The 72,089-nt window shown below is 33.5% G+C and overlaps 2 protein-coding genes across 3 annotated transcripts; one reads left to right on the forward strand and one right to left on the reverse strand.

Moving 5' to 3' along the window:
- Window positions 1–12,899: 12,899 nt before the first annotated feature.
- Window positions 12,900–13,457, forward strand: LOC131640402 (uncharacterized). Its single transcript, XM_058910801.1, has one exon. It carries the CDS (start codon window positions 12,900–12,902, stop codon window positions 13,455–13,457), a length of 558 nt encoding a protein of 185 aa, XP_058766784.1.
- An 11,101-nt stretch (window positions 13,458–24,558) lies between these two features.
- LOC131640398 (tRNA threonylcarbamoyladenosine dehydratase-like) lies at window positions 24,559–32,685 on the reverse strand. Of its 2 annotated transcripts, none has more exons than XM_058910797.1 (11): window positions 32,434–32,685; window positions 32,256–32,287; window positions 31,381–31,474; window positions 30,531–30,678; window positions 29,561–29,773; window positions 29,322–29,456; window positions 28,184–28,318; window positions 27,820–28,035; window positions 26,465–26,589; window positions 25,208–25,265; window positions 24,559–24,886 (listed from the first exon to the last, which is right to left on the reverse strand). In XM_058910797.1, exons 1-11 carry the CDS (start codon window positions 32,526–32,528, stop codon window positions 24,776–24,778), a joined length of 1,362 nt encoding a protein of 453 aa, XP_058766780.1. In that variant the 5' UTR covers window positions 32,529–32,685; the 3' UTR covers window positions 24,559–24,775. The 2 variants fall into 2 exon arrangements, with proteins under 2 accessions (XP_058766780.1, XP_058766779.1); XM_058910796.1 differs by having other exon boundaries at window positions 32,238–32,287; window positions 32,434–32,684.
- Between the last annotated feature and the right edge of the window lie 39,404 nt (window positions 32,686–72,089).

Raw genomic sequence — 72,089 nt, forward strand, 5'->3', positions numbered from 1 at the left:
AATTATGTTCTATTATTGTGTATTATTAATTTATTATTTATTAGTCTTAGCCTATGGCTATATTTCTTTTTTGATATAACATTTGCCTATGTCTATGCTGCATAGGTCTTTATTGTGTTTGATAATTTGATTAGTGAGAGTGTTTGGAGGGAACCGGTAATTAATACGATATTATCCCATAATATTAGCTATTATAACCTTCAATCTTGATATTTTTGTTTTAAAGAAAAACACACGTGATGCAATCATGCATAGTCCAATTAAGGTGATGCAATCTATATAGTTAACATACTTATGATTTAATGTACATTTTTCTTATATCTACTTTTTACTATATTCATCTTAGACTTTATAACTGATTTGGACGTTTGAGTGGTAACCTTACAAGCATGGGTGAGAATAGGTCCGACCAACTAATAGGGGCCTACGACCTAACCTACACAGGCCTAGGCCAAGCCAGACTTTTTTCAAATAGAAAAGGCCTAGACTTTTTTTAAAGTCTATTTATCTAAAAAGGTTAGGGCATAGACTATACAAAAAGCCTTTAAGCCTATTAGGCCAACCTATTTAAATATATGTGAATAGTTTAATTATTAATATAATATTGTATTTATACTTTGAATTAAAATACAAAAATCAAGCTTAGTTATTTTGAAGAACTGGTGAATATTAACTGCAAAAACCTTATGAACAATGTTATAAGTTGTTTTCATAAGTTCTCTCAAACAAATAGTATTACAAAATTTATGTTAATAGGTAAACTTGAATAAGTCAACACAAAAAAATATTTAGTCTTGTTGATCTTTTAATTTGTTAGTCTACTTAAACATTAGTAAAATTTCTTATTTACAAATGCTCAAATAAAATAGGCTTTTATGCAGGCTCTTAGGCCAAACAAGCATTCGAAAAGGCCAGACTTAGGCCTAAAAATAAGCCTTTGATAGGCCACACGCTAGATTAGGGCTTTGAAATTTTTGACAGGACAGGCTCAGGCTTGGCAAAGCCTAACTCGGCCCAGCCTATTCCCACCCCTACTATCAAGTCTGCCATGTGCCACCGTATTGTAGATTAGCATCATCGATTCTAGAGTCATGTATCATCGATCCAATACAAATTATTGTTCCAATACAGAATAGTGTTGTAGTTTGCGGGAATTAACTTTTAATTTCTGCGAAATTCCACAAGCAAATCATCTTTGATCAAAAGCCAAATCTCTGCCAGAACCATCAAAAGATGGAGATAGTGACCTCCTACATCACACCGAAGAATAAAAGAATTCTCTGATCTTGTATCACCTTAACTCTCTATCTTCGATGATATCTGCATGAAAGCAATGTCTAATTGAGATATATCACTGGAGAACCTCATTCAAGAAATGACCAACACCAGATCACAAAATAAGAATCTATCGATGCTAGGATTTCTAAATTGCTATAAGGTAAATGGAGTCCCAAACACAGAGTTACTGTTAGCTATAACAATCACCGTCATAGATCAGACCGTTGCAGGATTTCTCGTAAACGACAGAAGTTTGTGTAATGTCTTCTATGACGACACACTCGAGTAACTAGGACTCTGTCAGTCAGATGTGAGTCCATGCATTGATAGAGATCTCTTGGTCTTCAATGATCCAGCGAATCGCCCTTGTGGAATAGAAGATCTACCATTATCGCTTGGAGAAGGAGAAAGCGAAAGAAATACAAAGGTTCATAAAGAGTCAATTTGTTCGACCTTTACATGCATGAGGAAGAAGTTAGATTAATTTTGAACAATGATTTCAAAGTTATTCTGCTTGATGATGATCCAACCAGATCCGTGAAGATAGGATACAGACTCTATTTCAAAGTAAAGAGCACATTATATAAATGTTTCTGGGCTATTGGAAATCTCTTTGATATTTCTCCTTATGAAATTCCAAGCATCGATCCCATTGTAGCATGCAATCAATTGAATGTTAATACATCCCACTTCCTGGTATGTGTCACAACAAAGAAGAAGGATACCCTTGGAGAAAGCTGAAGTTAGACCCAACATGATCTAGGGATTATTAGATGCCACCTTCATTTTTGAAGTGAAATATACAAAGGAATCTCTAATATTGTACTAGGTTAAAAAGCCCCTTAGAAGTGGAAATCTTGTGTCGATTATATTGGCCTCTATCGGGCATGCCTGAAAGACCCTAATTTATGGCTTAATACAAACAAATGGGTAAACGATTTAACTAGATGCATGTCATCACCGTTCATGATCAAGTAAACCAACCATTGATACATTAGTTGTATGATTGCACCCCTTATACAAGGGAACACGGACACAGCGTATTAACGAATGATACATAAGGTCGGTAGAAAGGGTACAAGTATAACGCTAGTAGCATACCAAGACTCATATCATTTCAAAGATAAAATAGATCATTGAGCAACTGAACTTGGACTACTTGTAGTCGACTGTTCGAGGAACACGCATCAATTATTGGGTTACAAAGTTAATTGGAGGTGAATACGTTTAATCTCATATGTAAGGTAAGCCTCATTTACAGAAACAATCTCATCCAATAGGGACATGAGCAGAAATCACAAGATGGATCAAAGCTTAGAAAGTGAGCCGATAATGACCTAGATAACGAAGCAGAAAGACCGTGAAGAAATTTAAATAAATGACATCACACACAAAAAATGTGTCAAATGAAAAAGGTAAATACATAAATTTCATTGTTCGTACAAGTAGCAAGAAAATATATGGGTGAAACACCCTGTTGACATTACAATAAAAAAAGGCGGGGTCAAGCCTCTCCACCTTGAGACGCTGCACTGAGGTCCTTCATCAAGGACCCATCCCAAACTTCCTTGAATGGGTCAAGTTGTAAGTGATTAATAGAGATACATGGATGAAGTGTTTCCACCTGGATGACCTTTTTGTCAAAGGATCCATATGCCTTCTTATGAATTTGCTTGAAGGACTCATATTCCTTCTTCCTTATCCCAACCACCAAATCAGCATAGGCCTTGTGGTTCTTAGATTGAGATTCATTCTCTTGTTGAATGGCTCTCAAAGCCTCATCACCACAAGAATTTATCTCCAACGTAGCGGCAGTTGTACCCATTCGAGACTTCTTCTTCGTATGTGGGGAGGAATCGAGCTCAATGATCTTGGAAGCTAAAGAAGAAAAGGGACCATGAATTTATGCCTCCTCCTAAAGAGACTCAATACGACTAGATTTCTCCTGAAAGGTTGACATTTCTTGATGAAGCTTAGACCATTTCTATTACATTGCTTCATAATTCCCCTTTCAGGTATCCCTCTCTTTGAAAGGATTACCCATGGCCAAAACGCCCCTCAAACCAACAAGAATTAGGGAGAATAGAGAAGCAATCTGGTAAGTGTAAAAAGTGGATTTTGAGAAAATCTACATCTTCTCTTCTTCAAGGAGATTCTGAAAGGAGGCCAGATCCTCTTCATACATTGCAGAAATAAATTCTTGAGGATTGCGGGGATCTGGGTAGGAAAATAGTTGGTAGCTTCAGAAGAGAAATGCATAACCCATAAGTGGCATCCTTAGACAATTGAGCCTGTTTAGTTAAATCTTCCTCCAAGGGAGGACTTTGATCGTGTCCCTGTCCCTTTTTGTTTTGGCCATAGGAAACAAAGACCAGTCTTCATCAATCGCAAACGCATCCCTTAGAAGAAGGGTTCAGGGCCATGAGGGACCAAGGAAACCCCAACGGAGACAAGTATACTATAACAGACAGGACGAGAAGTGATGACTTGGGTCAAAGGAGCGACATTGACAACCTAAGCCTTCCGCTCTTTACAAATAGCATAAATCTTCTGCAGAGCATCCATTTTATCTAGAAATATCAAACACATATGTAAAAAAAGGAATTACTCCACCCTTGCCAAAAAAAGGGAATTACTCCTCTCCAAACTACTTATCGTACCCCTGAATTATGCATGTTAGAACTAGGTTAATAGACCTTAAATCGTAAGAAATTAATGATTAAAACATATTTTTAGGTGAAATATTGGGACTGGTTTGATGCAGGTCGCACAAGGTTTTCTGCAGAAATCCTAGACCCCGCTTAGCGTGGTGAAGCCCACTTAAGCGCTATTGGAAATAAGACAAGACTCATTATAGTAGGTATCGCGCTTAGCACAACAGGGAGTCTGCTTACCGCGGTAGTCTTTGACGAAAATTAATATTTTTGAAAAATGATTTCAGAACATGAAAGCTTTTATTTTATTCTAATTTTTTAGAATTTTCTGGAATTTACTGTGCACATTTGGGTATGTTTAGAGGGAAAATTGTTAGGAACTTAATTTTGTGAATCCATGTATTTATATACTTGATTGTGATGAATGTGGTTGTGTTGATTGATAACATAATAATTGATGATTATGTATTGAGTTGACCAGGATGCTTATGAAGTTTGTGTGTTTGAATAATGATATGATTTTGATGAATAAATAAATGAGGATGCCATTTTGACTAGCCGTGGTCATCGATTTTGTGACGTTGAGCATCACGCATTCATAGCATATTTGTGACGTTGAGCATCACGCCTCCACGTGGGTAACATGCAGGTATTCAGGAGTAGTCCGCCGAAGTTAGAGGATAGCTTCGTGGAGTCATTTTTTTTATCTTTTGTTAAGATTAAATGGGGGTATATCTCTAATACGTAACATCAAGGTCGGGATCGTTGTGTTCGGAACTATTATGTTCACTTTTGTTTATTTGAATTTGATGAATCACCTTTCATGGGATTATGATGTTTTGAGTTATGACTCATGAGCTATGAAGTTCGATTGATATTTTATGAAGTTTATTAAAGATGTTTTAAATTATGAATTCCGCTGCGAGATATCATGGTTTATTTTATGATGTTAATGAAGTATAGTTTTAAATAAATTTTGAGAACCCGTATTACGGAGCAGGACATTTAATTGTGAAGCTTATATGATGATGTGACACCCTTGTTGATGGTTTTAAATTAATTTAATTTGTATTATATTGCGAATATTCCTTGTGGGTTAGAAGGGTGTTACACTTAGCACTTTCCCCTGTTTTAAACTTAGTTTGGTACTGATAAAGCTCAAACATTTTTAAATCAAACCATGCTTTGTATTGTTAAAGCTTAACATGTTACCCTTGCCTTGTATTGTTAAAGCTTGGTTCGTTTTAACAAAAAAAACTTGTTTTGTATTGTTAAAGTTTAACATTTTAAAAACCATGTTGTGTATTGTTAAACCTCAACAGCCAAAAAGATTTTTGCCACTTTGCCTCTTTATTTTTTCTTTTAAGGGGAATTAAAAATGCTCTGACTTCGCTATTGCACAAAAAGGGTATGTAGGCACAAGATGCGATGTCTTGCCGAGCATAATAAAATTATTTTCTCACCATCCCACTCTTTTTCACAAACAGCAACAATAACAATAAAAAAAATCATCTATATTTTCAAAGAGGTTTCTGTAAAGTACTATAGATGTGAGGGGTGTTAATACCTTCCCCTTGCATAACCAACCCCTAAACCTAAGATCTCTATTTATTTATTAGTTTTGATTTAAAAACTTCTTTGGGTTTTACTTCGTTCTTTTCCCATTTTCTTTGGAAATAATAAAGCACAGTGGTGACTTTCACTAAAATACGAGTTGAATCAACCCAATGGCCTCAATCTCAATTTCTCACCGCTACAGCAGGTCTACCCTACACCACCGTACCAAAGATTAGCATCACCAATTCCATAGTCTCCCATCATCGATCAATACCAATTTCGAATCCAATAGGGGGCACTATATATAAGAGACAACTCATATATATATATATATATATATATATATATATATATATATATATATATATATATTGGTGTTAACCGACCGGTATCCGCGGGGGAAAGGGGCCCCACGTGACTAATCCGGACCCGGGCTCGGAGGCGACGGCACCGTGGCCCCAGGGCGTTTTTGACTCCAGCCGGAATCGAACCTTAACGTATTAATTTTTTTGGTTGAGATATGACATCTCTCAATCTCTTAGTCGTAGAGCATTGTTCATATTCTTCCTACTATTTTGGATTCCCTAACAAGTGGAATCAAATCTTTTTGCTTGATCTAGGGATATAGTTCGTGGAAAATTTAAGTTATAAATGAGATGATATAATCAGAATTACACAAGATGTTGGCTAGTACTCAAATGTTGATTGACATTAATGCAATGTATGTTGTGAGGTTATGTTGATTGTTGAAGAGTTTCCTATTAACATAAAAGTCGCATAATAAGTTTTTCGAAAAAATTTTGACATGTGAAAATTTTTAGAGTGTCTTACCTTCAATTGTAGATTACTCTTCTCGTAAAGTATGATAGTTTTTTTAAACTATGATTGTCGGTGAAAGTAATAAAGTTTTTTAAGATGGTTTAGGTTCCAGTGAAATATACTCTTCTTCTAGTGGATCACAATATTTCTTTTGAGTTATGATTGTCGATGAAAATAGTGTAAATTTTTTTAGAGGAATATAATTTCAAATGACTATATTATTTATAGGGTAGTATGATAATTATTTTGAACTATTAGTAATGAAAATTGATGCAACATTTTTTTAATAAGATGAAAATTTTTGATATTGGTTAACATGTACATGTAAGAAGTCATTGCCTAATATTATAAAATAACTAGAAGGCAGATATTATATATGGACTTTAATTCACTATTTTAAAATGCATCTGAAAAATACTTTAAATTTGTATTTAATATTTTTATTTCAATTATACTTTTTGTGTTAGAGTATTCTCTGGGATGTAACGTAATGTTTCTTTTAAAGAGTATGGGTATATTAGCATACATGGGATGGTTAAAAGTGTTTTATATTAGAGATGTTCAAATTTAAACTAACTCAAATTAAAATAGATCTATAAAAAGTAAAAATCACACAAAATAAAATATTGTTCGATGTGATTGGATGTCATATAAATACCAGTTATTTTGAATGGAATTTTCAAAATCAAACCGAAACAAATTGTATACATATATTTTCATATTATCATATTAATATGATTAATTACATTAATATTTTATTATTAGTTACTTTTTGATTTTTTTATATAGCAAAAATATTTCAAAAAAGGTCAAACAAATATTGTTTACAAATATAGGTAATTATTTAATTTTATTATCATTTTATAATAATATTAAATATGATAAAAGTATTTAATATTTGATTTTTTTTGCATTCAAATATAATTTTGTTGTTGTTTATATTAGAGAGAGTATATTAATCATTAAATACATAAAATTTTATATTAATTCAAAATTTCTAGTTTTATAAAATACGACAATAATTTAAAATAAATTATAATAAGTTTATTTTGAAAGTAATAATATGATCAAATATTAAATGATTTTAAATTTTGAAAATTTATATATTTAATAAGTATTTTAGCTAATAGTTAAATTGATAAAATTTAGTCACAATATATAATCCAACTCAATTGATAGTGACAAGGATATTTATTTGCAAAGATGTGGATTCAAATTCTTAAAACTTTGTTTATTCACTTTTAAAAGATGAAATTATAGTCATTAATGTGGATCTTTAAGTTTGCAAGAAATAAAGATCAGCATATGAAATTTTGATGATGACACAGCATGAGGATCTAGGTGTTTGTAGAAGAGGACTCAAGATCAAAGTGTCTATACAATCAGATACTATCCAGCAAGAGTCTCGAAGGCTCTTTGAAAAAAGGTGTGAAAGCTCGACAAAGTCATGTCTGTCTGTCTGTTTGAGTGAAATGAATATTATAAAAATAAGGTAGTAACTCAAAAAGTACTAAGACAACTCACACAAAAAAAAAACCCTTTTCAAATATATTTTATCAAGAGAAAACCTTTTAAAAAATAATTAAGTTGAGCCACATGACTTAGGAGTTGTAGAAAGGGCTAAAGAAAAATATTGAGTCATCTAATCGATTGAGACATTGGTTTAATCGATTGGATCAATTCAAACTTAAGCCCAAAGTCATTTGGACAATGCCTTGACGATGTACAACATCTCTATATCCAAACGTTCCTAAGGGGAAGTCTCCCTCACATGAAATCACGTCATTTTCCAATGTTTTCCTATTTTTTTGGAATTTATCTTTTTCTTCTCTTAAGTTTTCTATTTCACCGTTGGTTGCCTAAGTACTATTGAGCAAAGCTCTATCTGTGAGGAGAATATTTTATAAGTGGTCGTGCTGGTCGTTTAAAGTCTTAAGGGTGCGATACCTTAAAGAGATTGAGTTTTGGTTCTTGAGATCAACCATAAATCTCTGTTATTGGTTTATTAAGCTTTTCCAGAAAAAACTTTATTTTGGTTAAAGAGATCAACCATAAATCTCTTATTGTCTCAATAGAATAAGTTGGGGGTAAAAGTCGTATTTAGGCTGGGGATAAGCCTGTTCAAAATCTCAAGAGCAAATTGTACTAAGATTCGTGGGCAGCGGGCATAACCTTTAAAAGCTCAAAAGTCATAGTGAAAAATCTCAAGAAGATCTTTTGGGGACAGGTCTAGGTCAAAAGGCCAGCCCCGGGCCGGGGTCGGCATAGAATGAAGGGGACGGCCCTAATGTTGTGTTGGCAAAGCCAACTTCTTGGGTTGCGGGCGGAGAAGAGCGGGCGTGGGGCTCGTTTATAATATGTTTCATCAAATAACTCTCTAAGGTTGGTAAGTTGTTGAAGGTTTGGAACTTGAAAGTATGATCATTTTAAGGTTTTATATTCGAATCACGTTAGGCGATAACAATTCATATGTTATGTTATTTGATTAGCAAGCAACATGCAATATCCAATTTGTTTTGTGCTGGAACTAGATTTGATCAGAAAATATGAATTCAGAGTTTGTTGTAATGGTTCAAAGCTTTCTGATAGGTGAAAAGTGGATTGACTTACAACATTAACACTCTAACGTTGAAGTCAGTGTGAGAGTAAAAAGTGATGTTATAATAAAAAAGATTTTAATACATGTGAACTGACGCGCTTTCCTCTTTAAATAGAGGAGATGGTTGGTAGTTGCACATGTCTGGAACGATGTAACATACACTTAGCTGTTGGATTGATCTGAACAAACGGTTAACATAACGGAATTATATGCATGAAAAAAGAGCTATACTTATTATGTGTTTAATAACTCATAGCTTCTTTATTAGATCTTCATCTTCTGAGCCGAATCAACGGCTAAGAACACAATTTATAAATAGAATTGCATATATAAGCTTCTTTTAATAAGAACTTATTATCTAGTTTTAGACATACAAAAAGACCTAACTTTATATTTTGTTTTGTTTTTCTTGTTTTCACGAGTTACTAGCACTATATGTAATTATAGCCAAGGCACCGTCCAACACTATATGAAGATCGATCTCTCACAATCATAATTTAAAGATTAATTTAAACATATTGTGACTCAATTCTATTGGTAGAGTTAACTTTGACTTAAGAATATATAAAGAAACTAAAGTTAATGTCGACAAACATAAAGACAAATATACTGCTAAGTAAGATTTTGATATAAGATAAAATGCCATGTTTAAGGGAGCGGAGATGTTGTAATCAATCCAGCTGGATCAAGCTCAAAATTATATAGAAGCAGCCAGCCAGCCACCAACCAAACAAAACAAAAGAAAAGAAAACGTAGCTTCTTACGTAAGTGATATTTATAGGTCTTCCAAACACAAGTTGAAAGAAAGGGGAACACACGGCTGCATATTTTTTTTATTATTAATTGAAACTCTCTTGACTCCTCAACTAAATCTAACAAACTTTGCTTCTTTCTTACATTTATTATGTGGATATTATATTTAATATTACTCAAACTACTTGTTTGTTATATATATATATACATATACACTTATAAAACAAATTACATTTATGCTTATATGTCATCATTAGAAAATTTCATTCACTTTTAAATATTTATAAAAACATTTCTATTATTAAATTTTTTATTAACAAAAAGAAATATAATAATTAAATTTGGATTTTTCGTACTCGTTGCAAATGATTCAAATAGGATGGATCGAAATGAGTGGTTTCTAAGAATGACATGTAAGTTGGAGAATACTTAGAATACCCTGATGACACTCGTTAGCAAGACCTATAAATAAATAAATAGACTCAATAAAGATTCAAGTGCTAGGACGAGTTTGTATCACATTAAAAAAAACATATCTTAAACATTTTATAAATATAGAAAATTGAGTTAAATTTACAGGGTCCAATTTCACTTAAGTGATTATTAGTTACTACCTCCGTTTTTTATTATAAGTCATTTTAGACTTTTCACACATATTAAGAAAAATAATAACTCTTGTATGAAAATGAGAAATTATAAAGATTTTTACAAAATTGTCCTTCATTAATGACATGTGGAAGATAATTTACATAATTGAAAGAAGAGAGAATAATAAATATTTAAGGATATAATAGGAAAAATATCATTAATTATTTATTGGAATTGTAAAACGACTTATATTAAAATATAAAATATTTTTCCAAAACGACTTATAATAAAAAACGGAGGTAGTAAAACCCAATGCACTGATTCTAAGACTATTTACAATGGTTTCCAAATTCAACACTCTACTTTTTCACTTTTTATACTCCACATCATCTTCTCTCTCTTCCACCTAATAATTCAACACACATTCAACTTTTACTCACTACAATAGTTTTGTTTAATAAAATTCAACACCCTACCCCACTACTTTTATTTCATATTCTTATTTTCTTTTATATTTTTGTTTTATGATTATATATTAAAATTAATTATATATTAATATTATTATCAATTGAAATTATGAAAAATGATGAATTTTAATATTATTAATTATATATTGATATTATTATCAATTGAAATTATGAAAAATTATGAAAAAAGTGGAATTTTTTTGTGTGTCCAAATCAAATGAACCAAGTCTCTATTTATAAACAAAAAAAATGATGAATTTTGGTGAAAATAAAAATAAATAAAAAATTTATTTACTATGAAATAAATGACATTAAATAATTATCATGAAATAAAAATATAAACACTCACAACAACCGATAATAATTTGCCAAAAATATTATGTAGCCCCCACTAATTTCTCATTCAACATGTTGAATATTTTCAACACTAAATAATCCACATCACTTTCAACATATGATTCAACACACCATTGTACCAATTCAACTATTGAAAAAAAAATTCAACACCTCCATTGTAAATAGTCTAAGCTTGCTTGATGACTCAACACTTCAATTCTATTTAGAATATTTAACTTTCTTAGTTTAGTCAACATGGTTCAATGAACATTGGAATGGGAACAATACACGTAGTAAATTAAACAAAGAAGAATTGGCCATGCAATAATTGAAGAAGAAAAATGTGCATTTTATGTTGTAAACTACAGGCATCATGATTGACACAGGGTACCATACAATTAGAGTCAAAGGGTTGAGATCAGCTCAACTATTAATAATGGGTACCAAAACAACACGCAACAAAAGAAAGAAAGAAAAAAGAGATTGAGAATATTTCATGACATAACAGTTCCATGAATGTCTTGTGTCTTGTGGAACACAAAAATGTCAAAACAATTAATATTTACAATACAGCATTAATAATTCCTATGCAATTATACAATATCTTCTCATCTCATATTCTCATTAGTATTATTTGCATTATTCTCAAATTAATACTTTTTATTTTATTTATAAAATAATGATAATAAATACTCCCTCCAAAACATTAACAACAACCAAGCGGTTGAGCTCCATTGGCAAGGAGCCCCGTTCAAAGACGTACTCGGATTAGTGACCCACCTGTGGTGGGTTGACACCGGTGCAAATAGCAAAAAAAAAAAATACATTAACAAATTAGAGTGAGAGAAGTTAAAAAAACTGGAGATTTAATGCTCAATGCTTAGAAAATTATAAATATAATATTAACTACTAATAATCTGTCATTAAAAAATAATGAATATATTATTTTTTATATGTTAGATTATTCCTAAATATAAATTTTATTATTTTACTTTTTAAATTATATATAAGTTATATTTTAATTTGTCATTAAGATTATTTGTATTTTTTAAAACATATTTTATAAATAGTACTATTAATAGGAAATATAAGGTTAATTGTATAGTTAGGATGAAGAAATTAAAAAGTAAAACGATAAGGAGGTAAATTTTAACAATTGTAATATTGATAATGGGGTTCTGAAGAAAAAATTGTAGTATTATTATGATGGTGATTTTAGTATCATCAATGTATTTTGGTAGTAATGTGATTTACTATAGGCCAATGCAATTATGCGTTAAGTTTGAAACGAGTTAGGGTAGTGCGGAGTGCACGCTCGTCGAGCCAAACATGTAATTGAATACGAATAATAGAAGCGGGGTTCCAAGGGGTAGAGCCCCTGGCAGGGTGCGGGGCAGCGCCCTGCCGGGGTCCAAGGGGCAGCGCCCCTGGCTGGGGTCCCGTTCCCAACCGACATAACTGTTTTTTCCGAAAAGGTGTGTTCGTTTTCTGTTATTGGTCTCCTATATAAGGAGTCTTTTGGCCTCGATTTTGGTACACGAAATTATACTTCCTCTCTATATTCTGATATGTTCTCTATTGTCAGAAACAGATTGTTCTTCGAGAATTATCCCCGCAAAGATTTCGTGAACCCAGACAAGAATAAGGTCGAAATACTTTGTTCGGAAAGTGAACGAACACGATTCTTGAAGATATCCAGGATTATCATACCAATTTTCTAACAAACGAACAAAGTACTTTTTTCTGATAATCATGGCTGGAGGAGGAAGCACCGTCAAGGAGATGACTAAAAGTTTTGGAAAATTTGACAAGTTTCAAGGACAAGACTTCAGGCGTTGGCAGAAGAAGATGCATTTCATGTTGACAACGTTGAAGGTGGTGCACGTCCTGTCTACACCAATTCCAGAACTTGAGGAGGATGATACGGTTGAAAATCTGAGACGTCGATCAAAGTGGGATAACGACGACTACATATGCAGAGGGCACATTCTTAACGGTATGTCTGATCCCTTATTTGATATTTACCAAAATGTGGAATCTGCAAAGGAATTGTGGGATTGTCTCGAAGCCAAGTACATGGCAGAGGACTCATCCAGTAAAAAGTTCTTGGTGACCGATTTCAACAATTACAAAATGGTTGAATCGAGGTCTGTCATGGAACAATCCAATGAACTCCTCCGAATCCTTGGACAATTCACACAGCATGGATTGAAGATGGATGAAACAATATATGTCTCAAGCATCATAGACAAGTTGCCTCCTTCATGGAAGGATTTCAAACACAATCTGAAACATGGAAAAGACGAACTGTCTTTGATCCAACTTGGAAGTCACTTGCGCATAGAGGAATCTTTACGAGCGCATGAGGGTAACAAAGGAAAAGGCAAAGAAATTGCTGGACCCTAGGTTAATATGATCGAAGAGGGTGGTAAGAACGATAACAACAAAAATAAAGGAAAGAAGTGTGCTTTCAATAACAAAAAGGGCAATTTCGGTGTTAACAAGAAACCGAAACTAGAATGCTGGAAGTGTGGCAGAACAGGCCACTTCAAGAAGGATTGTCGTTTCGACAAAAAGCACGACAACGCGAACGCAAGTGGTCCAGGAAAGGGGTCTAAGGACCAATCCGAAAACCAAGGTCAAAAATTAATTTGTGATTTGAATAGTTTGATTAAACATTCGGTTTCACTAACTTCTGAGGCATTTTATGTGCAGGATGATGCTATCGCGTGGTGGATTGATTCTGGCGCCACAACACATATTTGCAAGGGTCGTTTCTGGTTCAAGACTTTTGTTACAGTGGAAGATGGTTTTGTTCTATACATGGGAGATGATCACTTCGCTCCCATTGAAGGCAAAGGAAACGTGGTGCTAGAATTCAGTTCTGGAAAGACTATTACTTTGTTTAATGTATTGTATGTTCCTAAGTTACGTAAGAATTTAATTTCCGGTCCTGTATTGAATAAGCTTGGATACAAGCAAGTGTGTGAATCCGATAAATATGTTTTATCGAAGTCTGGTGTGTTTGTAGGATTTGGATATTATAATAATGGAATGTTTATGATGAATTTGAATGGAGTTCCTAAAGATTCTGGTTCTATATTTATGTCTTCTTCGAATGTTATCAATTTTTCGTTATGGCATGCTCGTTTAGGACATGTACATTATAAAAGAATGCATGAAATGTCTAAAGACGATTTAATTCCTGTTTTTAATGAAAATAACGAAAAGTGTAAAACTTGCATGTTAACAAAGATCACTAGGCAACCTTTTAAAAGTATAACAAGGAAATCTGTCATTCTTGAGTTAATACATAGTGATTTATGTGATTTGCATGCTACTCCATCATTAGGGAATAAAAAATATTTTGTCACTTTCATTGATGATGCATCTAGATTCTGCTATGTTTATTTGTTGCACGCTAAGGACGAAGCCTTATATAAATTCAAAATTTATAAAACTGAAGTTGAAGTGCAACTAAATGTGCTGATTAAAATATTACGTACCGATAGAGGTGGTGAATATTATGATCCTGTATTTTTCCAATCCGTAGGAATCATTCATGAGACTACGGAACCTTATACACCTCAACAAAATGGTGTGGCTGAAAGGAAAAATAGAATTCTTAAAGAAATGGTAAATGCCTTGTTATCTTACTCTGGTTTTAGTGAAGGATTTTGGGGAGAAGCTATGTTAACGGCTTGTTATTTGTTAAATAGGGTTCCTAATAAAAGGAACAAGACTACCCCATATGAACTTTGGTATAAGAAACGACTCAATTTAACATTTATACGTGTTTGGGGTTGTAGGGCCGTGGTTAGACTCCCGGACCCAAAAAGGAAAATTTTGGGCGAAAAGGGTGTAACTTGCATCTTTGTTGGATATGCTGAACACTCCAAGGTTTATAGGTTTTATGTTATAGAACCTAATGACTCGATTTCTATTAACACAATTATAGAATCAAGAGATGCCATATTTGATGAGAATTGTTTATCTTCTATACCTAGACCAAAGATATCTATACCTAATTCAGACGAATCTCTAAGGGATGATTATTCATATGATGTGCCAAGTGAGACACTTGAACCCCGTAAGAGCAAAAGGGCTAGAAAATCTAGATCTTATGGATCTGATTTTCAACTATATTTAGTTGAGGGATCAAAGGATCAGATTGAAACTCAATACTATTGTTGCTATAGTATAGAGGAGGATCCAAGAACGTATGATGAAGCTGTGAAATCTCGAGATTCTATTTTTTTGAAAGAAACCATTGATGAAGAGATTGGTTCTATCATGGAAAATACTACTTGGGTATTATCTGATTTACCACCAGGCTGCAAACCATTGGGTTGCAAATGGATCTTCAAAAAGAAGATGAAAGTCGATGGTACAATTGACAAGTTTAAAGCTAGATTAGTTATCCAAGGCTTCAGACAAAAAGAAGGGATTGATTATTTCGATACCTATGCTCCAGTTTCCCGTATCACTACTATTAGATTGTTGATTGCCTTGGCGGCTATTCATAATCTAGTGATTCATCAAATGGATGTCAAAATAGCATTTTTGAATGGTGATTTGGAAGAAGAAGTGTATATGAAGCAACCTGAAGGATTTGTAATGCCTGGTAATGAGCATAAAGTGTGTAAGCTAGTTAAGTCGTTGTATGGACTGAAACAAGCTCCGAAGCAGTGGCATTAAAAGTTTGATGAGGTTGTTTTGTCTAATGGTTTCATTCTAAACCAAGCTGACAAATGTGTATATAGCAAATTTGATACATCCGGTAAAGGAGTTTTCATTTGTCTATATGTTGATGACATATTGATTTTTGGCACCGACCAAAATCAAGTTGATAAAACAAAGAATTTCTTGTCATCAAAATTCTCCATGAAGGATATGGGAGAAGCGGACGTTATTCTTGGTATTAAGATTAAACGGGAGAATAAGGGGATTGTAATTACGCAATCTCACTACATTGAGAAAATACTCAAGAAGTTCAATTATGAAAATTGTTCTCCAGTAAGTACTCCCATGGATCCAGGAGAAAAGCTTATGCCAAATACAGGTAAACCTGTGGATCAACTCGAATACTCAAGAGCTATAGGCTCTTTGATGTATGCTATGATTAGCACTAGACCGGATATTGCTTATGCGGTTGGAAAGTTGAGCAGATTTACTAGTAATCCTAGTAGACATCATTGGCATGCGATAACTAGGGTATTCAAGTACTTAAAGGGTACTATGAATTATGGATTGTCATATATGGGATTTCCTTCGGTGTTAGAGGGTTATTCGGATGCTAGTTGGATAAATAATGTTGAAGATTCATCCTCTACAAGTGGATGGGTGTTCTTGCTTGGGGGAGGTGTCATCTCATGGGCTTCCAAGAAGCAAACGTGTATAACTAGTTCCACAATGGAATCTGAGTTTATAGCATTAGCTGCTGCTGGTAAAGAAGCAGAATGGCTAAGGAACTTGGTATATGAGATTCCGATATGGCCTAAACCGATATCACCAATTTCTATCCGTTGTGATAGTAGTGCCACACTGGCTAAAGCATATAGTCAAATATACAATGAAAAGTCTAGACATTTGGGTATTAGACATAGTATGATTAGGGAATTAATCATAAATGGGGTGATATCTATTGAGTTTGTTCGGTCGCAACAAAACTTAGTTGACCACTTGACGAAGGGGTTAGCTAGAGACTTAGTGAAGAAGTCGGTAATTGGGATGGGATTAAAGTCCATTTAAATTTATTAACTATGGTATACCCAATTCCCTTCTAATACAACGTTAGAAGCAGAATTCAATGTGGAAAGATCATAATTAAAGATTGGAGCAATTGTGTTTATCTTCCCAAGGTATGTGCTCAGACCTGCAAGTGATGGCTAGGTTGAAGTATATCTTCTTAATGGTTCTTTTGAAAAATTGCTAATGCAGGTGCAAGATTAAAAGGATCACCTATGTGAGCATGAAGTTTTGCCGCTTCAAGAAGCTTGGACTTGGCTTCCTATATGCTTATTAATGGATAAGGACACATGGCTTGTAAAGTTTCAAGTATGAATAGTAGAGTATTATAAGAAACATATGTGTACTATATCTTTAGATATTCAAATGGATTGACGGGTTCAATCATTATGACACCCCGATTTTTGAATATTTGGAATGTGTATTTGTACTAAGATGAAAATTCAATCGTAAGACATTTTCGTCTATGCATTTGTTTGATCGTTATACCTGTAAGTAAATCAAGGAATATACTAAAATGGGGGGAGTTTGTTGGTGATTTTAGTATCATCAATGTATTTTGGTAGTAATGTGATTTACTATAGGCTAATGCAATTATGCGTTAAGTTTGAAACGAGTTAGGGTAGTGCGGAGTGCACGCTCGTCGAGCCAAACGTGTAATTGAATACGAATAATAGAAACAAGGTTCCAAGGGACAGAGTCCCTGGCGGGGTGCGGGGCAGCGCCCTGCCGGGGTCCAAGGGGCAGCTCCCCTGGCTGGGGTCCCGCTGCCAGGTCAGGAGTCTTTTGGCCTCGATTTCGGTACACGAAATTATACTTCCTCTCTATATTCTGATCTGTTCTCTATTGTCAGAAACAGATTGTTCTTCGAGAATTATCCTCGCAAAGATTTCGTGAACCCGGACAAGAATAGGGTCGAAATACTTTGTTTGGAAAGTGAACGAACACGATTCTTGAAGATATCCAGGATTATCATACCAATTTTCTAACATATTATGTTTTTTTTCAAATGTTTTTTTTCTATTTAATTTATGCATATTTGAGACCTGAGAATAAATATAAGAATCTCATTAAAAATTTTGAGAGTTTCATGAGAGAATATATTTAAAAAAAACTATATTTAAATACATATAAAAATAGAAAATAGAAATGATACTATCCCTAAATTCTTGCTTTCATAAGAAAAAAAAGACTAATAATTAAGGAGTATTCTTGCTTTCATAAGAAAAAAAAGACTAATAATTAAGGAGTTGAGGTGTCTATTTAAGGGATGTTCACACTATAGTTTGGACGGTGTTGATGTTAAAAGATATTTGAATCGCAAAAGAAAAAATAAATGATTTATTTTGTTTGACTTTTAAAAGTAAAATCAAAATTTTTAGAAATAAAATTGAAACAAACCAATATAGTTTTGTTTGTTTTAATTTTTAACAAAAAATTTATTGAAATATATATATATATATATATATATATATATATATATATATATATATATATATATAACAACTTTTTATTTAACATGTAAAAATTATATTAGACAAAAGTGAAATAATAACACAAAACAATATCAAAAATATTATAATGAAATAAAAAAATATTGAGATGAGTGATTAGTGAAGATGAAAAATGAAAGAACATAAAAGAGGAGAGATTAAAGAAGATGTGCGATAAAAACAAAATTAGAAGATAGAAATTAAAAATTAGAAAGAAAAAAAGACAAGATGTATCTGAAAAAGAAGACGCGATACTGCTAAAAGAGATTTAAGACAATTTAAATTGAAATCTCAAACATGAGAAAGAGAATTTAGATTTAAATTTGAGTTGGATGTCACTTAAGTAAAATTTAGGTTATAATATAATACAGTTTGATTTAATTTTAGTTTAATTTTCAAAATATAAACTGTAAATCAAAATGAACCATGCAGTTTTATTAAAAGATAGCTCAAAATACATCTAAATCAAATGCAATTTTTTAGATTTCAATTTGATTTAATTTACGATTTGCTCTATTAGTTTTGTTTGATTTTAAACACTTCTACTCTATTTAGTCTCAAGATCCACAATTTTTAATTTTCATCATTTTAAAAAAGAATTGAAAAATTGTGTCAAATGGGATTAAATTAAACCCAAATTACAATATTAATTGGATTAAAACACTTGTATTAATGATTGAATGTTAATTAATTTAACTATATCATGTAGAAACGCATAGGAAACGAAGATAAGAAAACGACATATATTAGATAATTTTTTGAAGTAATTAATGAGAAAGATACACTTTAAAGAATTAATCCAATCATTGTATTGTGGGCCCGGGTCAACCGGGAATCCAGCACAGTGTTTTTCTGTCTAATGCTTTCTTTTTACTATTTTGATGAAATAAATAATCATCTTCTTATATTATTCATTAAGCAAAATAGTGTTTCTATAAACACTGAGTAAAGCTGATATGGTTTTGGATAATAGTTTTACAATCCAACAACACCTACCTACTTAATATTTTAATGTAACACATTTAACATTAAAAAAGTTATTCCGTGTTTAAGTAAAGTATGTCACTAGTCACATCTACAACACTATAATATACAATGAAGCTCTTTAACTTTTATTTATTTTTATAGAAAAGCTCTCAAGTTTTATTTTAATACGGTTGAACCAACTTGTTGAAAACAGAGATGTTGATAAGTTCCAACTTAATAAAAAAAAATATATCTACTAATACATTATAAATTGAATACCAAGACAAAAAATGAAATACCTCATGGAACCTCATAGATGATGTGTTTTGTCTAGTCATCACATAAATAACATCTAGGTATGGTAAGAGACTAAAATACGCAAATCGCTTGTCTCTTCCACATAATTAGAATGGCAAGAATGGAAGAATGGAACAATAACACTAACAAACATTTTATTTAACATATTTTTTTATATATGATGAAAATTAATATAGAATCTGCATAATATGATATAGTTCATTGATAAAACATGCGAGAAATATATACATTAACTAGGGATAGCAACGGGGAGGGTCGGAGACGGTTATTACCTTCCTCAAACCCAAACCCGAATTCCTAAACAATCTTTGTTCCCCGCCCCAAACTCAATCGGGAATGGAGAATTAAAACTCAAACCCGACCCAAGCGGGTTCGGGGTGGATTCGGGTATCTCCGTCCCGCCACCATCCATTTAGTGAAATCAATTTTGTTAATAGAAATACTTATTTTTTTTTTAAATTAAATTACTTTATAAATAATAAAATAAAACAATTTCAAAAAAATTCATACATACATTTTAAATATTCTAAATAATAAATACAAAATCAAAATATAAAAACTTTTGCCACATATTTAATATACTAAATTATAAAAAAAATATAATAATATACACGATGAAATAAATAGGGCGGGTTCGGGGTAGGTACTAATGTTCCCATTACCCGTTCCGTCCTCATATTTTATAATCGGGAAAAACCCGAACCCAAAACCAATCAAAACGAGTTTTTCCTGTCAAGTTCGGGACGGATTCGAGTGGGTACTCGCGGATACGGGTTTTGTTGTCATGCCTAACCTTAACAAATTAGCTCAATCATTTTGTGGACCCGAGTCAACAAACTGTTTTCGTGCTTAATGCTTTCTTTTTAATAATTTAATGAAATAAAAAATCATCTTCTTATTTCTTAGTTAAGCAAAATTGTGTTTTTTTTAAGCACCGAGTAAAGCTGATATAATAGTTTTGTAATCCAACAACACCTACCTACTTAATTTTTTAAATGTGGAATATTTAACATTAAAAAAGTTATTCCGTTTTTAAGTAAAAGATTGTCACTAGTCACATCTAGAACCCTCTAATATACTACCTTTCAAATGAAGCTCTTTAACTTTTATTTATTTTTATAGAAAAAGTTCTCAAGTTTTATTTTAATCACACACTTGAACCAACTTGTTGAAATCAGAGATGTTGATAAGTTCCAACTTAATGAAAAAAATATATCTACTAATATATTGGTATAAATTGAATACGAAGACAAAAACTAAATACTAAGATAGTGTTCATTTGTTTGTGTGCACCCAAATAGAACCAACCTCATATATGATGTGTGTGTCTAGTCATCACAAGAAATAACATCTTGTTAGTGGTTGTTGGAGGTATGGCAAGAATGGAAGAATATTCATCACAAGAAATACAAATCATTTGTCTCTCCTACATAATTCGGTGGATTCTCGTGAATGAATAATACTAACAAACATTTTATTTAACATGTTTTTTTTAATAGTGGCTTCTAGAGTGAGGCATTAAATAAGTCTCTCACCATGAATATATTTATAGACCATTAAATTAGATGAGTTTATAGATCGACCATTGGGCCAGTTTGTTTCAGCTTTAAAAAAATTGATTTTTTTTGTATTTTTGAAAATAAATTTTCTAAAATCGTTTTTTAAAATATTACAAATTTTTTTATATTCGTTTTTTCTAAAATGAAACACTGACTTTGACATCTTATAACATAATCATACATTATTGAAGACCAAAACTTAGTCAAAATCATAATTTTTTCAAAAAAATGTATTTCAAAAATGATTTTTATGAAAATCTATTTGAAATAGTTTCAAAATTAAGTGATTTTTTTAAATTTTGATATCCAAATTTTTTTCTCATAAATAGATGAAATATCTAAAATCACATTTTAAGAATAACTATTCAAACAAAATTTTCATTTAAAACTTTTATAAAAAAATTTTTTAAAATTTTTTTTCACAAAATTTAGTAACACTATAAAAATCATTTTTAAAAAAAGCCAAAACAAACGGGCCCTTAAAATATATGAGTTTATAGATTGTATCATGGACTACACTACATTAAATCTATTTTCTTTTCACATTTTCTCTCTCTGTTTTAATTCTCATGCTCTCCTCGGAGACAATTTTTTTCATTTTAGGTTAATATTTTTCAATTATATTCCCAACAAACAACCAAATATCCTACATTTTTACTCAAATCTCTACAAGTTCATTCGACCCACAATTGAAAAATAGTAACTATGATTAAATACATCCAACAACTTATTATTTTTTTAACTCGTCAATTCCTCAATCTCAAAACACCACCATAAAAAAACTCAAAAAATTTTCATAACACATTCATCGTCACATTTTTAAGTTATCCAAAATAAAAATATTTTTTACCTCAATCTTAATTGTTTCATCCATCAAAACTCCATTCTTTTCACCATTTTTTCATCTAAAACATTCAAACCCTTAAACCTAAAGGCTGAACCACTTCACTAAACACAATTTTAAAATTTTAATTATAATTATTTAGTAAAAGTGAATAATTAATTAATTTAAATTTAAAAGAGAAAACATTTGATATTGCTGAACAATTTAAGTTGGTGGTGAATTTGTGGGTGGATGAATGTTATATCAAAATCAGATATATTTATTTCAATACTTGCAATGTTCAATATTCATGGAAACAAATATTTGATTTGGATCATGAGAAAAAATTTAGTATTATTTAATAGTGGTGGTAAACAGTAAAGGTGATGAGAAAAATAGTTAACAATACATAAAAACAATGAAAGAGTAAGAGAATTAATTTAATTGTTACCGGACTTACTTTATACCTTATCATAAATTTCATCTTTTGTATATATGATTAAAATTAATATAAAATTTGTTTAATTTGATGCACTTAATATGAATTTTATTTCATAGAAACATGGATTTAACTGATAAAAACATATAATGGTTGAAAATTTTTCATGTGTGAGAATTGAAAACAAAAATCTAAAAGTAATTGAATATTTGTGAAAAACAGACAAGAAGTTTTTATATTTTGTATCACATCATCATATTATATATTATATTAAATTATAATTTATAAATTTCAATAAAAAATTTCCTATAAAAACTTTTTTCCTAATTAATTAATTAATATCTATTAATTTCAATTCAATCATTAAGATCTTTAAAGTAGAGGATATTTCAATTTACCCCCTTGAATTTTTTAATCACCTGACGAAATTCTTTTATGCCTTCTGTTTCCGTAGATCAGTAGATGTTAGATGTACCTTTGGAAATATTTTTTAAAAAAATTTAGTTTTTTCCGTAGATACATCTACGGAAGCGTTAAATCCCAAATTAATTGGGAAAATCCCAAATTAAATGAAATATTCGTAGCTATATCTACGGAATTTTGAAAATAGAATGTTCCGTAGATATATCTACGAAATATTCTATTATATTTTAAATAAATTATATTTTACTCCAAAACTCAATTTTTATAACAAAAATAGAACATCAAATTAGAGTAAATCAAAACAGTGCAATTGAGATTTTCCAATTAGTTTGATTTACTATAGATTTATGTTTCATTTTTGTTAAAAAAATTGAAATTTAAGAGTGAAATATGTAGTTGATTTGAAAATATAATAGAATGTTATGTAGCTAGATCTACGGAACACTTTATTTTCAAAATCTTCCGTAGATATAGCTACGGAAGATTTTATGAAATTTCACTATGTTTTAACGTTTCCGTAAATGCGCCTATGGAAAAAAACTAAATTTTTTATTTAAAAAAATGTTTTCGAGGACAATTTTTTATTAAAAAAGTGTTTTCTGCATTTTAATTTTTACGTATTTCATTAGTTATTATTTGAATAATAAGATAACATATCAATTTTCATCCCATTAATTAAATAACTAACTCAGTATCGATTTTCTTTACCCCACATTAAGAAGGGAGCACATTCACATGTTCACTTTAATAAATCAATGCATGCGGCTAGTTTTCTTAAACCTTTCAAAATTCCACGTTCAATAAAACACATCCATCTTCATGTTTCTATTTTATGGCTTTATAGTATCAATAAAAAATTTATAATGAATTAATTAGGATCTAAAATTATAAGCATGAATATTATAATGAAACACAGAAATCATAATTATGTAGTTTGTATAAAATTTCATGTCAAAGTTGTTATTTTAATGCTCTTAATGATTTCATCTTCGTTGACCTGCATCCCATTTTGATTTCTTCACATGTTTTTCTTTATTTTGTAGACATACCTAAAAGGTATGTGTAAAATCTTAATTTTTACCGCAACTATTTCAACCGCGCCAATTTTAAGGAAAACATGTAGTAATTAGAGTCAGTGGAGTTTTTCAATATACACCTCCAAATTCACTTTGAAAATTTTCAAAAATATCAGAATCAATTTTTGGCAAAAACAAGATGAATGTTTTTTTTACGAAGAATGAGTTGATTTAAGGTGCGTCCGTAGATAAATTTTCAAAATTTTCCAAAAACATTTTTGAATTTTCAAGAGTATGAGTAAAAGAAGAGTGAAAAAAATTGCCTTACATCAGTTAACTTAGCTTAGTTAATAGATGTGAAAGAACATTAGAATGCAAAGACACATTCACTTATTCACATTCACTAGACTATTAGACCCAAAAAAAAACAAGCATCTAATTTCTCAATGAAAAAAATTATATTAAATTATAAATCATTTTACAATATTAATAAATAATTAATTATATTTTTTCTATTATACATGAAACATTCATTTCTCTCTTCTTCCAATTCTTTAAATTTATCTTTTTCATACCATGAAGGACAAATTTGTAAAAAAATTCAAAAAAAAAATTTTCATTTAATAATAATTACATTTCTTAATACGTATAAAAATGTGAAAACGACTAATAATAAAAAACGGAGGTAATAATATAGATGCTAAGTAGCTTCCTAGAGTATATAACAAGAATTATCAAGGTTAACAAATTCATAAAAATTCCAACAAAAGAATCACATATCACTTACTAATACTATTAAGAATATAACCTTGACCACACTCGTTAGTCCTAAAGCATTCTGCATCAAGAACAAATTGTCTCTTGCATTATAATAAATAAATAAACTATTAGACATACAACACTATTATACCAAATGGAATGGCTATAATCCCTCTAATGTCATAATCCAAAGTCATTTTCAGCTCGTTTTAACACAGCTATCACTCTACTGTAAAACTCTGGTTCCTTTTCCTTTATATCATCCAATGTCCGTGACTCATGCTCATCCACCTGAATTGTGTAGACAATAAACTATTACAGATCTTATAAAGTAAACATATAATCTACTTATAGTAGTGGAGTCCAAAAAAAGCAAAACATCTTGTATAATATGTGGTTAAATATATTTTCCATCCATATAAAATTAGTAAAATTTTATTTTTTATTCCAATATAAACTTCTTTTCTATGATAAGTGCTGTCCCAATTAAATGTACTTATGATTCACATGAAAAAGTAGTCTTTCATTTTAACAATGTGCCATATATGTAAGCATAGTTAATACAGTGAATCTAATTCTTAAGACAAAATGAGCTTGGAGTTACTAAATTACCTCTTTGAATTTCAAAAGAATCAAATTTGAAACAGATGCCGGTTTTGTGCTGTCCCACCTAAGCAAAAGAAATGAAAAGGACTTAAATTAGATAAACTCCAACGGAAAGAGATTGAGAAAAAATGTTATGCTGACACATATGCTAACTTAGGAAATATATCATTCGAGTCGAGATAACAGCAGATGAAAAAGTATATGTAAATCAAACTAGTCGAGATAACAGCAGATGAAAAAGTATATGTAAATCAAACTACGTTACTAAAAGATGTAAATTTCACTGCAAACATCAGTCAAATTCTACAACGTTTACTTCTTACTTCTTACTTTGGGTGTGTTTGGATTGGCGGTGGGCAGAATTGATTCTAGTAGAATTGAGTTTGGTAGAATTGATTCTAGCAGAATTGAGTTTAACAGAATTGATTTATGTTTGGATACATTTTTGTAAAAGTGAGTTGAATAATAAATTACAGTGTAAAAATCATCCAGAATCAATTCTGGAGACAGAAGCTACAAATTCTAGCTTCAAGTAGAATCAATTCTGGAGACAGAATCAATTCTACTTTTGTCTAACCAAACATCTTAAAATCATCCAGAATTGATTCTACACCTCTAGAATTGCTTTTGCACTTTTCAAAAGCCAAACCAAACATACACAAAGAGTCTCAAATATTACAAGAATTGTAATTTTTTTTTAACTTGTAGAACTTCACTACAAAGCAAAGATAAAGAGGTGCAAGCTTTGAGAGCACTTCAATACAAAAGGAAAAATGAGAAAAATCGTAAGGAACTCATAGAGGATTGCATATATTTAATCGAAAGGGACGGGTAAAGATGCTTTGGAAGGAAAAGCACATACATACAATAGAGGAATGTGGTTGAAAATGAAAAAATAGCTAAATGTCAATGGAGTCACAGGCACTAATATTGCTGATGGTTTTTATGGACTATTGCTATGTATGTTGTTATTGAATTTATATATACACACATACATGGTGGAGCTTTCCTATTTGATAACTCTCGTGAGGAGACTATTGTGAGTAGAAGTCAAGTGAGCAAGAGAATAGGCAAAAGAAAGAGGCGCTTGGATTGAAAAAAATGCAGTTTCTAAACAAATATAATAACCCCAACCCCTTGTTGTAACCTAAGGGTTTTAATTTAATCCTTTCAACTCTCATTATAATTTATAAGACGCCTATTTTCTTAAAGCATTTTAAAATTTTCCTTAAAAAAACAATGGGGTTAAAAGCCACCTCATACCTCACAAGCATTAATTCATTTATTGATCGCCACATTCCTCGTCCAACGTCTTTCACATGCTGCTCTCTAGCACTTCTTCCATGCCATAATTCTTTTGTAATATACATCACTTCTTCGACATCTACCTAGAAAACAGAAACAAAAGTGATGAGCAAAAAGAATTCAATCACATTATTTTTTATTCAAATTAGGACAATTATGTATATATCAATATACCAACAGAATTTTCATATAAAGTTCAGCCAGTCTCTGCACTTTATACAAAGAGACTAAGTTTTTGGGTCAACTGAACCATGGCATGCAGATTTATTACTCTAATTGCACTTCCCCTGATTTATAAAACCAAGCGAATTTCCAGTAGATTTGAATATGGTTTTTGTTTAAAAGTTAGGATAGAGATACAGTATATTACATAACATCTGTATAAAGAATCAATAGAAATCATCTCATGATACTCCTTTTGTTCCAAATTAATAGACGTCTAAGATCTCTGCACAAGTATAAAGTAAAAAAAAATGGCTGATGGACATGGCAGTTTTACTAAATTAATCCTATTTCTTAATAAATGAATGTTTGATAATGTATTTGGTTAATGAAAAGCTGCAATAGAAACTACATGTCTCATATAAGTAATGAAGGCGAAATTGGAAAGATATAACTAATGATGCATTGGAATGACAAATAGGCACTAAACTTGGAATTATTTACTTTGGCAAAAACAACTATTAATTTGGAACATAGCGCTTAAAAAAATTAAATTCACAAGACCTCACAATATCCGGGCTACTCGTGATCATGGGGAAAATTGGAGATTAAAATTTGAAATTTTTTTAGTTTGGTCATTGCAACTGCAATATTAAGTATAACTAGCATGATGTCATCTAGCAATAATCGGAGTGTCTTTACTCAACGAAAAAAAGAAGAATATGAGTGTGGTACATATTTTAAAATAACTCCCTTCTTAAACCTCAGTCCTCACAACTGCAAATAGTAGTAGAGAATAACTAACTCTTTGACGCCAAAGATACTCAACAAAACCTTCTAAATTTTCAAATTATACAGAAATTTAGTGTCTGCTGGGACGACTTTTGGTGATAATAGAAAGGTGAAAATTTAAAGTTTACTCTTACCCACTATAGTCAACAATTTTTGTAAGTGTATCAAAATTGTTGGAAAAAATGTGCTTAATTGTATAAAGCAAAGGGGTAATATGCAATTGGATGAACAGATCAGACTAGCAAAATGCATTTGGTCCTAAATTTTAAAAAAGAAACTCTTGAAAAGGTTAAGATATCACATTTACTAACAAGGAAGTAGTAATTAAACAAAAGGTTAATAGGGTAGGCTTCATATACCTGCACTTGCATGGAAGTTCCATACAATGTCTCCTCATGCTCAATAAGGCGTTGATGAAGAATATGGTAATGATCCATGTCAAAATTAACTATAGGTTCTGTTTGAACCTGTAATCCTGCTAAATTCGTCAAGGTATAGGAGGCCATGATTTGTCCAAATATTGCAGGGATGGTGCCTAGAACAGGTATGATTCGGACCCTAAAACCTGGAACTACCTGGCAAAAGGTCATAGAAGTGAGAATGTGTAACCAGTGTGTGCGATTAAATGTTATGATAAAAATTAATTAAATCAATGTGTAATAAAACACAATCTCAAAATAGATAGTTGTATAATCAATGAGTAATAAAAATTAATTAAATCACCTGATAGTCTGAAGGGTTTTCCTCTTCTCCACTTGGAGCCTTAAATGGAAGTAGCTTAACTTTGGGCTTTTCTAAAGAAAACACAACAGTGATGCCACCTTCAATGCCATATTCTTTCTTCAAACGGTGTCTTACCTACATTGGTATGATTTCAGTAAGAGTTACATGCATAATACTAATGTAACAGGTAATTAAGAACAAAGAAAACCATGGTTGACAGCAGAATTTAATCAGTTCTTAACTAATTCCCACCTAGCTGGAATTTGAAGTCAACTTAGGTTGTTAAGAGTTGGTTAATGAAGATGATGGGCTAACACTATGAGAGTTATTGAGAAAATCAAACTCTAAGAAAAATCACACTCCTACCATTGGCAAAAAAACTCCATTGGAGAATCTTCATCCAACAGACCGGATGGGATCTTTAGTGGCAGAGAAGGAAGTTTCAAAAGTCTATCAGATGTCAAGTTATAAATGACAATCAAGAAGAGTCAGTATATTAATGCACTGTTTCGATAAACATCTAATTTAAGAGTTTATAGCACAAGTGTTTAGCATAAATGCTTATGGATATGTCATAAGTTGTTTCTATAGGTTATCCTAAAGAGTGTCACAAATGCTTATATCAATATATAAGCGCAAATAATGCAATCGAAACAGACCCGAGGTATGATGAGAAATATGAGCGAGTATGCAAAAATAGTCAGTTCAAGGCAAAGTTGTAAAACTAAAGAGCCTACCGTACACCTAAACATAATTTAATATTATGTGTTATTAATATTCATCACTCTAACTAAGTAATAGAGGAAAGACAAGACCAGAACATTTATCATAGTATCAAAACTGATCTAAAAATATGTGCATAGTTGAATTTCAACATTCCAATTTAGTCATCCAAGCCAGAGCAGAGGCCGATGGAACTTTTAGAGGCAGAAGAGGAAGGTTCAAAAGGTCTTGGTTTTCAAGACAGGACCATGCCACTTTCAATCATAAGATAGGTACAATTCAGCATACAAAAACAGAGTAACAAGTTCAAAAAAGATGGAGTTATTGAAAAATCACATGGTTCAATTGACACAGGATTTAAGATCTATAAAATACAATAAAAAAGACTCATATAAGGAGGACGTTGCCGTCTTACCGATCGAGATAATGGATCATTAGTAGACTCTCTTAGATCAGCGATGCGTATTCTTGTTGGATCAGCTCTAGCTCCAGCCCCAGTGGCAGATATAACCTTTAATCCCCTACGTACACATGCAGCAAGAAGTGCCACCTATTACATAAATCAAATTAAACAATTGAAAATTTATATAAATAACTATCATACATTTGAGTTATTATTGATCATAAGGTCCAAATGGGAAAAACCAAGCATACCTTCGTATCGATGTTATCAATACAGTCCAGAACATAGTCAGGATTGCCAGAGAGAATTTCTTCTTCAGTTGATGAATCATATAACAACACTTTTGCATCTATTTGGCACTCCGGAAAGATTGATAAGAAATGCTCCTTAAGGCACTGAGCTTTTGAGGTGCCAACATCTGCTCTTGTCGCAACAGCGTGTCGATTTAGTGATGAAAGAGAAACCTTCTCATTTAATAAATAAATAAGCACCTCACATTGTATGGATTGCCGAAACAATTTCTAAGCAAGACTAGCAAAACACCAAAAGTTAAAACTACTTTCTCTATTTAATCCTTTGCATTACCAAATCCATCATAATATTGCTCACAAACTTTAGGCTTGATGTTCTTGAGCCTATAATGCCATGCATTAATTACAGTATGTAACAACATAAGCTCGTAAATATTGACATTCCATGTGATTGAATTGAAATAATTCTTAAAATACTATCCGTAACAACTTTTAGTGCAATGATAACTTAAAAGCCAATGAGTCAAGTAACGCAAAGTTATTTTCAATAAAAACTTCAATTTGTTTCTTTTCTAAAACTATAGCAGTGATAAAAATTTGCTTCAGCTTTACATTCCAACACTTATATATATCAAAAAATTTCAAGCCAAATTAGATGAAAGTTCAAAATTACATTAAGATGCATTACATTTGTGATTCAAACGTAAAATAATTTCCCTTAGTCAGTGGCATCAAAATCTTCAACCACGACAATTTACAAGAGCCAAAACTTTCATGTAATATCCAATGGGAGCAAAAAGAAGCCCCAACCAACATAAGGGACATGACATTTGTGATTTCACAATGTAACACATTTTTTCTTGTAATCAAGGGTATCAAAAATATTATACCATGACACATAAAAATCCAGACAATAATTAAGGAAGAAATGTTAGACATTATCAAGGGGAGAATCAGTTAGAGTAAAAACCTGATCAAAGTCTACAAGAAGAAGCTTGCCAATCCCTGTCCTCAAGAGCATAGAAGCAGCATGACTACCAACCCCTCCAAGACCAACTACCACAACATATGATGCGCTAACCTTCTGTTGTGATTCAAATCCAAAAAACTGAATATTCCTAGTTACAGCAGGAACAATCCACGGAAAAAATGTTTGTTAAGTAAAAACCCAAAAAAAAGTTAGATATATCAAGCAGTGTCACTCAAAATATAAAAGCCTTAAAAAACAAAACATAGGGCCGGTTTGTTATAGTCTTCTTCTTTAAAAATCACATTTAAAAAAATCACTTTTACGAATTTTTATTTGGCTGTTACAGCTTTAAAAAAAAGGAGAGTATGAAAGGGAAAAAAACTAAAAATCTTTTCAAAAGATAAATTGCTTTGAATAATTTCTCTAGAAGATCATTTTTTGTTTTAGTTTTTTTTTTAAAAAGTGTTTTCCATCACAGTAAATAAACACAATAGCTTCTTCTTTTCTAGAAAATCTCTAAATCGACTCGGTGTATTAACATTTCATTAGATATCAGAGATGATGGAACATGTTAAAGTGTAGACATGCATTGTCATACAAGGCGCCAAGCCACATAGACATGGACTACAAATACAATAGTTAGCTCTAAACATAAAGCCTGTGCATATTTATTGATGTATGAGAGTTAAAAGTTGTCTATACAAATAAACGAGCTAGTGAACAAATAGAAATGAGATTGCAGGTCCTCAGAGAACGTTTTACCAGTAGATGCAACAGCGTAAAAACATTTACATTCAGATATAATTTCAGCCATGAAAATGTCAAAATGATTGGCAGCAACATGAAATACCTAGACAAGTGTTCAGAAACAATCTCATCTTTCAAAAGATCGTCACTAACCACCTTATCACTCTTCTTTCCACTAATAGTGCGTCCCTCAAAACCTGCAGTAGCATACACAAAAGTCAACGCTTAAAAGGATACAGAAAACAGCAATCTTATCAACTTTATGATGTGAAAGTAGGACGTAGGAAAAAGATGCATTAATCACAGATATAACATAGAGTTCCCTGCATTGCATCGTCAATTTGGATTCACTCTACAATACTGCACCTCTAGGACTGAAATATTAGGGCCTGTTTGATTTGAGAAAATATCTTTTGTTATCATTTCATGTCACATAAATAATCTGTTTCCTGTTTTCAAAAATTAATTCAGAAAACAAGTCATGTGCAAATCTTTGAAAGATTGAAAGCAATGCGACAATTATGAAAAGTAAAAAAACAGAAAATGAAACCATAATATACTAGACCCTAAAACATTTACAATTTACAGAATGTCAACTTTAGGGTAGATTAGTTAACATACTGCTTATTTTGTTTTCATTTTCCATTTTCATTTATAGTTACAAAACTGACACTTTGTTTCCACTTTGATTCCTATTTCAAAAACATGAAGGCGAAAACAGTAAGGAAAATGAAAACAAACAGGTTTTCTGAATCGTGATAAGCCCTAATAACTTAAGCATTGACATATTGTATGGTGACTTCTGCTTGCAATTCATACTATTGAGCATGAGTTTGTACAATTTCGACATGCAAATATCTTAATTTTAGGCAAAGATCAAGGGTATCATTCGAAAGTCAGAAAACATAGAATCAAGCAACAGAAACTGACACAGATTAGTAACAGTTACATTACACATACCATTCAATTCAGTAGTACCATTCTCAGTGTAGTTCCGTCGAACACCTCTTCTGCACACACACAAAAAACATCACAATATAATATAATAACACATTCAGTACCATGAAATGCCAAAAAAACAAAAATTACGAAGACATAATTGAGTTACAGAAGGTTAAGTGTCGAAAGAGGATAAAAGAAGAGAAAATTCACAAACTTTTGAGTTTGGAGAAGTTTGAGAAGAAAGAACGTTGAGAGAGAGCCTATAAGAGCACCACCTCCAACTAAAGCCAAACATTTGGTTCTCTCCATTTTTTTATTTTTTTTTTATTTAAGGTTTTTGGTTTTCGGTTAACTTTGGTACTGGTGTGACATCGGCGAGAGGCTGTCTGATTCGGCGGTTTGTGTTTGGTTTCGGGTGTAAGTATAACGGCAACCGGGTCAGGACTCTGCTCGAACTTGGTTGAAGCGGGGGTATATATAGGGGATGAAAAATTGTGAGTTTATTACATCAATAAGTATTCCTAGAGCACAAATTAATATTATTATTTTTTTTAGGGATAATTGACGTTTAACCCCTGCCATTAGAACGAGTTTTGGTTTTTTTCTTAAGCGTGTAAAAAACAGTGAAAACCTAGAGAGTAAATAAAAAAAACAAGTTTACAGGGGATCCTAGGGGATAAATCATAGAACTTTTCATATTTCAAGGGGTAATCCAAAAAAAAAAAAATTAATAGGGGAGAAAACCAAAACTCACCCTAATAGCACGAGGGTAACAGTTATTTATCTCTTCTTTTTATAGTCATTTCGCGTCCTTAGTTTCTAAGGTGACACCGAAATGCTACCCAAGTTGACAAGTGCTCTTACATCTCTTAAGTGTTCTGGTGGAAAATGTTTTTAAACCTTCCAGTTGTTTTTGTTGAGGATCAATATATTTCATCTCGAATATGTTAAACTATTGCAATTTTTTTAGATTCAAGACATATTTTGAAGAGAGATTGATAAGTGACAAATTGTAGTTATTTTTGTGTATAGTTTTGTGACACTTATCTTCTCTTTTTCTTCAATTTAGACGAGTTTTAGTGTATATTACATAAATATGTATATTTTGTGTTTTACCGAGTTTTTGATTCATTTATGTACTGACTAATAGTTTTTCATTCATTTTGTAGGTATTTGAGCATGAATGGAGAAGCTATTTGAAGGAAATAAAGAGTTGCTTCTGGTGTGAGTCGTTCGGCTGAGCAATGGGCTCACCGCGCAAGCGAGGAAAATAAATGTCAAGTTTCTGCCTTGGGTCGCCTCATGGTCGTCGGGCGGAAGAAGAAGGAGTCATCGGGCGAAGCATTTCGTTCATCGGGCGAAAGAAGATATTTTGCCAACTTATTGATATAGGTTGTGTAGCAAGAAATAAAGGTTTCATCGGGCGGAGCAATTTGCTCGCCGGGCGAAAGTCGCGTGGCAGAATTTGTATATAGTTTCATTTTAGAACATTTTAGGTTTTGTGTGGTTGGTTTTGGGGATTTTTGTGCTCCCATGCCAATTTCACCCATTCTACTTTAGGATTAGCTTAGATAACAACTTTGGGTATTGCATTCGGTGATTCGGAGGTGGATTGTTCATCAACCGGCGCTGACAAACCGGAAGATTTGTGGTTTTATCTCTACTTCTCTCTATGTATTTCTCTTAGTTGGGTTTTGTATATATATTTACTTTGAACTCATGTATATTATTCGTCCATGGCGTTATATAAAGCTTGCTTTACAAATCTTTGTTGATTGTTGTTTTAGATTTTTGCTATGTGCTATGGATTTGGGTTGTTTTAGAGATAGACTTCTTGAATCCTTATCTAGGATGATTATCTGTTTGTTTCAGGATTTTAGAGATAGATTTAGAGCTAACAATCTTTATAGGTGCCGAAGCTTAATGCTTATGTGTTGGTTGTGCGGTTGAGAGATCGTCGACGCAATTGATATGGATGTCTACTGTGTTGTTGTGGTGTGCTGAGAGATCGTCGCCGAGATGATATAGTAGTCCTCTCTACTTTGGGTTAGAAATGACTTAGGGTGTGAGCGATGTCGGATGATATTGACGAGTCTTGCAGGTTGAGTGTAATTGGTCGATAAATTTAAGTTTCTGAGAAGTAGATTATATACAATGTTTGATAAGTCTTTTCTTTCTGAAGAATGAATTCTTTTGTGTTGATATTTACTTTTCTGTTTTCATATTAAAATTCATTAAAAACCAAACTTATAACTATGGAAACTGTTGAACGACAGTTCAACGCACTAGTCCCTGTGGAGACGATAATTTCTCAGATAAATACTTTCAAAACTTGTATTGCTTGCCTCTTTACCGCTTCGACAAAATGGCGACGTTGTCGGGGATTGGTGTTTTATTGAATTTGCATTGCAATAGTTTCTATAGCATTGAGTTTTGTATATATCGCACATATTGTATATTTCCACTTGTTTATTGATACTTGTATATGTTTACTATACTTGCACATGTTTTATATGCTTGTAAATTTGTTATAGTATTGTTTGTTTCCTTTCACGTTTGCTTGTGTGTGGTTAGGAATAGTCGGGCGGAAGTAACTTGAAGGAACGTTCTTAAATAACATGCGTCAAGCTTACAACGTAAAACAAGCATATTTATTCTTTTTAGTTTGTTTTTAGTTTATATAGTGTGATGCAATTGTCTAAACAAATTTAGATCGGACCAGTTTTTAAATTTCAAATCTTCACTTTTAAATTTGTTTAGACAATTTCATATGGTCTTTTAGTTTGTGTATATTAATAGTTGTGTGTTTGTCATTGAGCTTGTTTTGAGTAGCTTGAGGAATTTGAGGTGATTTTCCAAGTTTGATCATTTCGACTTGCGAGTGTATGGTAATGATTTTGTTAAATTTTTGTACACGTTCAAGGTATGTGTTTATCGCTTTCTAGACTTTAGCATATTCATGATACTTAGGATTTTTACAACTTTTATGTCATTCATTCTTTTGTATACTTGTTCATTTGTGAATCACTTTAGTTCCCAACTTTTTGTGAGGTAGATTTCTATTATTTACATATGCTGGAGACCACAATTCTTGTTCTAACTGGATTTTATTATGCTTAATCTTTTGTTTGTGTTGATTTTATAATTACATGAAAGTGATCGAGGCATTTTTATTCCATTTTGAGAAAACTACCTTGGCCAAATAGTCAATTTACCTTGTGAGTGTGTGACCATTAGTAACCCCTTTGAGCCTTTTGTCATTATCCATGTTGTTTGAACTTGATGATTGTCTATGAGTATCAAATTCACTTTTTGTATGGATTTTGATTGTCGTTTTTTCCTGAGCCCTCAACTTTGTGTTGTTGTTTGAATTTTTGTTTTGCCTTAGAAAGTAGTGAGTATTCATATTATGATGTGGTTGAATTCAAGTTGAGAAGAGAATGATTGTGCACTTATCGGTTAGATTTCTATGAGGTTGAAAGATAAGAAAAAAAATGTGAAAAAGAAGTGAAAAGAAAAAGAAAGAAAGAAAGAAAAAAGAAAAGGTTTTGAAAAAGAAAGAAAAAATAGTATGGAAATATATTGTGTTAATAAGTGTGTGATTGGTTGGAGTAATTTGGGAATCGGATGAAGTATGATCGAGATTTCGTTGTTTGAGCTTTTGTGAGTTGATCACTCTCTTAGATTTTGGCAAGTTTTTGTTTCCATTAGCTTTAAGAATTATCCCTTGTTTGTTCATTCGACCACGATACAACCTTGAAAAGCCCTTGTGATTCGTGCGTTTGTATTCTTAATACGATTTTTTGGATGAAGGCATAATTTAGTCTTTTGTTTGCAAGGTTGTGGGTGGATGAAAATTACCCCATTTCTGTGTTTTTTGTCTATCGATGATTGTGTGCTAGGTGTGATTCATTTTTGAACTAGTGTTGTTTTAGAATGTTTGGTATATTATTTTTATTTAGCATTTGTGTCATGTTTATGTTATCGTCATAGTTTAGTGGTAAGTATGTTTCTTTGTGTGTACCGTCTTTCATTTGAGCCATGCATTTGTTTTCGTTTTTCAAAACTTGTTGTTGCGTAATTGCTTGGATATCGCTTTGGTTTCCTTGAGTTGGTTGATTTTTGTTTAGAGACAAACAAGTTTAAGTTGGGGAGAGATGGGTAAGTGCCAAATTGTAGTTATTTTTGTGTATAGTTTAGTGGCACTTATCTTCTCTTTTTCCTCAATTTAGACGAGTTTTAGTGTATATTACATAAATATGTACATTTTTTGTTTTACCGAGTTTTTGATTCATTTATGTAACGACTAATAGTTTTTCATTCATTTTGTAGGTATTTGAGTATGTATTGAGCATTGAGTAATAAAGCTTCAAGAATGTAATCTTGGATCAATAAAGGAGAAGCCATTTGAAGGAAATAAAGAGCTGCTTCTTGTGTGAGTCGCGCGACAGAGCAATTGGCACGCCGGGTGAGCAAGGAAAATAAATGTCAAGTTTTTGCCTTGGGCCGCCTCATGGTCGTCGGGCGGAAGAAGAAGGAGTCGTCGGGCGAAGCATTTCGTTTGTCGGGCGAAAGAAGATATTTTTCCAGCTTATTGACGTGATCGAGGCTGTGTGGTCAGGAATAAAGGTTTCACCCGGGCGGAGCAATTGGCTTGCCGGGCGAAAGTCGCTTAGCAGAATTTGTATATAGTTTCATTTTAGAACATTTTAGGTTTTGTGTGGTTGGTTTTGGGGGTTTTTGTGCTCCCATGCCAATTTCACTCATTCTTCTTTAGGATTAGCTTAGATAACAACATTGGGTATTGCATTCGGTGATTCGGAGGTGGATTGCTCATCAACCGGCGCTAAAAAACCCGAAGATTTATGGTTTTATCTCTATTTCTCTCTATGTATTTCTCTTAGTTGGGTTTTGTATATATATTTACTTTGAACTCATGTTTATTTGTCGCCCATGGCGTTATATAAAGCTTGCTTTATAAATCTTTGTTGATTGTTGTCTTAGATTTTTGCTCTGTGCTAGGGATTTTGGTTGTTTTTTAGATAGACTTCTTGTTTAAGACATATCATATCCTTTCTAGGAACCTTTCTAGGTTAGTCTTGTTTAAGACATTTCATATCCTTTCTAGGAACCTTTCTAGGTCAGTCTTGTTTAAGACATATCATATCCTTTCTAGGATCCTTTCTAGGTAGTCTTGTTTAAGACGTTTCGTATCCTTTCTAGGAGCCTTTCTAGGTAGTCTTGTTTAAGACGTTTCATATCATTTCTAGGAGCCTTTATAGGTACTTTTCTCTAAGACATATCTCCACCTTTTTAAGTAATCTTCTTTAACATATTTATCCAATCTTTTCTAAGACATCTCTTGCCCTTTCAAGGAGCTTTTTTAGTTAGTCTTCTCTAAAGATAATTCTTCTCGAGCTTTGTTTAAAGCACAGTCTTCTTTAAACCAGTTTTCTATCCTTTATAGGAACCTTTTTAGGTAGTCTTCTTTAAGACGTCTCTTCTTGAGCTTTATTTAAAGCACAGTCTTGTTTAAAGCGGGTTTATATCCATTATAGGAACCTTTTTAGGTAGTCTCTTTTAAGACACTTCTTCTGAGCCTTCTTCAAGACATTATTTAAACCTTTCCTTCAGATACAGTCGAGCGTACAACTCAATTTGAATACTCAACAAGGTATTGTCCATCAGATACAATCAAGATATATGATTCATCCTGAAAAGCATCTACTTCACACAGTCATTTTTGAAAAGTATCTACTTTGGATGGCATCTTTAAGCCCATCTCAAACAACACTATGTCAACATCTAGATGGCATCTTTAAGCCCATTTCCAGCAACATTATTTCCTGCACCAGCAAGCGCAAATTTCTGGGTATTCTACTATACAATCCTCTTCCATCTTCAAATCGCGATAGGCGAACAAGCCAATCTACCTCTTCAGAAAGAAGATTGAACAGGGGCAACTGTCATACCCCAAAATTTTCCCATCATATTTTGACTTCCATGACTTTCTAATGCACAAGGCTACACAAGAATTGGGCATGCTCATCCTTCTCCTAAGCGAAAGGTCCCCAACTAGGGTTTTGTTTCTTCTCAGGGAAAAGAGATTTTTGACACCTAAAGTGGACTTCATGGCTTCCTAAATGCTTCAAATAATCCCCATATTAACTTTCAAGCTTTGATTCACAAGATTGCTCAGTCAATGGTTCAAAAGGTCAACAGTCAACTATGCTAGGTCAAAAGTCAACTATGGTCAAATTACAGTCAAAACTCCCGATTTTTGGTCAACATCTACATTCTGAAGTCACATTCATCATTTGATCAAGGGTTGATCATGATTCATCAAAGAAAGCTCGGAAATCAACAAAAGTACAAGTTGCTAAATTAGGGTTTTGGACTAAAAGTCAACCCAACTTTGACTGATCATATCTCGCTCATACTTTATCATAAATTCCCCAACCAAATCTCATTCTTAAGGAAATTCAATTATCTGCAACTTTGATGTTGGGTCCAAAGTCAAGTAATGCACTATTTGAGAGATATGGATCAAAATATTATAGGTCTTTCTAAAAAGTCATCTTTTTGCAAAGAAGTGTACATGAACATGGAAACTTCAAAGAAGATGAAACCAAAAGGATTGTTTAAAGGACTCTTTGAGATTTCTAAAAAGTCCAAGAACACCTAAAAATGTTAAAAATTGAGCAAGATACAAATTGCACAAGTTGGGCATTTTTAAAGAGGTGCATGAAGAAAAATACTTGTCAAAATTGATTTTTTTTTCAAATGGGCCTAAGTTCTTTTGATCTAAACTTATTCCTAAGCCCATCACTGATCTCCAAGTCCAAGAGAACGCCTACTTGCCATTTATTTAATTTATTTTGGAATTGTTTCCATTTAAATTCAATTTAAATTAAATAAAATGCAAAAGTAAGTTACAAATGCATATGGGCTTTGTTTTTACTTGTCTTGAGGTCCAAGATAACCCATAATGCATGCCAAATTCGTGCACAAGCTTTAAGGACAAAAAAATCCACTTTTGTAAATATTTGATCAATATTTACAAGAGAATATTTTTGCATTCAAAACAATATATTTTCCCCTTTATTTTTTATCAAAACCATTTCCCTATATATAAAAAACACGTTCAACAAGAAAGTGCACGATATTGGCAGCCAAAGTATTAGGGTTTCATTCCAAGAAATTCCTTACAAAAGTTGCACCATTGAGTTTTAGATTGCAACTCTTTTCTAGAGCCTTCAAGCCTCAAATCTCATTCCTAAGATGCTAAAGGTAAGGTCTGGATCAAAAGACACATGCTGAATCACTCAGAATGAACGTACCACATTCATCAACTTCGTTCATATTTTTTACTTTTCGTATTTTACATACTATGATGTTTCAATGTAATTTAATGTCACTAACATGCTCCTGGACCCATTTAGAACAACTTTGACGTCATGTACGAGAGTTTGTGGACCGGATTTATAAATCACCATGGTTAGGGAATGAACAAATATGCTCTTCGTTTACACGTTTTTAGGACGCTTCAGGCCAAGAGAACGTCACCAATGAATTAAGGGGATGTTAATTAATAAATATGGGCAATTGGTTTTCGTTTTGAACGTCTATTTTGCAGGATTCTAAGGTACAGGAATATCCATGGAAAATCCGTAGGAAACTCCGAAGCAGGTTCCGTAGGAAACTTCGAAGCAGATTCCATAGCAAAATTCGCAGGTACTGAGGTTGAATAAGGTGAACAGTATCGAGGACCTTTTGAATTCCATGTAGCATGCTCTGATTCGCCAGTGATATCTTCCAATTCCTCTCCCCGTATATTATTTGATGGTCAAAGCTTTGCCGACCCTCTCTCCTCTTTTGATTGGTCACGCGTGTACCAGTGGGCCCAAGGTTGACTCATGTTTGAATTTCCCCAATATCATTTGTTTACATATTTATTGTTTGTTGTTTGTCTCAATATCAGCGAACGAAATTAGCTCAGTTGGCAACACGCATGGAACAAAGGAGAATCATGTGCAAGCGCATGGGTTCAATCCCTGCCTTTTGCAAAAAGTTTTAGTTTATTTTCTTTCTTCTCATAAGCTTGCAGATCCAGCGCCCTTGGCCCTCGTATGTGTACCATACATCCTTATTCTCCAGCCATCAAATCTCCACAATGCTTGATCCAATGGCTCCAAAAGTGCAGTTCATCATGAAGCCTCATAGATCATCCACACTGGATCCAGCGCCCAGTACTTCACTCATATTTTTTTCTTTCCACTCTTTTTTTTAACATATAATTAATTAACTAACTATTAACTAACTAACCAATTAGATTTAGACATTTTAATTTAGTATGATTAGGATTAAAATTAATTTAGTTAGGATAAATTTTAATTAAGTTTAATATTTTTATCATTTAATTAAAAAACAATTAGGTTTAGATTTTAATTAGTTTAATAATTCTAATTAACTTAGTAATTAGGTTTTAACTTAATCTTTTTATTTAAAATTAAAAATATCAAAAATGATTAGACACTTAGGGTAAATTAATTAGGTTTTTAACTAATTTTAAAATCAAACGTTTTCCGCTAACTTTCTCGATTCTCTTCTCATCTCAAAATCCCATGAATGTCTCATGCTTGTTTATTACTTTTTTTTAAATCATTGCATGTATATTTAAATATTAGAAATCAATGTATAGGTTGCAAAGGGTATTTTTTGTACTAGCGTAGATTTATATTCCCGCACTTTATTTTTCGCAAATATTAACTCCTTAGATGTATGGCTAATAGGATTGTATGATAAGACTAAAATCCACCGTTAGATCACTAACATCAAAATTAAATATCTGAATCTAACACACTCTTCTGCACACATTCACCTCTAGGGTTTCCCCTCTTGGTTGCCTTCTCGATTATAATAGTCAAGTCCCTCGAAGCGTAGGGATACCTTAGCCCATGTTGCCTTCGATTCAAAATCACCATGTCCCGCCGATTTAAAGATCATAGTCCCTTCGATGTCGCTTTCGATATAAATGATCTATTCCCTCGATTAATTGGTGATCATCCCTTCGATGGCTAAGGTATCCTTACTGGTTGCCTTTATGACTATTCATATCTCACAGGACTTCCTACCCTCTTTATGGCATGGATAGTCCCTATGACGATTCGATGACCCTTCGATGACCCGCACATCCAATGTATAGGACTACCTGACCTTATATGGTATGGATAGTACTATCGCTCGAGGAAAGTCTTTAGAATAGGAAAGACCTTGCGAACTTAGAGTAGGTAACTCTTAAGTGCTTGCTCACAACAAATCAAATTCTTTTCACACCATGTTTTCTAACATTGTCTTTTTAGACATTCTCAAAATCAAACTGTTTTTCTAAACACACATGAGACTTTCAACATTTCAAACAAACAAGTGAGCTAAGCAACTAAGAACCCATAGATAACTACGGATGAAAAGAAGCTTACACCTTCCATTTTCATAACCTACCCCCCGAACTCAATCTCTTTTCAAAGAAGGTCTTTCCTGTTCTTTTATACCTTTCCTAATTGGATAAAATAAAATTCGGTGGCGACTCTTGCTCACGGCAACATTGTTTGCGAAATAAAATAAAAGTCAATACTCCCACCGTGTTACAAAACTGGCGACTCTGTTGGGGATAAATAAAAAAGGGGTTACCTTAGAGATTAGATAATATAATTTGTTTGTTTTGATTGCTTTACTTTTCAAGGTTGTTTGAGCTTTGAATGGAAGATGAATCCTATACTCGGATTCAAGTGCACCTTAAGATAGGAAGTGGCATAGTCTTCGCGACCTCTTTCATGTATGTGGGGGATTGGTCAATATGAGAGATCAAGCTTAAGTTAGGCCTATATGGGTGTTTGCATGCTTCTCTTGTATGAGGGAGGTTCGTGTGGATATATGTAGGTGAGTCAGAGCTTAAGGACCTTTAGTTACCTTTAACCCATCTTGGCCTTTAGGAACATAGTGGGGGGACTACTCTTGATGTATGTTGAGGGCATAGTCGCTACCCGATGCTACAACTTAGATAGGTTCTTTCCCAAAGTATCATTGCATGGTATGTATGTATCATGTTCGAGGGTGCTTTAGAAGGACTGACCATTCTGAGTAACTTTTTAGAACCTGGTTACTAATTTCATTCTTATCCTTAGAGGTACCTATTGGGGAAGGGTAGTCACCTAGTCAGAGGGAAGTCAACAACTGAAATTCTCCTTGTCAGAATATCAGGAATCGCTTTTGGAGTTGTGATCACTTTTTAAATCAACTGCATTCTTATAAGAGAGTGAGCAGTCAAAATGCTCCCACTAACAACAGTCAGATCTTGAATAGAGCCAACTGCTCTCAAATTTTCAATCAGACCACTCTCAGTCAGAATGTCTGATATCAATCTTCCCAAAGGAATGTTATTATTCTTGATCTTGGGATATTTCAGACGTTCTGCTTCTCTTGTTTCTTTCACATGAGTCCTCAGATGTTGAAACAGAATATGAAGTAGATTAACTCTCATAACTTTTCCAATGCAGTACAAAATCAACTGCTGATCTTGACTTGTATATGTTGCAGAAGTTGTTGATTTCTTGTGATAAAGAGATCCCAGAATGATCTTCGCCCAAACTCTATAAGAAGGCTTCAGAACTGTTGTGTGAGGAGAGCTTTTACCGGAAGTAAATAATTTTAGACAGATTGTATCCCAATCAATTCTTCCAGGAAGAGCACCGGTTACTCCACCAAAATCTTGGAGATTCAGCAACTTCCTTATCAGATTCTCAGTTATTGCAACTTCTTGCCCTAACACAAACGAGATGATAGCAGTAGGAATTAATGTAGCATGAGTCCAAAATTCCTTAACCAAATCAGGATAAACAGGTCCAATAAGAAGTTCAAAATAGTTTGTCCATCCTTGAACCAGCATATCTGTTTTAATGTTGAAATCATGTGCTTGCAGATTTTCAAAATCGACAATAAGTTCGCAGAGAACTTCCAAATCCTTGTGAGGAATCAAACATGTATTCAATGGAGTGGAGACAGATTTCTTTTGTTGTTCTTGTTGAGAAGACGAAACCATTGATGAACACTTGAGGTTACTGGGTTTTGCTTTAGGGTTTTTGAAAAGAGAGAAGATGAGGCAAAAATGCATAAAACGATGAAAAGAGAAGATGAGTGGAAAGATATGAAATGAATATGAGATGCGTATATATAGGCACGGATTTGAAAAAGAATGCAATGAGATTCTGAATGTAATAGATTACAGAATATGAATAAATCACAATAAATGATTAGAAATGATAGGAGAGATAGCGTGAGATTTGAAATGATTTGCACAGTCACCTAGGGTGGCGTCTCATCAACTGCACGCATGCTTGTCCCTTCAGATTGAACATGTGGTCATCATCTGGAATAGCTGGTGGCAACTGTTTTGCTTTAACAGAAGTTCTGTATCATTCTTAGATATATGAAACGTTAGGAATAACAGACTCAGAGTATCTAAATGAACATACAAATCCTAAACATCTGATTAGAAAATAAAGCATAAACTTTTTCAAACTAATCCATATTCAGATCTCCTCATAACCTTATTCTGGGCATAAATCTATACTGATATTCTTCGGAATGAACTTAAACCTATCTTCAACAAGGGGTTTTGTAAATATATCAGCCCATTGATGGTCTGTATCAACAAAGTTTAAAGAAAGAACACCCTTTTGGACATAGTCCCTAATAAAGTGATGTTTGATCTCTATATGTTTAGCCTTAGAATGTAAAATAGGATTCTTAGATAAACAGATAGCATAAGTATTATCACAAAATATAGGAATGTTACTCTCATATATCTGATAGTCTTCTAATTGACTTTTCATCCAGAGCATCTGTGTACTACATCCAACAGCAGCAACATATTCTCCTTCTGTTGTAGAGAGGGAAATTGTGACTTGTTTCTTGATATACCCGGAGATCATGTTACTCCCCAAAAACTGACAGCTTCCAAAAGTACTTTTCCTTTCAACTCTATCTCCAGCATAATCAGCATCACAATACCCTACTAAGTTGTAATCTTTAGATCTTCTGTAGACTAAACCAATGTTAGTAGTATCTTTCAGATACCTCAGAATTCTCTTAACAATAGTTAAGTGAGATTCTCTAGGATCTGATTGGAATCTAGCACACAGGCATACATTGAATAAAATATTAGGTCTATTGTAGCAACCGGCTTAAAATTTTAAGGTAAAGAGTCGCCACCATTTATTTTTATCCTAAAGGAAGGGAATTAAACGGATTACCCTATGGTTCAAAGATTCTACGTTCGTGAGTCGGTTAAACGAAAGGAAGGTGTTAGGCACCCTTCGTCTCCCTTGTATTCAAGGGGACCCTTTTAGGTTTAGGTTTAATAAGTTTAATTTGTCGAGATACGGTAAACGTACATTTACCTATATCAAAAAATGATTTTTTACGGAGTTAAATGTTAGTGTTTTTTATAATTATACTCGCTAGGATTTCAAAACCCTATGCCTACGTATCCTCTAGTGCAATGAGGAAGTCAAAGTAATCGTAGTTCATATTGCTTAGGTTAGTTTCTTTTATAGAATTGTATAATTGCTTTCGAACGATCCTTTGAAAATAGTCCAGGTTTGAAAATTATGTAGTCGTGGGCGTAGTTCGAAGTTTAATTTGAAAGCAATTACAGAAAGCCTCCTTTTTTTGAAAATGTCTTGACTTTGATTATGATAATTGAAAAAAAAAAGAAAAGAAAAAATACAATTTTGAATTAGTCAGACGTTTTAATATTTTTATCTTTTGATTTTTATAGATTGAATTATGTACAGGTTAGAAATTATTTATGAAACTTTGTTAAAATATTTACAAACTATTTTGATGATATTAAATTAATCAGAGGTCTAAAATATATATGAGATTTTCTTTCTAAAGTTTTTGAATATTCTAACAAACAGTAGAATCAATTAAGTTTAATTAAGCAATTAAAGAGAGTGAAATAATTTTTTATTTTATTTTTGCTAATCCACTAAATGACCTAATGAAATTAGCTTAAACAAAATAGCTAAATAAATTAAACCAAATTGAAGAAATAATTAAAAACACTTAAAACTCTAATCTATAATTAACTAAAATAAATCAAATAAAATAAAGCATAAATAACCAAAAAAAGAAAAAGAAAAATATAAGTAAAAAATAAAATAAAACGTGAACCTACAGTAAAGGGTATTCCATCCTTGTCTTAGAAACCAAAATCAAAACACATTAAGTGGACCTTTTCCACTAGCGAACTACAATATGACACATGGCAGTTCAACCAAATAAAAAATTAAAAAATAAAACAAATACACATTGTGAGTGGAAAAGCAGATTCATAACAATCCCAATATTGTCTTCTTCTCCAAACCCAGGTTCATCTCTCCTTTACACACAAATAAATCATAGCCAACAAGATCAAAAGAATAGTAAACGGAAAAGGACGAGAACGAAACTTACAGCAGCGATCTGTACGGTGGCGGCCGGAAAGCGGAGGAAACTAAAGGTGGCTCCACGGATAGAGAAGGCCACTAATGCTGGCTGCGTTACGGTCGTCGATGGTCGCGACGCGAGAACTGTTTTGCAACAGCTTCTTTGTGTTTTGAAATCACTATGTTTTGCGGTCTTGTTGTGCTGGGCAGTTGCGCGAGATCGCAGCCGTCTGCCGGTTCACGGGCGTGTTTTTATGGCATTATAGTTTTGGAACCAAGGTTTGTTTTGGAATAGTTTTTTTTCAGATGAAGGTTTGTGTTGTGATTATTGTGATTTTTTACCCCCCTGTTTTCGTTTGATTCTTCGGTTTTTATAGCCTTACATCTATGTCACAAATGGTATTGAACAACAAATTAATTGATATTAAGAATTCTGTCCTCCATGATTAATTTCTTTTCATTTTTTAGTGATATTGTCTTGAGGGCGTTTTGAAAAGTAGAAGATTTTGTCGTGCCAATGTTTGGAAAGAATTAAAATTCTGTCTGTCTCTATTGTATGACTTTTTTTTTTTTTATTTATTCTTGATTAATAGTAACGTCATAATAATGATTCTAGTAATAGTAAACAATTTACATAAAACTACTTTTTATAATAATAAAACAAATTTTTTTTAATATCTATCTTTTATTATCAATTTTCTATTCTTCTTTTAGACTCTAAATAATAGTTTCAAAACCTGAGAAAAAAATTAAGTTGAGAAGTAGAATTTAAAATACACCGATTATAAAATTAAATTTGAATTGGAAAATTTTAAATTTAATTTTTCATTTCTAAAACCTATAATAATAATAATAAAAATAAAATAGGAAATGTAAGGACAAATACATTTAAAAAAAAAAAATGACCGGTGGGATTCGAACTCAAGCTATTTCACTTTTGCATTTTTTACTCTCTCCTTACCATCCACTAGGCCACTGTACATTATTCGAAATAAAACAACATTTGAGAATAAATAAAGGGCGGGCAAATTTGGGGTATGACAGCTGCCCCTATTTAATTACTCTTTGATCGAAGGGTGCGAGAGTACACAGTTCTCGCACGTTCGAGTCGAAGGGTTATTAAATATTGGAAGACCCTAAAATTTGCCAAAAGACTTTTAAAAAAAAAATAGTCTGAAAAATAAAGCAAGTAACAAAAAGGGGCAAGGATGACGTGAATCAATGCCTGAGAAAGTAACCGCAGATTTCGCGCATTTAACCACAACTTCGGGGGCAGAGAATGCGGGTTTTTAAATGATCTGCCAGACAGGGACTGGTCTTTGAAATAATTTTCCAAACGGGAACTGAGCTTTTATGTAATAGTCTGAGTATAACTGACTACCAAACGAGAATTGGATTTGATGTAACAGTCAGACGAAAACTGACTACGAAACGAGTATTGGATTTGATGTAACAGTCAGACGGGAACTGACTACCAAACGAGTATTGGATTTGATGTAACAGTCAGAAGAAAACTGACTACCAAACGAGTATTGGATTTTAATGTAATAGTCAGACGAGAACTGGCTACCAAACGAGAATTGGATTTTAATGTAATAGTCAGACGAGAACTGGCTACCAAACGAGAATTGGATTTGATGTAACAGTCAAATGAGAACTGACTACCAAACGAGAATTGGATGTAACAGTCAGACGAGAACTGACTATCAGACGGGAACTGGATTTAATATAACAGTCAGACGGGAACTGACCACCAAACGAGAATTGGATTTGAAGACTCAACTTTCAGACGAGAACTGGATTTTGATGGCTTGCCAGGCGGGAACTGGGCTTTGAAGTGATCATCCCGGACGAGAACTGGACTTTGAAGTGACTTTCCAGGGCGAGAACTAGACTTTGAAATGATTTCCCATGGCGCAAACTGGACTTTAAAATTATTTTCCAGGACGAGGACTGGATTTTGAAATGATTTTCCATGACGAGAATTGGACTTTTAAATGATTTGGATTGCTAATGAAAATTGGGATTTTATGATATGTAGTATGTGAATGCATGATATGCATGGTTTGATGCTAGAGTGAAGCGACATGATTAATGCACAACAATTAGTTGGATATTTCAAGGAGTGCCCCTGTGGTGGGCCATGGACTGATTAAGACTTCGAGAGAATGCTTGTGTAATAAGGCTTCTGGTCAAAAAGTGGTGAGGTCTTATGCTAGCATGACTTCCCGATACTTATTAGAACTTGAAGATTGCTGATGTAGAAGAAAGATCCACTATAGATTCTGAAAGTATGCAGAGAGCTCGCCCTTTTGTTGGTAAAGTATTGCCCCAATTTACTGGTAGGGCTTTTGAAGTAGTTTCCTGAGAAGGAACTTGAATACCACCATGTAGTACGACCTTGATATGGACTGCCCTAGTATTTGAATCTTTGAAAAGTCTGCCCCAACGTTGAACCTTGAAAGTTTTGCCCCCAAATTGATTGGTGCTTATAGGTGTGACCCATATTAAACACTTCTTGGAAAAAGTTGCCCTTGATTAGTATGACCTCCTGGGTGCTTTGCCCCCTAGTTAGGAGCGTCTTAAAATGGCTTTCCTTTAATTTTACCATTGTGGAATCTCTTTGATGCTAAGTATTGATTTGCGCATAAAATTGTACCTTTTGAAAAATAATTCTAAAATGATGCACATGCAAGTTTTGAAAACAAAAAAAAATATAAATTTTACGAGAGAAAAAAAAAGATGATTAAAGATGAAGATGTGAAAAAGAGAAGTGGTTAGCAATAATATTGACAAACATTAGGAGTCAGTTTAACACAATATCTGCTTGGTATGCTTTCATAGTGAACCTAGCTTCAATTAGGGCTTTTGAAGGTTGTAGTGTGGCCATGGTTCACGGTTTAAGAACAAAAGATATAAGGCTCAAAGTTTATTTATCCCACCCCATTCTTCTTTGATATTCTCCATTCCTAAATTCGATTAACTCCACAGATGCATTCAGTCTGCAAGAGAATCTTTCGTAGTTGCAAGATGATGAGAAGCATTGATAAAGTACAGGTACTGTTGAGAGGCATTGATGATTCTTGAGGTGGCAGTCACAAGCTTGTTTTTTTCCTTAGATTTTATTTCGACCCCTTATTTTTACATGGACCAATTCCTTTGAATTTGAGGTCTATCGGGATGCCCTTATTTTTGCCTAAGTCAAATTTCTTTTGATTTTTACTTGATGTTGAAAGTATTTGTGGGTAAATATTTTCGGTAATATATATCGTATCCACAGGGATTGGTTAATATCACTGCCGTTCTATAGTTATTTATTTTGAGTTAGGAAAATTGAGTTGGTTTGTTTTATGATTCTAACAATATCAAAAGTAAACAATAAATTAAAAGCGAGTAATAAACTGTTGTTAACGATTAGAGAAATATGTTGAACCTTAGGGTTCATCAACCTATTCCTATACAATTATCAATTAATTCACAATTGAACAATCTTTTGAATCATGATCTTCACTTATCCTCAAATAAGATTCCATGTCTGCAAATCAAATTAGATAGCTTTTACCGGTATGAGATTCGATCTCTCCAAATATCAATATCGATAATAGTAATTAAGAACGATAATTATGAAAACTCAATCCCAATTCCATCTCTGCAAATTGGTATTGAATCAATATAGTAACTTAGGGCAAAAGTTAAATCCTTTCTTTCGATCAAAGATTCAACGATAATTTAAGAATAAAAACAAGATTACTTATTGATAATGAATTCAAACAATTGTTCACAGGAATTAATTAATGGTATTGTATATTCATAGGTTAACTACTACCTTAGATTCAACAAAAGAGGTTTAGCTCTCCATAGACATGAAGAACACACAAAGATTAATGGAAGAATTCATCTTCATCAAAGGAATGTCTTCGCTTGATAGAGAATTGGCCTTCGATTGATGATTGTGGCTGCACCTTCAGAATGCTCTCCTAATTTCGCTCTCCACAAAATTCTTTTTCTCTTGGAAGCTAGGGCTTTTAAATAGAAGTTTTGGGCTTTTAACGCCGAGGCCGCGGCGCGGCATCAGACTGGCGCGTCGCGCTTCAAAACAGAGTTATTTTCGCGGCGCGCTCTAGACACTCTCGCGGCGCGCCCTTTGCATTTTCCATCTTTTGCTTCTGCCTTTGGGACTTCCAGCTCTCTTTCCTCCTCATGTTCTTCTCAAACTTCAATTCAGCTCTAAACCTGCAACAATAACACCCACAAGTGATTCGATTTGCTTTACACATGAACTGAACCTTTTCCGTTCAATTCTTACTAAAAACCTATGGATCTATCATAATTTGCATTAGTTTAGAGAAGAAATCACTTATATTAACACATGAATTTACCATTAATTTACTCCTAACAAACTCTCCCCAACTTAGAGTTTTGTTTGTCCCTAAACAAAATTACTTACCTCCAGCAAAGTTTACCGACAATCATGCAACAAGTTTTTCAAAAAGTTTTTCTCAAGTGGCTCAATCCAGTAACTAAGTCAAATACTCCTCTTCTACCTGCAAACTCAGAATATACACATGAAACAAACTTTGAAAGCAAATTACCTCCAGAAGTTCAAGACACTACACAATTGCTTGAACCAGCACTAATCACTCTCATCAGAAAATATGATGACTCAAAGAGGGGTTAAACACTCATCCAAACAATTAAATTAACGAAAATCCATATCATACGTTCACCAAATTGCTAGCATCAAGTACTGTGGGATCTGAGAATCAGAAGGTCTTTCTATGGTTGTAATGTGGTTTAGATTCAAAGAAAAGAAGATAATCAAGGGTTGTTCCTACTATAGGGAAGCATCCAATTCATAACTTATTTCTTTTTCTCTAAAACTCTAATTCCTTTACCTGTCCATCTTTTTTTCATTCATTCGTAGCTTGATTCTTCTTTTTCACTTTTTTTCCAACAATCGTTATATACAAACGTTGTTACTTCTCTTTTTTTTTCAAGCTACGACTTTTTTATCTTTCACCGATTACCATAAGTACTTACTCTTCTTTTGAATGTGACTCTCCCCAACTTGGAGATCAACCTGTATTCAGATTATATGAATGCTCCCCTACTTTCTAAAAAGGGTCAAAGAGAAAACACATCACCAAATTTTATGGTTGATGATCCAGAACAAAACTTTTTATTGAGATCAAAACTCACCAGGTATTTTCCTTGGTGTATATTATGATGCTTATCTTGACCTCAGGCTCAAAGAATGGTTAGCAAAAGATCACACTCTCACAGAAAAAATTAAGTTGCATGTTTAGAATAGGCTAAAAGAACTCTCAGATTCAAACAAGTGCCTAAATCACTTTCACAGATTTCCACAAACGATGCAACAAACGGTTTAGCATGATACAAACAAGTCAAAACAATTGATGGTCTCCTGCATATAGTAAACAATGGAAAGCTTTCCTCACAATGGTTAAGGCTAAGCTGATCCAACACACAATGTACCATAAAGAACTTCTGTCAAGTATTTACTAACAACCTAAATTTCATGCACACATTAGGAGTTTGAGTTCAAAAATTCATACCTGCTTTGTCACTTTATTGAAAAAGTAAGTGAACTAAAATATTTCAAAAAAAATTCACTTCACTCACTACCACTTTCACGCATGTTGCTCCATTGTTGGTATTTTGCTTGAGATTTTCATTATGCTGTGGAACTACTCACTCTAAACTGGGGACAAATAACAAACATAAAAGCAAAAAAATTGAAAAATGCAAAAGAGTAAATCCACCCCCAAACTTGAACTAAACATTGACCTCAATGTTTCAGAACAAGCCCGAGAGGGTTGACTCACAGAGGGTATTGCAATATCAATTGCCTCTTCCTAGCTTTTACCAGAAAGATTCCCTTATTATTTCCTGAAATAAAAATAAACAAAACAAAATAAAACATTAGAAGTGTGGTTTGCCTCCCACGAAGCGCTTCATTTAACGTTGCATGGCTCGACGGTTCATGGTTGAATCATCAACCATTGTCTCGTTTTCTTGGCAATTTTCTCACCAATGTGAAGCCCCAAAAGTATTTCATGTTTGCTTGTTTGGTTTCTTCATCCTTAATTCTTACCACTTCAACTCGCGATCTCTCTTATTTCATTTGTTTTTTCCTCTCCTCAAGAGAGATAACCTCCTTATCCGTTAATTTCTTCTTCTGTGAGAACCTATCCTTGATGAATTTGGCACATTTTGGCTTTAACTCTAAACCTTCTAAAAATGGGATGGTGATTTGCAAACTGCTACACATTTCCATTGGTTGAAAGCAATGACTCTCCTTCCCTTCTTTATTAGGAACTTGTGGAGGAAGTAATTCCAATGAGAGTTTATGCTCATTTGCATTACTACTCTTCTTCAACTCTAAGTCCACCATATTCTCTTTTGAAAAAGTTTCAACTTTTGAAGTTTCTAACTCATTCACAACTTCTTCGATTATATCCTCCTTTTTTGTTCCTTCGACTAACACATCATCTACTTTTTTAGGAGGTCTTGGATAAGGTAGCTTCATTGAGTGCTCATACTCAACTTCTATATATTTCTTTATGTTTACATACTCCATATTATCCTTTTCAACAACATCTTCCTTGTCATCATCATTGTTTTCAACTTCCTCATCAATCACTTTTACACTCCTTATAGAAGTAGCATTGCAGGTTTCTACATAAGTCATACGGTTTTGAAAGGTTGAGACTTGACTTACGTTTTGCTCGGTGAAGAATTTGGTAAGTTGAACATCTTGCGTTTCCCGGTTTTGTTGAATGGTTAAGGAGAATTGCATGAATTGATTCATGGTTTCCTCTAACTCAGTGGGTCCTCTTTGATAACCTTGATTATAGTTTGAAAGTCCTTGTTGTTGGTATTCATGGTTAGCCATCTGATATTCCATCGCATCTTCCGGTATGCCCCATCCGATATCATGAAACTCATTAACTTGCGGTGTGAACTGTGACACACTTTGAAAGAGATACTCCATTTGTTGAAAAAGGATCTCGTTTTGAGCATGAATCGCGTCATTTGTATTTGGGTCAAACATTCTGACAAACAAACATCTACAAAACTAGCAAACAAGTGAAATAACAAGATAAAAAAAAATTATCCAAAAATCAAAATTAAAAGACTATTGCAATAACAAAATCTAAAATAATGTAATTAACTAAAAATCTAAAATAAAGGAGCTAAACTAAAAAAATCTAAAATAGAGTAACTAACTAAAAATCTAAAATTAAGTAGCTAAACAAAAAAAAAAAAAATCTAAAATTAAGTACTAATCAAAAATTCTAAAATTAAGGACTAAACAAAAAAATCTAAAATAAAGGAACTAAACTAAAAATCTAAAATTAAGTAACTAAACAAAAAAAATCTAAAATTAAGTAAATAACTAAAAAAATCTAAAATTGAGTAAATAACTAAAAATAGTAGTGCATGTTCCTCTTCTAGCGGTCCTCTCGATCTCGGGATCAAAAAGAAGTTGATCGCCGGAAACTTTGTCGCGCATACACTAAATCTGCAAAAACTAACAAACACGTGAAACAACCAGAAAAATAAAAATAACTCAAAATAAAAACTATTGCAATGCGAGCAATATTGACACCAATCCCCGGCAACGGCGCCAATTTGTTGAAAGTATTTGTGGGTAAATATTTTCGGTAATATATCGTATCCACAGGGATTGGTTAATATCACTGCCGTTCTATAGTTATTTATTTTGAGTTAGGAAAATTGAGTTGGTTTGTTTTATGATTCTAACAATATCAAAAGTAAACAATAAATTAAAAGCGAGTAATAAACTGTTGTTAACGATTAGAGAAATATGTTGAACCTTAGGGTTCATCAACCTATTCCTATACAATTATCAATTAATTCACAATTGAACAATCTTTTGAATCATGATCTTCACTTATCCTCAAATAAGATTCCATGTCTGCAAATCAAATTAGATAGCTTTTACCGGTATGAGATTCGATCTCTCTAAATATCAATATCGATAATAGTAATTAAGAACGATAATTATGAAAACTCAATCCCAATTCCATCTCTGCAAATTGGTATTGAATCAATATAGTAACTTAGGGCAAAAGTTAAATCCTTTCTTTCGATCAAAGATTCAACGATAATTTAAGAATAAAAACAAGATTACTTATTGATAATGAATTCAAACAATTGTTCACAGGAATTAATTAATGGTATTGTATATTCATAGGTTAACTACTACCTTAGATTCAACAAAAGAGGTTTAGCTCTCCATAGACATGAAGAACACACAAAGATTAATGGAAGAATTCATCTTCATCAAAGGAATGTCTTCGCTTGATAGAGAATTGGCCTTCGATTGATGATTGTGGCTGCACCTTCAGAATGCTCTCCTAATTTCGCTCTCCACAAAATTCTTTTTCTCTTGGAAGCTAGGGCTTTTAAATAGAAGTTTTGGGCTTTTAACGCCGAGGCTGCGGCGCGGCATCGGACTGGCGCGACGCGCTTCAAAACAGAGTTATTTTCGCGGCGCGCTCTAGACACTCTCGCGGCGCGCCCTTTGCATTTTCCATCTTTTTCTTCTGCCTTTGGGACTTCCAGCTCTCTTTCCTCCTCATGTTCTTCTCAAGCTTCAATTCAGCTCTAAACCTGCAACAATAACACCCACAAGTGATTCGATTTGCTTTACACATGAATTGAACCTTTTCCGTTCAATTCTTACTAAAAACCTATGGATCTATCATAATTTGCATTAGTTTAGAGAAGAAATCACTTATAGTAACACATGAATTTACCATTAATTTACTCCTAACACTTGACTTAGCGAGCCTTTTTTTTTTAATTTCCTTTTGTTTTTTGATTTTGAACATTTGTGACTATCATGTTGATTGTTGTGAGCTTTATCTTTATTTCTTCCTCGATCTTTGAACTATGTATGTCGTAGCTTTTATTTCATTGATTCCTCGATATTGGGTGAATGCGAGAAAAATGATGTGCTTGAACCTTTTGCTTAAATGGAATTGATTCTCCTGAGATTTGAATGCTCCATTGAAGTAATCGAAATCTACCCTGCCCATGGTTAAAATTAAGGTTATTTATTAAATAAAAAGAACTCCAACTTCTGGCTCGAGGGGGTTGACTATGAATTAACTCCTTATTTCTTCAGTGTTTGGGGAGTGAAACAATGCCTTACATCATCAGTTAGGTCTTACTATTAAAAAGCATACGTCATCAAAAATTTAGTTATTTTATTTACATTATTCTCCTCCTAAGTTTGTTAAGAAGTAAGAAGTGAGATAAAAACGATGTTGATATTTTGTTTTTATTCATGGAGAAGTGAATGTATAGAAAATAGTGAACACAAATGGATTGATTCCAAAAACATGCATGCTCATCTTATTAAAATTACTAATCAAATAGTACAAATTTATATCAAATATAATTTAGCAACGAAGAAAACTACAAATGAAAAGATAAAGGCCTAATGATCCCAAGGATGAGCTTCTTTGGTTTTTAAGAGATGTTGGTTGTCATTTTGGCATTAATCAAAGTAAGGGGTGACCGTTTATCAACAATTTCCCTTCTTGAAAGGTTAAGTACTTCTTGTCAATCAACTGTTGAACTTTGGCTTTGAAAGCGTTGCAGTCCTCAGTCGAGTGCCCTGCTGATCCCGCGTGATATTCACATTGCATACTGGGGGTCATACTCAAGAGGGAATGACTTTGGTGGCTTGAGAAACTTGGGAACCACCAACGAGCTTTGAACCAGATGTGGCAGCAGTTGACTATAGGTTATAGGAATTGGATCCAAGGGTGCATTTCTTCTTTCTAGATTATTCCGGGTTCTGCGCTGATTCTGGTGATGATTATGATTTTCACGGCCTTCGACTTCCCGACTTGCACGAATAGTGATCCATGGTTGCGGGTATTGAGGACCAAGAAGCTTTGGTTGTTGGCATCGAACAGCAGCTGCATACGGGTATTGATGATACGCCATTGGAGGTGGAGCTTGTGAAGCTTCCCATATTGTTTCAGTTTCATCATCTTCTTCCTTTTGGGAATTACTTGAGAAATCCTCCTCACTAGTCTGGCTACTCGAGGTGCTTAGGATTTTCCACTTTTAATGCCACTCTCAATGCGTTCTCCAACTATCACTAAGTCGGTGAAGCTTGATGACACGTTGCTCATCATTTTTTCATAGTATTGACCTTGTAGAGTGCTCAAAAACATGCATACTAGCTCTTTATCCAACATTGGTGGTTGTACTCGAGCAGCCAATTCTCTCCATCTTCTGGCGTATTCTTTGAATGATTCGTTGTTTTGTTGAGTGAGGTCTTGCAACTGAGTACGACTTGGGGCTGTATCATTGTTGTATTGATAATGCTTCATAAATGCCAAAGCCAAGTCATTCCACGTACGAACATGATTTCTCTCCAATTGTGTATACCATTCTAGTGATGCTCCACTGAGACTATCTTGAAAACAGTGGATGAGTAACTTATCATTGCATGAGTATGCGGTCATTTTTCGAATATACATCGTCAGATGAATTTTTGGACAACTTACTCCCTTGTACTTCTCAAAATCAGGCATTCTAAACTTTGGAGGAAATTCCACTTCCGTGACCAAACATAAAGCCAAAGCATCAAGGTTATGGGTATCATGTCCTTCTATGGCCCTAAGCCTTTTTTCTAGCATGCGATATCTTTTAGTGGCGTCATTATTTTGTGGCTCTTCATTGTTCATGGTCGCGTCTTGGGTTTTTGACATGGGAAATGCAAATTGATGATACTCAATAGAATCATGAGGTGAGGTATACCCATTTCGGATTGTAGCGTGTTCTTGTAAATCACAGTTCTCCATTGGGATCCGTATAGGTTGAGGTCGAGCAGGATCATTAACTTGAGGTATAGTGACATCTTCATTTGTGGACTGTTGAACCCCTCCCTTTTCCATATATAATGTTGTGATCTGTTCGTGAGCCGCCTCAAGTTCGTTGCAAGTATCGGGGAATCACCTTGTGATAGAAAAAGGTAAGGTGTGTTTAATGATCTTAATAAATGCAGATGAATGAGTTTAGTATATGCCTAAAAAGTTTTAATAGAAATGCAAAGTCACGTCATGGATGCCATGCAATCTCATGCATGGGTTTAGGGGTTATGATAGACAAAGAAGGATTTATTGTGCGGTGACATGCTACCATCGTTTAATGGTGATCGTATGGTCCCCTAAGGTTAACTCAAGGGTGCTTGATCAAAGTAGAAGGACAGACAAATTAGATTGAAGAGTATGGTGGAGAGCGTGCATGGGATTACAGTTTAGTAATCTCCCTCACAACGGATGACACACACACGGAGAGAGTATATGATTTAGTTGTTTTAACTAGGAAATATCGTAGAGACGCACAAAGGATTGCACCATAGCAACCTTACCATGTAGCCAGTTGATGGCGACGTGTTGCAGATCAAATGAAGTCATGGAGGGAGTACATGTGTTCACCTCTCCTTTTAATCTAAATAATCAACGATAGATGTCAAGTCGATCTATTAATTTTTCATGGATACGGTAGATGTAAAATCCACCTATATCTTAATATTTGTAAAAAAAGTATCGGGTCTATGCTAAACATTATTTTTATTCGGTGAGCTCGTCAAGGTGTCAGGACCTTGTGCCTACGTATTCTCATTGTGCAATGAGAAAGCCAGAGCCTTCGTAGTTCGGCTGAAAAGGAAACATAAAAGTTTATTTTTTTGGATAGACAAAAGAGAACCCTTGTGAGTTTCTTGAGAAAGAAATAGACAGAAAGTAACCCTAGTATGTAGGCACTTAAGTCTGTCCTACGGATATTATACCTTTCCCCCATGAGGGTGATTTTCTTATGGGTATCATGGATAACATGAAAGGGAAAAGGCACAAGGGCCTCCCTTAAGCAGAGTCTCTTTGTAGACCAAGACTTTTGTCTTTTAGGTCGTACAAAGGTCTCACCATGTGATTTTGTTTTGGCTTTTACAAAGAGTCGTAGGTCGAATCCAAAGTCCTACCTCCGAAAGAGTATTCTTTCCAAAGGTATTTCTTAGGTTAAGACCGACTCTAGATGAATTAGTCGCAACAACGCACGGGGGCAGATTAACCCTCGTGGCCAATTGACATTTCGTTTTCTAGGGATCCTTCCATTTCTCCACACAATAAGCCCCACCAACAAAATAATAATATAAAGATAAACAATAAATAAGGGAAATAAAAGCAAAATATAGTACTATAATAATATAAAATAACAACAATAAAAGCACCAATTAAAAATAAAACCAAAATATAATAAACCCCAAAAATCTAAACCTAAAAGTAGGGTCGACTCTATGTTTAAAGAAAAGTCCCCAGCAGAGTCGCCAGCTGTAGTGTCATACCCCAAAATTTGCCCTCATTAAATTATAAATGTCGTTTATTTCAATTAAACGGCATGACACAACTGGTAGAGAGGTAAGGCTTGCAGGTAAGAGGTCTCTGGTTCGAATCCGCTTACCACCGTTTTATTTATTTATTTACTTACTTTTAGATTTATTTTCATACAAAAAAAAAGATTTTATTTATTTTTATTTATTTTATTTAGAGTATCTTTATGCTAATATTTTTTATTTATTTTATTTATTTTAATATTTGGGCTTTCAATTATTTTAATTAGGGTCCATATTTTATTTCTCATGTAACCTAATATTGCTACTATATATACTAACACAATCAACCCTATTCGGGGAGACAACAATTCTAACCCTTATTCTCATACTCTCTCTCTCTCTTCTCACAAACACACAAAATATTTGCTCCTACTTCTCCTTCTTCAGGGTTTCAATTCCGGTTTCATATGGATTGACCAACTGGAAGGAGCGTCATCCCTTGACCTCAAGGAGGTTATTCGTATTTAGCCAAAAGCTTTTTGGCTTTTGGTCAAATCAAGGTTATTCGTATTTGGCCAAAAACCTTTTGGTATTTGGCCAAATCAGGTTATTTGTAATTTTGTCCATATTTTAATTTTCTAAACCCCAACTCCTTTATTGTGTTATTTCTATTATTATTATTATTATTATTATTATTATTATTATTATTATTATTATTAACATTATTACTATCCTTTTTTGTAGGTACTTCCTTTGGCTAAAGAGGAGCAGTGCAGGAATATGAGTTTACCATTGTTAGGGCATAAAGCTTTTGCCTCTTTGAAAATTCCATTGGCATCCCATGGACCTCCAACCACATATAATCAGAGCTAAGTTATTTTTCAATTTCTTTCTTTTATTTTTTACTACATAAACTCCTTTCCTTTTTTCTTCTTTTTTAATATAATTTCTTTTTTACTTATTTTGTTTAAAACAAATTATTTTTATTAGCCATCTATATTATTTAATCAAAAACTCGTTTTTTCGTAATATCAAAATTTCTTTTATAATAATAATTTAATTAAAATTTTTAGTTAATAATTATTTTTGGGGCTAATTAAATGTTTTTATGCCTTAAAACCCTGATTTTATCATGATCACTAATCATTGTTATTGGTAGGTGTTGTACATTAACCTTAGTCTAGTTTTTTTTTTTTTACATATTTTTTCTATTAAACCATAATTGACTTTTGTCCCCTTTCAGGGTTTGTTTTTGCCCTACCCTTGTTTGCCTCAATTATTATTATTATTTTTATCTGTCAATTATTATTATTATTATTATTATTATTATTATTATTATTATTAGTATCTGCCACGTTATAATTGTTGAGATCACTCATGCACTAACATTTTTCTTCTTTGTGCTCAATTTTCAGGGTTAATCAAAATCTTTCAGCCAACGCGCCTCCAGATCAAAAAAGCTAAGTTCCCTTAATTTTTCTTATTATTACATAAATCTTTTCTTTATTACTTTTGCTTAGTTTTTTTATTAATTCTTTTGAATTTCAACCTCCTTTTTTATAAATGTAATTTTAATTAATTTAAGTTGATAATTTTGAATTAATTATGATTAAGTTTATTATTAAATTAATTAGGTTAAATAATTAGTTAAGATTTTTAAGCTAGTAATTATTTTAGGGTAATAGTTAAATTTTTGGCTAATTAATTATTTTAATATTTATAAGCCCTGATTTTATTTTGGTCAACTATTTTCATCATGATTACTAATCAATGTTCTCCCTATTATTTTTCTTTTAATTTTCAGGGTCGACCGAGGGTTCGAGTTCAAGGATGTCTAAAACTAATTATTGATCCCTCTTATTTTTTCCGCCTTTTAATTTCCCCCGCCCCCGCAGGTGTTTATTGTAATAGCGTAGGAAATTTTATTTCTGCCTTTATTTTATTTTAATTGCGTGGTTAGTAATTTAGGGAGTGATAACCATGAATTGAACGTAGATCACCTAATTACAAGATAAATGTCATCGAAGTTAATCACATGATTGTGCACCCACACACTTTTAGGGTAACCTCTCTTGTTGCCTATTGCCTTATTACTTGTTGCCTTGTTGCCTTAATTTTGTTGCCTTAAAATAGTCAAGTCCCTCGATTCCGAGGATACCTAAAGCAAATGTTGCCTTCAAAGTTATTGAAACTCCTTCGAGGTTGCCTTATAAAAAATAATTGTCCCCATTGCTAAGGTATCCTCACATGATGCCTAAAAAGATTAATAACTATTATATCCTTCCCTTAGACTACCTGCCCTCTTTATGGCATGTGACAGTCTTATGGCGAACGATACTCTCGATGACCCGAACATCCAATTGAAAGGCTTCCTGCCCTCTTATGGTATGGATAGACCCTTTCGCCTGAAAGGCTAAAAGAATATTTTTTCGAACTTAGGGTAGTTGCTACTAATTGCTTGCTCTAAAATTCAAATCTTTTTCCCACTCTTTTTAAAAATCAAAAAGACTACGCTTATTTACAAGCTAAAGTTCTTCTTCAAAATCTTTTCTTATTCAAAATCTTTTCAAACAATTCAAACGTTTTCAAAGTGAGCTAAGCAATTAAGAGCCCATGGATAATCATGGATACAAAGGGTGCCTTACACCTTCCCTTTGTATAACTTGCCCCCCGAACTCAAAAACTTTTCAAAAGGTATTTCCTGTTCTTTTAGCCTTTCCAATTGGATAAAATAAAAGTCAGTGGCGACTCTTGCTATCCGCAACATTTTCGATTATAAAAGTCAGTTCACCGTATTACAGAACTGGCGACTCTGCTGGGGATGCTTTCGATTAAAAGAGGGGTTACCTTAGAGTTTAGGATTCACTTTAATTTTTTGATTTGTCTGCTTTATATTTCAAAGGCTGTTTTGGGTATTTACTTGTGTGAAAGATCCTAACCCGGATCTGAGAACCTTAGGTAAATGGCATGAGACCAAGGAGACTGCACAGCGTATACTGATGTGGTTGATATGGTGGTCATCGTTAGTGTGACACATTGGTTTGTCCTGGTGTTCCTTGGGATCCGACCTGAGGAAATTCTTGGCTACCGCGTGGTGTCATTAAGCACTAATTTGTCCTTAGAACCTTAGTCGAACTTGACTTTAGCCTATTAGAAAGTAGCGAGATGGCCGGCTTTGGTTTCTACTGAAGTTGGTTGATACTCGAAGCTACACTCGTATGGACTGGACTTTCAGGACCTTTTCGGTTGGCGATTCGATTGCCGAACTGAGATAAGCGCCTTCGAGAAAGGTCAATGATATGAGCTCCTTAGAACCCGATCTTTATATAGGACAGGTTTGAACCAACTAAACCTCAGGGGGGAGGTACATACCTTTGGATCACGTGAAAGCCTAACCATAAGGCAAAATTGTGTGACTTGTGTGACTTGTTTGCGTTTGCTACTAACCTTTGTTACCTTGCAGGTTTTGTTAAAGGACTTGTTTACCCTTATTATCTCACACTAAGTCTAATTCGCATAACATCATGGCATCATGACATCATAAGCATGACATAATCAACTAACCCTTTCAAGGATCTTAGGAATTTAGGGCGCACAATTTCAAGTACTCTTATCAAGGACCGAATTCCTAATCAAGGGGCAAGAGGATTTACTTTCCTCTCGCCACATACCTTCCATTTCAGAGACACTGTACCTATCAAGGGGCAAGAGGATTTATTTTCCTCTAGCCATGTACCTTCAAAGTCGGAAGTTCCCGAATCAGAGGCTATGACCCACTGGATATGGTGAGCTTGATTCCCATAGAAGAACATCCAAAGATCAGAGTTCTTCAAATGAAGAAGCGACCAAATCATTTTTTACGTTGCTAACTAAATTTCCGGAGATCCTTGAAAATATTGCATTTGCATTCACAGGTTCCCACCACAGGTTTCTCACCTCCTCGCTGTTTATTTCAGCATAAATGGATCTCGAGCAATCAGTCAAAAATCTTCAGGCTCAGAACAACCAATTCCGAGAGGTGATCTTTAACTTGGCCAAGGGGCAAGAAGAATTAAAGGTACTCCTATTCTTGGGGTACAATTACAATGCGAGATGCGTTTATTATTCGAACAATCCTGGTTATGGTGTAAAGGATGATGGACCATTGAAGCATGCCATTAAAGATTTAATCATGACACTCAAATCAAAAAAGACCACGATAATGGAATCACGACAATGAAGTCACGACAACTGAGTCACGATAATGGAATCATGACAATTGAGTCACGATAATGGAATCACGACAACGAAGTCATGACAACTGAGTCACGATAATGGAATCATGACAACTGAGTCACGATAATGGAATCACGACAACAAAGTCACGACAACTGAGTCACGATAATGGAATCACGACAACTGAGTCACAACAATCAATTCACTCATATGATCCAGACGCTCAGGGCAATTGAGCCAACGAATTCTCCTGACTATAAACCCAATGCGAGGTGCGCATACCATTCCAACAGTCTTGGACATTACACAAACAATTGCTGGACATTAAGTAATAAGATTCAAGATCTGATCAATGAAGGAGAAATCAAATCCAACCCTCCTGAAAGCCCTGTGGTGATCACCGCTCCTATGCCTAGTCATGACAAGATTGGTTGACGTCTCGACGGACGAACTTTTGGATCATTAGATCTACTTTCATTTGCAAGTTCTTTCCTGTTTGTTTAAACATTTGACTCATGATAAACATTATCTGTTTTAATAATCATCATCAGTGCATTGCATATATTTGTCTTGAATAAATTATTTCGTTATCACTCATTTTAAATTACGTCTTTACTTTGCATATGTTTTATGATACTCAATTCTGGCTAAAGCTGTATACCTTTTGAGGGAGGATGACGAAAACGATACCGCAACCTCATACAGTATGCTTTTAAGCGGACTATGCTGACGATGTACATGCATTGTTTCAATTCCTAAACAGTGGAGATATAAGGATGTTAATCCCTCGTCAACCCCTTTGAGCCTAAGAAGTAGAAGTTTCTTTCTTGTACTAATTAAAACCCTTGATCATAACCTGGGGCAGGGTAGTTCTCAGTTAATTTGGTTGTGCATTCTAGTTTAAGAGAATCATTCAGTACACCTTTCAACAAAGGTTTCAATCACAAACGGTCATCCGCACACATCAAAGAAGTGTTGGAGATGTCAATCAAAAGACAATGATGGTTCGTCAATCATCAAACAAGACAGTCAATATCTTTCAAAAAGAAAAAAAATGAAAAAACATATATACAAAGAAAATCCTGCTAAATCAAAAAATCAAAAGATGACTTAGGCAAAAATCAAGGCATCTCGCTGACTGTAAGCTCAAAATAGACAGTTCAGGCAAAAGTTAGGGATATCAAAAAGATGAAAAAAAGAGAAGTCAATAAATTCCTGAACAACACAATGTTGTGACTACCAAAAGGAAGAAGTGACTGCCATCTCAAAAATTTTCTTTGCTTGTGAACTATCATTATTATCAAAGGTGCAAATCCAAAAGTCTCTTGGAACCTGAATGCATAAATTGAATTAACTGAACTTAGGACTGAAGATCATCACGAAGAGGGGTGGGTACAAATAAACTTTGAGCCTTTATCCTTTGTTTCTTAAACCGTGAACCAAGCCACATTACAACCCTTGAAAGTCCTAACTGAAGCATGGTTAGTTCGAAAGCATACTGTCACCAAAAAGGTATCCTGACTCCTTAAGGTTTACCACAAATGCTGAGTTGACACTTCGTTTTTACAAACATCACGTTTTTATAAACATCATGTTTTTGCATATCCAGTTTTAATGTTTTTTAACAAACTCAAGACAGACGTATGCATTTCATCTCATGAATTCTTTATTAAACATATTCTGCTACATAATTTCAAAATGTTAGCATCAGAATAAACTTGCACAGGGTATGGCTAGTGACTGAAAGTTATCCCGACAAACAAAATTACTCCAAGAAGCCATGTCTCTTACGTATACAAGGGGCATGACATGTTTTGTCCAATCAATCTGGGGCAATCAAGTCAAGATTCCGAGAATCTCTCATGGATGCTCGAACAATCAGGGGCATGCATCCAAGTATATCGAAAGCTACTCCCCAATCAACGTGAGACATTGTCATGAGCCTATGATTACTGGGGGCATATCGCCCATAGTGAACATCTCATAAAGTCCTCGCGAAGCGAATCTTTCTAAAGTTCCTGCTAACTGGGGCAAACCTATGCAAGTCCAGTCCAACATCTTGATCAATACTCAGTGGCGTGTCCTGAATCAAGTAGTAAGTTACTATGATACTGGGGGCAACTTTCAAGACACCGACATCTCCCCACAGAGCCAGGTTCATAAGATCATATCCCCACAAAGTAATCATTTAAAAGATATCTTCAAAAGTTCTCGTCCCGACACAGATATGGATCCCCAACAGAGCCTATATCTTCATCACTACCGCTCATCCAACATGTTGCTCTTCTCCAACATGGTTTATCTCTAAATTAGGGTACATCAAACTATTAATCATCCCCAAGCAGAAACCATAAATCCCCAGCTGAGCATCTTCAAGACAAGATCGGACAATAAAATCACAAGGATACAGAGATCTATTTTCTCAATCAAGACAACATAAATCATATTCACATATCACATGTCATAAACATATTCATACAATTGCATACACGTTCATACGTAATACATAAAGCATCGCGACAAGTGCGTACATAACATGCGAGGTTCTCATTTATTTTGAGAATCCCGTCACATAAATGCATTACATGCATCATGACATGGCATAAAAAACTAACTTTACCTTTTTCAGGTTACTGCTGCAGTCAAATAAACATTATCAAAACCTTTCAGATCTAAGTCGATACCTTGGAGGGTTCCTTAACAATCTACCTTCAGATCTAAGTCGATACCTTGGACGGTTCCTTAATGATCTACCTTTGGAGTTAAGTCGATACCTTGGACGGTTCCTTAATGATCCACCTTCAAAGTTAAGTCGATACCTTGGACGGTTCCTTAACAATCTACCTTCAGATCTAAGTCGATACCTTGGACGGTTCCTTAATGATCTACCTTTGGAGTTAAGTCGATACCTTGGACGGTTCCTTAATGATCCACCTTCAGAGTTAAGTCGATACCTTGGACGGTTCCTTAACAATCTACCTTTAGATCTAAGTCGATACCTTGGACGGTTCCTTAATGATCTACCTTTGGAGTTAAGTCGATACCTTGGACGGTTCCTTAATGATCCACCTTCAGAGTTAAGTCGATGCCTTGGACGGTTCCTTAACAATCTACCTTCAGATTTAAGTTGATATCTCAGACGATTCCTTAAACAATCAACTTTTCAAAATCTAAAAGTGGTTCACGATCAACACTCAAACAACTACTTCTCAAACACTCCAAACATAATCTAATGCATGATTTACTGGATGGCATCTTCAAGCCCATCTCCGACAAAGGTCCCTACTTCAGCTAGGGCAAATTTCTTGGTATTCTAGTGTTCAATCATCTTCCACCTTCAGATACCGACTGACATACAAACCACTCTACATCTTCAGGTTTAAGAAAATTGAACAGGGGCAGCTGTCATACCCCAAAATTTGCCCTCATTAAATTATAAATGTCGTTTATTTCAATTAAACGGCATGACACAACTGGTAGAGAGGTAAGGCTTGCAGGTAAGAGGTCTCTGGTTCGAATCCGCTTACCACCGTTTTATTTATTTATTTACTTACTTTTAGATTTATTTTCATACAAAAAAAAGATTTTATTTATTTTTATTTATTTTATTTAGAGTATCTTTATGCTAATATTTTTTATTTATTTTATTTATTTTAATATTTGGGCTTTCAATTATTTTAATTAGGGTCCATATTTTATTTCTCATGTAACCTAATATTGCTACTATATATACTAACACAATTAACCCTATTCGGGGAGACAACAATTCTAACCCTTATTCTCATACTCTCTCTCTCTCTCTCTTCTCACAAACACACAAAATATTTGCTCCTACTTCTCCATCTTCAGGGTTTCAATTCCGGTTTCATATGGATTGACCAACTGGAAGGAGCGTCATCCCTTGACCTCAAGGAGGTTATTCGTATTTAGCCAAAAGCTTTTTGGCTTTTGGCCAAATCAAGGTTATTCGTATTTGGCCAAAAACCTTTTGGTATTTGGCCAAATCAGGTTATTTGTAATTTTGTCCATAATTTAATTTTCTAAACCCCAACTCCTTTATTGTGTTATTGCTATTATTATTATTATTATTATTATTATTATTATTATTATTATTATTATTATTATTATTATTATTATTATTATTATTATTAACATTATTACTATCCTTTTTTGTAGGTACTTCCTTTGGCTAAAGAGGAGCGGTGCAGGAATATGAGTTTACCATTGTTAGGGCATAAAGCTTTTGCCTCTTTGAAAATTCCATTGGCATCCCATGGACCTCCAACCACATATAATCAGAGCTAAGTTATTTTTCAATTTCTTTCTTTTATTTTTTACTACATAAACTCCTTTCCTTTTTTCTTCTTTTTTAATATAATTTCTTTTTTACTTATTTTGTTTAAAACAAATTATTTTTATTAGCCATCTATATTGTTTAATCAAAAACTCGTTTTTTCGTAATATCAAAATTTCTTTTATAATAATAATTTAATTAAAATTTTTAGTTAATAATTATTTTTGGGGCTAATTAAATGTTTTTATGCCTTAAAACCCTGATTTTATCATGATCACTAATCATTGTTATTGGTAGGTGTTGTACATTAACCTTAGTCTAGTTTTTCTTTTTTACATATTTTTTCTATTAAACCATAATTGACTTTTGTCCCCTTTCAGGGTTTGTTTTTGCCCTACCCTTGTTTGCCTCAATTATTATTATTTTTATCTGTCAATTATTATTATTATTATTATTATTATTATTATTAGTATCTGCCACGTTATAATTGTTGAGATCACTCATGCACTAACATTTTCAGGGTTAATCAAAATCTTTCAGCCAACGCGCCTCCAGATCAAAAAAGCTAAGTTCCCTTAATTTTTCTTATTATTACATAAATCTTTTCTTTATTACTTTTGCTTAATTTTTTTATTAATTCTTTTGAATTTCAACCTCATTTTTTATAAATGTAATTTTAATTAATTTAAGTTGATAATTTTGAATTAATTATGATTAAGTTTATTATTAAATTAATTAGGTTAAATAATTAGTTAAGATTTTTAAGCTAGTAATTATTTTAGGGTAATAGTTAAATTTTTGGCTAATTAATTATTTTAATATTTATAAACCTTGATTTTATTTTGGTCAACTATTTTCATCATGATTACTAATCAATGTTCTCCCTATTATTTTTCTTTTAATTTTCAGGGTCGACCGAGGGTTCGAGTTCAAGGATGTCTAAAACTAATTATTGATCCCTCTTATTTTTTCCGCCTTTTAATTTCCCCCGCCCCCGCAGGTGTTTATTGTAATAGCGTAGGAAATTTTATTTCTGCCTTTATTTTATTTTAATTGCGTGGTTAGTAATTTAGGGAGTGATAACCATGAATTGAACGTAGATCACCTAATTACAAGATAAATGTCATCGAAGTTAATCACATGATTGTGCACCCACACACTTTTAGGGTAACCTCTCTTGTTGCCTATTGCCTTATTACTTGTTGCCTTGTTGCCTTAATTTTGTTGCCTTAAAATAGTCAAGTCCCTCGATTCCGAGGATACCTAAAGCAAATGTTGCCTTCAAAGTTATTGAAACTCCTTCGAGGTTGCCTTATAAAAAATAATTGTCCCCATTGCTAAGGTATCCTCGCATGATGCCTAAAAAGATTAATGACTATTATATCCTTCCCTTAGACTACCTGCCCTCTTTATGGCATGGGACAGTCTTATGGCGAACGATACTCTCGATGACCCGAACATCCAATTGAAAGGCTTCCTGCCCTCTTATGGTATGGATAGACCCTTTCGCCCGAAAGGCTAAAAGAATATTTTTTCGAACTTAGGGTAGTTGCTACTAATTGCTTGCTCTAAAATTCAAATCTTTTTCCCACTCTTTTTAAAAATCAAAAAGACTACGCTTATTTACAAGCTAAAGTTCTTCTTCAAAATCTTTTCTTATTCAAAATCTTTTCAAACAATTCAAACGTTTTCAAAGTGAGCTAAGCAATTAAGAGCCCATGGATAATCATGGATACAAAGGGTGCCTTACACCTTCCCTTTGTATAACTTTCCCCCCGAACTCAAAAACTTTTCAAAAGGTATTTCCTGTTCTTTTAGCCTTTCCAATTGGATAAAATAAAAGTCGGTGGCGACTCTTGCTATTCGCAACATTTTCGATTATAAAAGTCAGTTCACCGTATTACACACAAATAATAGCCAACAAGATCAAAAGAATAGTAAACGGAAAAGGAAGAGAACGAAACTTACAGCAGCGATCTGTACGGTGGCGGCCGGAAAGCGGAGGAAACTAAAGGTGGCTCCACGGATAGAGAAGGCCACTAATGCTGGTTGCGTTACGGTCGTCGATGGTCGCGACGCGAGAACTGTTTTGCAACAACTTCTTTGTGTTTTGAAATCACTTTGTTTTGCGGTCTTGTTGTGCTGGGCAGTTGCGCGAGATCGCAGCCGTCTGCCGGTTCACGGGCGTGTTTTTATGGCATTATAGTTTTGGAACCAAGGTTTGTTTTGGAATAGTTTTTTTTCAGATGAAGGTTTGTGTTGTGATTATTGTGATTTTTTACCCCCTGTTTTGGTTTGATTCTTCGGTTTTTATAGCCTTACATCTATGTCACAAATGGTATTGAACAACAAATTAATTGATATTAAGAATTTTGTCCTCCATGATTAATTTCTTTTCATTTTTTAGTGATATTGTCTTGAGGGCGTTTTGAATAGTAGAAGATTTTGTCGTGCCAATGTTTGGAAAGAATTAAAATTCGGTTTGTCTCTATTGTATGACTTTTTTTTATTTATTCTTGATTAATAGTAACGTCATAATAATGATTCTAGTAATAGTAAACAATTTACATAAAACTACTTTTTATAATAATAATAAAACAATTTTTTTTAATATCTATCTTTTATTATCAATTTTCTATTCTTCTTTTAGACTCTAAATAATAGTTTCAAAACCTGAGAAAAAAATTAAGTTGAGAAGTAGAATTTAAAATACACCGATTATAAAATTAAATTTGAATTGGAAAATTTTAAATTTAATTTTTCATTTCTAAAACCTATAATAATAATAATAAAAATAAAATAGGAAATGTAAGGACAAATACATTTAAAAAAAAAAGACCGGTGGGATTCGAACTCAAGCTATTTCACTTTTGCATTTTTTACTCTCTCCTTACTATCCACTAGGCCACTGTACTTTATTCGAAATAAAACAACATTTGAGAATAAATAAAGGGCGGGCAAATTTGGGGTATGACATTTATAAGCAATAAGATATAGAAGAGATCATATCATACCTATGTAGATCTTCTGATCTACCTTCTTGCTTACCTCATCCTTACCTAATACGCACGTTGGATGCATTGGAGTCTTTGCTTCTTTGCTTTTTGACAGATTAAACTTTCTCAGAAGCTCTTTCACATACTTGGTTTGATGAACATAAGTTCCTTCAGAAGTTTGATTAATCTGGATCCCAAGGAAATACTCGAGTTCTACCATCATGCTCATCTCAAACTCTGCCTGCATAGACTTTGCAAACTCCTTTCCAAGTGTAGCATTAGATGTTCCAAATATAATATCATCAACATATATTGGACAAATTGAAATATCCTTTTAAAAGGTTTTACAGAAGAGAGTTGTGTCCACTTTTCCTCTTGTGAAACCATTATCCAGAAGGAAAGAACTTAATCTTTCATACCAAGATCTACGAGCTTGCTCCAGTCCGTATAATGATTTCTTGAGTTTAAAAACATGTTCTATAGACTTAGAGTCTTCAAAACTAGGAGGTTGATGGACATAGACTTCTTCATCTATATAACAATTTAAAAAGGAACTCTTAACATCCATCTGATACAAAGTGATGTTATTCTGAGTGGCAAAAGAAGTTAATAAGCGAATAGATTCTAACCTGGCCACTAGTGCAAAGGTTTCTTTATAGTCAATACCTTCCTACTGACTATAGCCCTGAGCAACCAATCTGGCTTTGTTTCTTACAACTTCTCCTTTCTCATTGAGCTTGTTTCTGAAAACCTAATTAGTTCCAATAATGTTAAAGCCTTTAGGTCTTGGAACCGGATCCCAAACATCATTCCTCGTGAATTGGTTTAACTCTTCTTTCATAGACATTATCTAGTCAGCATCTTCCAGAACTTGATCAATAGAACTTGGCTCGATCAAAGACACTAAACCAAATTAGCATTCTGCATTATTCCTTAGGAATGCTCTTGTTCTGATGGGATCATCTTTATTTCCAATGATCACTTCTTCTGGATGACCAGAGTTGGTTCTAGAAGATCTTCTGAGTGTTGGCTCTTCAGATATTCTGAGATTCTCTAATGAAGCTGCAACTTGATCTTCTGCATCATCCTTTCTTTTGGGTTCTTATTGATCTGGATCAGAAAGATCTATATCTGCAAAATTTGCATTCTACTTTGGCTTTTCATTGCCAAGCTTATCATCAAATCTGATATTGATTGATTCCTCAACTATCAGCATTTCAGTATTGTATACTCTGTAGCCTTTAGAGCGTTCAGAATATCCAGGAAGGAAACACTTCTGAGCTTTAGAATCAAAGTTATGCAGATGATCTTTAGTGTTCAAAATATAACATACACATCCAAATGGATGGAAATAGGAAATGTTGGACTATCTGTTCTTCCATAATTCATAAGGAGTCTTATTTAGAATAGGTCTTATAGAGATTCTATTCTGAATATAACATATTGTGTTAATTGCTTCTGCCCAGAAATGCTTAGCCATATTGGTTTCATTGATCATGGTTCTGGCCATTTCTTGTAGAGTCCTATTATTTCATTCTACAACTCCATTTTGATGTGGAGTTCTAGGACAAGAGAAATCATGGGCAATACCATTTTCTTTGAAATAAATTTCAAAGAATATGTTCTCAAATTCACCACCATGATCACTTTTGACCTTTATGATTTTGCATTCCTTCTCAGATTGAATCTGAGTGCAGAAGTCAAAGAATACAGTATGTGACTCATCCTTGTGTTTCAAGAACGTTACCCATGTCCATCTGCTATAGTCGTCTACGATGACCAATCCATATTTCTTCCCTCTGATTGATGCTGTTTTGACTGGGCCAAAAAAATCAATGTGCAGAAGTTCTAGCGGCCTAGAGGAAGAGACAACATTTTTAAACTTGAATGTGGATTTTGAAAACTTCTCTTTCCGGCATGCTTCACAAAGAGCATTTGATTTATATTTCAGATTAGGGAATCCTCTGACCAGATTGAGTTTGTTAATCTGAGATATCTTTCTCAAACTAGAATGACCCAATATTATGTGCCAGACCCACTACTCTTCACTAACAGACATAAGGCAAGTAACCTTTTGATTCTTAAGATCGGAAAGATCAATCTTATAAATGTTGTTCTTTCTCTTGTCTGTAAATAGGATTGAGCCATCCTTTTTGACTAATATCTTTACAAGACTTTTGATTAAAGATTATGTCATAACCATTGTCACTTAATTGAGTTATGGACAATAAGTTATGAGCTAATCCATCTACTAAAATAAAATTAGTATAGAGGGAGAGTTACCAATGCATATGGTTCCAGATCCAATGATTTTTCCCTTCTGGTTCCCTCCAAACTTTACTTCTCCAGCAGATTTAAGTTCCAGGTCTTGGAACATAGACCTTCTTCCTGTCATGTGATGTGAGCATCCAGAGTCCAGGTACCATTACATGATTGTCTTTTGAGCTTTGAAGGAGATCTGCAACATGAATT

Source organism: Vicia villosa, unplaced genomic scaffold (assembly GCF_029867415.1).
Source record: "Vicia villosa cultivar HV-30 ecotype Madison, WI unplaced genomic scaffold, Vvil1.0 ctg.003093F_1_1, whole genome shotgun sequence".
Taxonomy (NCBI): domain Eukaryota; kingdom Viridiplantae; phylum Streptophyta; class Magnoliopsida; order Fabales; family Fabaceae; genus Vicia; species Vicia villosa.

Excerpts from the sequence above, each read along its gene's own strand:
- LOC131640402 (XM_058910801.1), top strand. The coding sequence starts at position 12,900 with ATGCATTTCATGTTGACAACGTTGAAGGTGGTGCACGTCCTGTCTACA.
- LOC131640398 (XM_058910796.1), bottom strand. The coding sequence starts at position 32,528 with ATGGAGAGAACCAAATGTTTGGCTTTAGTTGGAGGTGGTGCTCTTATA. Across the intron at positions 32,288-32,433 it reads AAACTTCTCCAAACTCAAAA|AAGAGGTGTTCGACGGAACT; the intron begins GTTTGTGAATTT and ends GTGTGTGTGCAG. Across the intron at positions 30,679-31,380 it reads GTTTCTGAACACTTGTCTAG|GAATATTCAGTTTTTTGGAT; the intron begins GTATTTCATGTT and ends TGCTGTAACTAG.